Genomic DNA, 69827 nt, shown 5'->3' with positions numbered 1-69827 from the left:
TTGTGAGTGTGGTAGTGTGGACTTACAGTGCCAACACTCGGGGACCAGGCAGCAGCTATAGGGAGGGGGCCAGGCTGTTTAACAAGACGTGGCCCACACCATGATACCGTTCTTTTAAAGAAGAGTGCGACTGTTAAAGCCGTCTAGCTTTGGGAACCTGAGGCTGAATACCTGTGGATGAGTTCAGTCTCCTTTCCCCTATTTTACAAGCTAAGTCTATTGGTTAGTGGGCTCCATGTAGGAACCTGCTGCATTCTTTCCTATATTAAGCAAAAGAAGGTCTATGGCTTATGATTAAGAAATAAGGTCATCTTTTCTTCCTTCCTTCCTGTTTTTAGCCCCTGGAGAATTGTGGATGACTGTGGCGGTGCCTTTACCATGGGTACCATAGGTGGTGGCATCTTCCAGGCCTTCAAAGGTTTTCGAAATTCTCCAGTGGTGAGTGAGTGATTGGTCTTATTTTATATTCACTGGAAGCCGGGGCTTGTTGATATTACTGATGGCCACATCAGTGGATTAGAAATAGATTACACTTACAATCTATTACATAGTTGATGTTATTATTATTATTACTATTACTATTATTTGTGTATGTGGATGTTTTGCTATGCAGTACTTACTGCCTGGTGCCCATGGATCAGATCCCCTGGAACTAGAATTACAGACAGTAGTGAGTGCCAGGAAATGGACCTGGGTCCTTTGGAGGGCTGTAAATGCTCTTAACCTCTGAGCGATCTCTCCAGCTCTATTTTTTTTTTCATGATATATTGGGATGTTTTGTCTGCATGTTTGTCTGCACCATGTGCATAGAGGCCAGAAGAAGACATTAGATCTTCAAGAACTGGAGTTACAGACTATTGTGAATTAGCATGATACTGGGAGTAAAACCTAGGTCCTCTGGGAGAGCATCAAGTGCTCTTAACCACTGAGCCACCTCTCCAGTCCCTGATCTATTTACATTTTAAACCACTTCCTTTTGTTTTTGTTATAGGGAGTAAACCACAGACTCCGAGGGAGTTTAACAGCTATTAAAACCAGGGCCCCACAATTGGGAGGTAAGAGGAAGGTTTCCATTTATACTTTTCATTTATATTTTTGCTGCTTTCCTGAACATGGGGCTCTATCTGTCTGTCTCCTGTCCCTCTCTCTGTCCCCTTCTTCATTGGTCCACAGACTGAACTCAACTCTAGAACTTTCTGCCTCGCCTTCCTGAGTGCTGAGATTACAGGAGTTTAGCCAGTCAATTGTATTGTTTCCTCTTTTTATATTAGTGATTTTGATTTGCTCTGCTTGTCTAGTATCCCTGTAAGATCTTTTTGATTGATGGCTTTGTTTGGAAAGTTAAGTTGGATTATTGTACTTTTAAAATTCTGTCATTTAGGTATCCAATGCTTGTTTTATTTTAACTTAGGGCTTCTGTTGCTACAACAAAACACCATGGCCACAAAGCAAAGGGTTTATTTGGCTTATACCTCCATATTATTGTTCATCACTGAAGGAAGCCAGGACAGGAACTCAAACAGCAGGAACCTGGAGACAGGAGCTGATGCAGAGGCCATGGAGGGGTGCTGCCTACTGGCTTGCTCCCCACGGCTTGCTCAGACTGCTTCCCTTTTGTTTTTGTTTTGTTTTGTGTTTTTCAAAACAGGGTTTTTCTGTGTAACTCTGGTTGGATCAGGCTGGCCTTGAACTCAGATTGACCTGCCTAGCCTCCCAAGTGCTGAGATAAGAGCATGGGCCACTACACACCCAGGCAGGGATTTTTTGGGAGGGAGGGTTGTTTTCTTTTGCTTTTGAGACTGTGTAGCCCTGCCTGTCCTGAAACTCACAATGTAGACCAGGCGGGCCTTGAACTCATAGAAATTCACCTACCTCTGCCTATGAGCTGAAATTAAAAGTGTGAGCCACCGCACTTGGCCTTTATCCTACTTTCTTATAGAACCCAGGATCAGGCCCAGGGATGGCCCTACCTACAATGGACTGGACCCACCCTTGTCAATTACTAATAAAGAAAATGCATTAGAACTGGGTCTTAGGCATTTTCTCAGCAGAGGTTCCCTCCTTTCAGATGACTCTAGCTGTGTCAAACTGATAATAAGAAGAGTCAACATCCCCTCCCTCTTTTCCAGAAGGAAGACTATGTTCAAAGCTCAGATTTGGAGAGGCAGAAATGATAGTTTCTACAGTAACATGACGCTGAAGAAAATGTAATGTAAGGGATCAGAGAGACCAGTTAAGCAGGTTGGTCTCCATGGCTGACTTTAAAACATTGTGCAGAAACCAATGCAAAATATCAGGCGATTATAAAGACATGACATTTATAAAACTAGAAGCCGGAAGAAAAGGGATGACCAAAAAAGTGTGGGAATGATCTACATGTGAAAATATAATATCAAATCAGAGCTGACTGTTTCATAAGTCATTGTAAAGACTTAATGCTTGCAGGGTTGGGGATTTAGCTTAGTGGTAGAGCGCTTGCCTAGGAAGCGCAAGGCCCTGGGTTCGGTCCCCAGCTCCGAAAAAAAAGAACCAAAAAAAAAAAAAAAAGACCTAATGCTTGGGTGATGTGGCTTAGGGGTTTAAGAACACTGGCTGCTCCTTCAGAGACTGTGGGTTCGATTCCCAGCATCCACACGACAGCTCACACCTGTTTGTAATTCCACCTCTAAGGAGCTAGGCCTCCTTCTGGCCACCAGACACACAAATGTATGTGTACATTTCTTTCTTTGTTTATTTACTTTTACTTAATTGGGTGGGGTGTGGAGGACAGAGAACAACTCTGTGTTCGTTCTCTCTCTCTCTCTCTCTCTCTCTCTCTCTCTCTCTCTCTCTCTCTCTCTGCCGGTGTGGGTTCTCAGGTCATCGCACTTGGTGTCCTACCACTTGGGTCATCTCACTGATTTCTTAAGAACAAGTGTTGTCTTAGCAAGTACTCTGACTCACATGAGAAGTCTTGGTTTTTTGGGTTGTGGTTGTTTGGGGGGGGGGTTTGTTTGTTTGTTTTTAATCTGTGTTTTGCTTGCATGTGTGTATTACACCATTTATGTGCCCGGCACCCATAGAGGCTAGAAGCCGAGCTAGATCTTCTAGAGCTGAATTAAGAGATGGGCTTGAGGGGTTGGGGATTTAGCTCAGTGGTAGAGCGCAAGGCCCTGGGTTCGGTCCCCAGCTCTGAAAAAAAAGAAAAAAAGAAAAAAAAGAAGAGATGGGCTTGAGCTGCCGTGTGGGTGCTGGGAACGGAGCCCAAGTCCTCTGGACGAGCGGCCAGTGCTCTTAGCCCCTAAGCTATCTCTCCAGCCAAAGTATGAGATGGGCCAAAGATGAGGGGGCGTCTGCTGTGTTCAGCTGGTACATAAGAACTGGAAAAACCTGGAATGGTGTGGTTCAGATATTTGTCGAATCCCTGTCTGTTGCTCTTGTTAACATCCTGTTTCCCACCCTATTAAGAATGGTTGTCAGTTTTCCTAATGCTGCAACCCTTTAATACAGTTCTTCATGTTGTGGTTACCCCCCAGCCATAAAATTATTTTCAAGGCTACCTCATAACTATAATTTTGCTACTGTTATGAGTTGTAATGGAGATATCTGATATTTACGGTGGTCTTAGGTGACCCCTGTGAGTCATTCAACAACACCCCCTCACATAAGGGGTCCTGTTGCCTATAGCTTTTGGCTACGCCACCTATATTCCTGGAAAGGGCCGCTGTACCAGCCGCTCTCCTTTCTTCCCTCGAATCCATGGATGAAAGATACACCATGCTCATTTTCAGCTTGCCTTCTTGGTACAATTGCTGGGCGCTACTATTTCCCGCCTGGAAAACGTACCCTTATCATTACTCTTAGTTCCGTTTCCCTCACCTGGCCTAACTTGAGTTGTTCAGTTGAATCTAATCCCTGCTAAACATCTCTGACACCTGCCTATAGGAGTGATCTGTGTGGCCACTTTGTTTTTGTTTTGAGAGCTCACATGACTGGTCAACTTTTCTCCACCAGAAACCTGGTGAACTCTGTCTCTCCTTCCTTGTCTCTCCCTCCTCTTCCAGGGACCAGGAAGTCCTGCCTGTACCTTCTGTCCAGCAGTTGGCCCATTGCTTTCTTTACTAACAGACCAAGAACCAATTGGGGGAACAGGACCTTAGCATTAGAACTGTTCCTACAGGGTCATGACCCACAGGTTGAGAACCACCACTTTTTTTTTTTTAAATAAAAAATCGACTAGGCCTTCTGTGTCTAACTTCCTGGTATTCCCTGATTCCACATAGGATGTTCCTCTGCTTCTTGAGTATGTGCTGTAAAGTGGTCCAGAAGGGCTGGCTTTCTCTGTGTTCTATCAGTGAGTGCCAGAGTAGATGCTCTCTGATACTTAATGAAGAAAGGTAAAATTTTGAAAGGAAGGAAGAAGGCACACCTTCCAAGAAGGAACCTTTGGTTTGGAATACTGAAATGTTGTTTAAAGAAAGGTGTGTTCTTCTGAAAAAGTGGTTTAAATGTTACTAGACTTTTGTAGCTTCTTTTAGGCTTATATATCTATTCATTTTAGTTTGATTTATGGTGCAGGGTATTAAACATAGGCCTTCGAATGTGCTGCACAAGAACTCCACGACTAAGCTAAATCCAGTCCCAGGAGTTTGTTTTTTCCCCTTCCTACCAACCACCTCCCACTCCTTTTCAGACAAGTTAGAGATCATACTAATTTTTTTAATATTTATTCATTTGTATTGCATGCATTCCGATGTCTCTGCCACGTGTATGTAGGTCCATGGAGGCCAGAAGAGAGTTTCAGGTCCCCTGCAGCTGGGCTGGCAGGCAGTTGTGAGCTCATGGATGTGGGTGCTGGAACTGAACTCAAGTCTTCTGCAAGAGCAGCAAGCACTTTTCACCACTGAGCCATTTCTTGCCCCAAGATACTTTAATGTAAGCATGAAGCACAATGTTTAGTAAAAAGAGGCACACCAGGAGTATGGGTGTGAGCTCCCTAATTGCTTTTCCTCTTCTCTCTCTTCTCTGTGATGGGCTCATTAGATAACCCCAGGCTTAGTTCCAAAACAAATTTACTTGAGTATAATATTTTAATATAAGGCAAAAAAGAAATTTAGGCTTGTTGTTTTTTGCTTGTATTGTTTATAAAACAGGTAGCTTTGCAGTTTGGGGAGGCCTGTTTTCCACGATTGACTGTGGTATGGTTCAGATAAGAGGCAAAGAAGACCCCTGGAACTCCATCACTAGCGGTGCCTTAACAGGAGCCATCCTGGCAGCAAGAAGTAAGTGCATATTGCTTTCTGTGTGTGCTTTGGGTTTTGTGATGCTTGAGGGTTGAGCCTGGGGCCTTGGACATGGTTGGCAGGTGCCTTACATTGTACTGTATCCTCATCCTATTAACTAAACCAGTTTCTTAGAATGACCTATCTGCCTTTAATTAATGAAACTTGTCAGTCAGGAGGCAGAGGTAGGTAGATCTATGAGTTCAAGGCCAGCCTAGTCTAAGAATTGAGTTCAGAACAGCTAGGGCTACACAGACACAAACAAAAAATGAAACCTGAGACTGAGCATTGTTTTTTGTTTTTTTTTTTTTTTTTTTTTTTTTTTTTTGTATAGGATAAATATTCATGGTGATCTGAAAAGTTAGTAAGAATAAAAAAGTATAGGATTGGTGGGGTTTTTAAAAATTTATTATTATTACATTATTTACATGTCTGTGTGTGGGCACATGTTCCAAATGAGGTCGGGGGACAGTTGGTCAGAGTTACTACTCTCCTTCCACCACTTAGATTCCAGGAAGTGAATTCAGAGCCTGTACCTGCTGAGTCCATCTCCTAGCCCGTTTGTCTGTCTGTCTGTCTGTCTGCTGACAGGGTCTCCTGTAATCCAGAAAGGCCCTGAACTTCTTCCATAGCTCAGAATGACATTGAATACCTTATTCTGCCTCTGGTCCTCACGTTCTGGGATGACAGGTGTATGCCCTTTGGAGAGTGTGACATGTCTACTGATGTGTTACAGTAGTTAGAGCAGTGGCCATTTATTACATATGTGACTGATGAATGCCAAACACTTTGTGTGTAGTTGTGTAAGTTCTCCTCCACACAACTGTTAGGAGTAACAATCCTCTGGACCTTAAGGATAGAGTGCAAACCAGAACGCCTGTGATCTTGGACTAGAGGTTTACACTTTGCTCATAAAGGTCCAGGCACTAGTAGTAAGCTGATGTATTCGAGTAGGTTAATTTGGTGTGAATATATGTGCCCAGCGTACGGAAATCAGAGAATAACTTGTGGATTAGTTCTGTCCTTCCCCCTAGTGGGTCCCAGGATTGAATTGAGGTCATTCAGCTTGGAGAAAAACATCTTTCCCTATTGAGTCATCCGGCTGGTCCAGAAACATATTTTAAACTTATGGACTGTGTAATCTTGTTGGTTGATTGGTTTTTGAGACAGTCTTACCATTTAACCTTGGTTTTCCTGGAACTTAGAATGTAGACCAGACTGACTTCAAACGCGTAGAGTTCTGCCTGACTCTGTATCTCCGTGCTGGGTTCTGCCCAGGGACTATGTGATCCAGTGCTATAAGGGATGCAAGCATGCCTCAGAACTGCATACATGCAACATGGCTGTAATGCAGTAGCTTTTATATTGGTTCTTTCTGTTCCTTTGATAAGACACGATCAAAGCAATATATAGAAGAAAGTTTATTTGGGGCTTACAGTTTCAGAGCCTGCTCCAACCAGATCACACCACCTAATCCTTCCCGAAGGGCTCTACCCCTGGGAGGATTCAAGCATATAAGCATGTGGGGCCATCTTGTGCAAACCATCTCAGCTTTGTTTAAACAATAGACTGTCGCTGGAGTGGGCTCCTCAGCCATTGTTTGCTGGCTGTGGGTCTTGAACAGTGAAAGAGTTTGAGAAACAAGAGAACGTAACTCTATGGATAGCCCTTTTCTTTAAAGCAGTCTTTGTGATTAATGTCTTCAGATGGACCGGTAGCCATGGTTGGGTCAGCTGCGATGGGCGGCATTCTCCTAGCTTTAATTGAAGGAGCTGGTATCCTGTTGACCAGGTTTGCCTCTGCACAGTTTCCTAATGGTAAGTCCTCTTTCTCTTCAATGTTCTAAGTTCACACACATGGGAGCAGTTCCCTGACATTAAGAAAGAATATTTTATTTGGTAAAATGGAGTGGTTTGTGAGTTTTACTTTGGGTATCAATATATTGTCTATATTCGAGTCTATGATGGCCTCAAAAGCTGGTGTACAAGTAGTAGGTGGGGCTAGAGAGACAGATGGCTCAGTAGTCGTGAGTACATGCTGCTTTTGCAGAGGATCCAGCTTCTGTTCCCAGCACCCACTTTGGTCGTTCATAGCTAGCTGTAACTCCTCTCCAGTTCCAAGCAGATCTCATGACCTCTTGGCCTCCACGGGTACAACGCATGTGTGGCACACATAAGCAGGCACATGCTTCACATAAATAAAAATAAAGTTTTTAAAAGTAGCAGGCCTATAATTATCACTTTAGCTAGCCACAATGAAAAAATGCTTTGGCACATAAAAAATAAATAATAATGTTAAAAATGTATTAAGAAACAGGAGATTTTTGTTTTGTTTTTGTTTTCTAGTCTTGATCCAGGGAAACTTATAGCAGTTCCTTTAAACACTACTGCCTTCAGGCCTGAGAGGATAGTCTAGTTGGTAGAGTATTTGAGCAGCACAAAGCCCCGAGTTCCTCTCAAGCAACAAATCAACTGGGATGGTGCACACGTGGAGGCAGGAGAATCACCAGTTCAAGGCCGGCCTGATTTTAAGCTGGACAAAGTCTCAAACAAAACAACAATAAAAACTATTAATTTTCTGTGATAGCTCCATGTGGCTGTCCATTCTCAAATACCTGGGGAGCCAGTCTGTCCTGTGATAAATCTGAAGGCTCTCCAGGCCTCTGGTGGGCATCGGGCAGATCTTTATATGGATTGATGTCTTTTCTACATATCTATACTTTAAATCGGATGCTGTTTTCTTACACATCCCTCTCCCATCTTCCTTGCAGGCCCTCAGTTTGCTGAAGACCACTCCCAGTTGCCTTCAAGCCAGTTGCCGTCCTCACCATTTGGAGACTACCGACAGTATCAGTAGGACTTGGTCCCCAGGATTCCTGGACCTGGGTGGACTGCAGTTTGGTAGGGTTTCAGAAGATCAAGTTACAGTCTGTTGAAAGCCTTAGGTGGGACACCGGCGGCCAAGCAGGCCATCAAGAGACATTTAGCACATTTTTCTATTTAAAAGAGACTCAGAGTGTGGAAAAGATACCGAGTTTATTTATTCATGCTTGGATTGCATCTGTGATCAAAATAAATGTCTAATACCATTTAAAGAATGTATATGAACTTAGAAGATAAAGGACCAAAGGCCACATAACAGTGAAACTCGACTGTCCTTCCTTCGGGACTTCTCTGCCTGGTGTTTATGTACAGTTGTTCAGACAATAAAAGGCTTCTGGGACTTGACCTTTCCTTTAAAGTCATAGTTCTGCCTTTCATACTGAGCAGACTTCAGATAGCGCATGCTTATGCCAATCCGGCAGTTTACGGGAAGTGGATTATGTGAGGACTATGTAATCAGCATGAATCATTACACGGGATTGTAAGGATTGAAAGATGTGCCTTGTGTTTATCCTTTGCTTTGTAAGCAGACTGCTGTCTTGGTTTAGCAGGTGCTGGATAGTCAGGCATAATGCACACCTTTAATCCCAGAGCCAGAGACAGGTGGATCTCTCTGAGTTCCAGGCCAGTCCGGGTTATATGGAGAAACCCTGTCTCAAAAAACAAAAACAAAAACAAAAACCAACAACCAAAAAAAAAAGAAAAAGAAAAAAGCAAACCCGGATTTAAAACTTTTAGAGCTGCGTTTGCCTTCTTTTGATTACTGGTCATCAAAACAACTTTCTTCTGATAAACCCAATTCTAAGATTTATTTATTTATTTATTTATTTATTTATTTATTTATTTATTTATTTATTTATTTATATGGATACACTGTGGCTGTCTTCAGACATGCGGAAGAGGGCATCAGACCCTATGACAGATGGTTGTGAGCCACCATGTGGTTGCTGGGAACCGAACTCAGGACGTCTGGAAGAGCAGTCAGTGCTCTCAACCGCTGAGCCATCTCTCCAGCCCTAATAAACCCAATTCTAAATGAGAATAATTCCTAGAAGAAATTTGGGGAATATAATTTATTTGAAAATACAGAAAATAGACATGAAAGTTCACACCTGTAATTGCATCACTTGGGAGGCTGAGGATCCAAGTTCAAGGCCAAAATTGACAACAGTCTCAAAAAAAAATCAAAAGAGAGAGAAGAAAGTACATGCTGTGTTTGTTTCAGGTCCCCAAAGCTGATTTGAGAACCCCCATGGGACTAGAATTTCCCCAGTCCTACTGCGTAGAGTAGTGTACAGTTACGGTTGTGTTAGGGTGACACAGCCTTCAGAAGGTACGTCGTGCACACACCTGTCTTTAGCTCAGGCCTGGACATGTAGTGAGTGCTTAATTACTAGTTGAGGGTGTTTTTTAATTGCAACAAGATAGGTATAAAATAGTATTTATCATTGTGACATTTGGACTTGTGCTTGGAAAGGCAAGCAGAATGTTTAACCCTCAGCGTTCTGTGTGTTCATAGCGTTAACAACCTGATGGTTAAAATCTCAATACTTGGAAGGCAGAGGCAGGAGGATGGTGAGCTCGGTGTCAGCCACCCTGGCTTAAAACACGGAAGTTAGCACCTGTTAAACAGTAACTTCCCTTTATCCCTCCCCGCATCTGCTGGGAAAACATTGTCTGCATTTGAGTTACCTCATTTGCAGGTGTCTTAGGGTTTTACTGCTGTGAAGAGACACCATGACCAAACAACTCTTAGAAAGGAAAGCACTTAATTGGGGTAGGCTTACAGAGGTCAAGTCCATTATCATCAAGATGGGCATGGTACTAGAGGGGCATGTACTGGAGGAACCAAGAGTTCTACATCTTGACCCAAAGGCAGCAGCAGAAGACTGGCTTCCCAACTGGGGAGAGATTAAGCATATATGTAAACTTCAAAGCTTGCCTCCACAGTGGCTTCCTCCAGCAAAGTCACATCTTCTCCGATAAGGCCACACCTCCTAATAGTACCACTCACGGGTCAACCCTATTCAAGCCATCACACACGGAATCATACAGACTCATTCTGTGCCTGTCTTAATTCACTTAGCATAATGTTTGCAAGTCTGTTCATCCTGGACATTCTTTAATTTTGAGCCTATACACCAACTGGGATTAATTCATCCCACTGTTGATGGAGACAGCTGTCTCCAGTGTCTAGCTATGGTAAAATTATACCCTGGTGTGCAAATATCTATTTGAGTCCCTACTTTGAGTTCTCTTAGATGTCTACCTGAGACTAAGATCGCTGGCTCACGTGATAGTTCTATCTTAACTCTGAGAAACTGCCACATTGTTTTCCACAAAGGCCGTGCCATTTTATTTCCCAGGAGAAATGAGAGACTTCTCTTTCTCCTCCCCACCCCCATGCCAAGGATTAAACCCTCTTGTCTGCCGATCACCTTACAATCACCGAACTGTAGACCCAGTCCTTTGAAGAAACTGTCTAGCTCTCCTGACACATGAGGTGTTGTGCCATTGTGTTTGAGGTTACCTGGTTTTTGGTCAGTTGGTTGGTTGGTTTTTTGAGACTGTCTGATTTTGAGACTGACTTTGGTTTGCCTTTCCCTAAAACTTTAATGAAATGGAGTTTGGGAATAATCTGTTAAGTGTGTGCCGCTCCATTCAGTCATAAAATAAAGACGTGTACCAGGGAGTGTCCAGAGAGTACGTTCAGTTACAGGGAGAAGACGAGCTCACCTAAGGTGCGCTAACTCCTTTGCGTGGCGGCAGTAAATTCCAGTTCTTTGATGCTGACTCACCTGTAATGCTATTATGGTTTTGCCATTTTAATGGGTAGCTGGGGTCTTCGATCTAGCAAATCTGAATTATTTTTGTTCTGAGACAGTCTTGCTACATAACCTGGAATGTCCTTGAACTCGTGAGCCTTCTGCCGCAACTTCCTGAGTGCTGAGGTTGGAGACGGACCCCACTCTAGTGCACTAAGCTCTGGGTTCCTTTGCAGCACTGGGTATCCAGCCTAGGGCCTTGCTCATCCCGAGACACCACTCTGCCACTTAGCCATCCATTGCCCTGAGACAATTCTTGGTTCCAGTAGATTTTCTGGAAATAATTGTGGGGTAGGTGAGGTAAAAGAAAGATATTTATGTTTTCTTCTACCACATGCAGAGCATGAGATAGAAAACTGAAGGGAACCCTCTCCAGTGTTGTTTCCAAGGCTTTGTGGCTCACCTTGGAAAATGGCCTCCCTTCTTTCATCCTGTAGTCAGCAGAGGCTTCCCAACCCAGTGCTCCAGGGGAATGGGGAGCTTAGAGTCTTCTACCTACTTTTAAAAAGACTGGTAGCAGGCATGAAGTCCAGGGTTCGTTCTGAGCACCGCATAAACCTGGGCATGGTGTTGTATGCCTGCACTTCCAGAATCTGTGTAGGGATGATCTCTTGTGCACTGGGTGGATTCATTGCCTGTCAATAAAAAGCTGATGGCCAATGAGCTGAGACAGGCTTAAAAGGTGGGAGATAAGAATTCTGGGAAATAGTCAAGCAAGGAAAGATTCTCTGCCTGGACTCAGAGGAAGTCAGCTCTGTGAAATTCAGGAGCAGTAACTAGCCATGTGACAGAATAGTATAACTGAGTTAATATACATTACAAGCTAGTCAGAGAACTAACCTAGCTTATGGCCTAGGTATTTACTCAAGCCTCCAAGTCGTTATTTGGGAACTGGGGCTTGGGTAGAAAAGCCTGGGGTTACACATCTGGAACAAGCAGGAGGATTAGGAGTTCAGGGTCTTCTGGGCTACATAGTTCAAGCCTAGCCTAGAGCACATGAGACCCTTTTTCTAAAACAATACTGCTATGACATTTTTGATAGATACTCTTAACGCTGTCTTGGAGAGAGCCCAAGATAAAAGCTAAAACATCAAAACCATTTTAATTAGTCAATCAGAAGCAAGCACGTGGATGTTTTATCATAGCAAGAATAACTCTTATGTTGGTCCCAGGGTACAGGGCTATTGTGACAGACCTGACTATGCTGTTTTGGGGAAGATTGTGAAAGGACTTTGGAATTTAGTGCAAGAAAAGCCATTGAGTATTCATTGATGAGTTCTCTGTAGGAGCTAAGAAGATAAGGATGTTGTAGAAGATAAGACGGTGCAGAAGGAGGCCTGCCTGGCTCGTGAAGTCTCCGAGGTTTAAGGACTCTGTGGCACCATTTTGTTAATGTGGAATTAAGATGTTGTGGTTCTGATAGCTGGAGCTGAAGAATCAACTGTGATCAACAAGATACCAGAACCACTCAAGTAGAACCTTTGCTGGGACACTCGATGCTGGCCAATGGGAGCTGAGAAATTAGCAGTGATTTAGAAAATAGCAGTATTGTTGAGGTGAAGTCTTCTGGAAGGTGTTTCCTGAGAGCACACAGAAGCTGTGTTTCAGAGGCGGCCACAGTTGTACCTTGCCACCTTGCTGAACCTGGTAGTGTAATAAAGAGTCACCCAGGTAGTGCTGGTTTTGAAGGCATAAAGGGGTCATGAAAAGCAGCTGACATTTGTCCTTGGGAGAGGCCATTGGTGAAGGTGCAGCCTCAGTGGCAGTTGGTGGCCCAGGATTGAAGGAGTCATGCAGAGAAGTTAGACTTAGCACCATGAAGAGTCTATGAGAAGCTATTACTGAAGGTGCAGCCCAGTTGCAGAAGACCCCACCCATCATTATGGAGATATCAGTACCATGGGATGACCACCAAGAACAGCAGCCATTGTGGAATGGAGTGAACCGAGCCCAGAAGACAAGCTATGTACTACAGAGGGCAGAGCCAAAGAAGTGAACATTAAGTCATTCACATGGATGGAGTTTGGGTTTGCTTTATTCAGATTGTGACTGTGCCCTGGTTCTTCTTCTCTTGGAGTGAGAAAGGTATTTAATTTAATTCTGATCTTTACAGGAGCCCGCAGTCGAAAGGCTTTGAACTTTTAAGAGAGATTTTGGGTTTTTGGAGACATGGTCTATTTTAAAAAGACTGAAGTTTCCATGTGTTTGAATTTGTGAGGACCGTGGGAGTTTTAAAGTTATTTACATCTTAGAGCCATCTTGGGGATAAATGAGAAAGGAAAGTTCTAATTGAACAGTGGTGTGTTTGCCAAGCTGACAAGAGATCAGAACTCTAAGGAAGTATTATTTTTAGATAACTGTACACTTAAACACTGTAAAGCTAAGGGCTTTGGGTATATATGTTATTCAGATTCTCTTGTGTCAACATCTTATGTAACCATAAAGCAATAATCAAAAACAAAATTCACATTGTCAGGGTCTAGGAATCACTGCACAAACCACTCAAACTGAGTTTCAGTTAAGAAGGAATAGTTTATTGAACACATACCCCAGGACTGGTCAACCAGGGATCCAGCATAGACTTGGGAGTTAAGACTGCACCCCAAGCCAGAATGCTGCAGAGTTTCTAAGCCTAAACTCCACCCCAGTACCGGGTTATCCTATGAATCAGGATTTAGAAAAAGGGGACTTCCTTAGGAACATGTCTTTGTGGGACACTTATCCTGCTCTCATTGGTTGGGCTATTCAGTTGTGGCAGGCCGATTTGCCTAGCATTCATGTCTCAACTTTCCAAGCAGGATGTCAGTTACCCAGGGAGGTCTTGGAAACTTAAACTTTACTGTGTTTCATTCTAAATCAGGGCAAGGATTTGGGGAGCTTCCAAGATCACCAAAGCATAGAACATAACAGAATATATAATCAACTTGGCCATGAGAAAGTGTCTTACTAACAGCACATAAGGAAGTTTCCTTGGAACATCATAAAATGGTCGACTGCAGGCATAAGGTAAGTTTTTAGAAGGAAGCAGCCATGTTTGAAAATGACATCTACGGGGTTGGGGATTTAGCTCAGTGGTAGAGCGCGCTTGCCTAGCAATCGCAAGGCCCTGGGTTTGGTCCTCAGCTCCAAAAAAAAAAAAAAAAGAAAGAAAATGACATCTAATTGAGGGGCAGACAAAGTCACAAATCACAGAAAGATTTAACAAAATGAGTCACAGGTAGGATTCGCCCTGCTCTCGTAAGAACAGAACAGGAAAGAGAGGCTACTTAAGAGCATACCAAGCAGAACAATTCAGGCAGAAGTGGAAAGAAGCCAGATTGAATTAGCTTGGATGATCAGATTGCACAGAGACTAGAAGCGTCCATGCTTAGGCCAAGGGATAGTGTTGGGGTCCAGGGATCGTCTCACAAACCACATGACAGACAGAGATAGCTTATTGAGGACTGATTGATAAGTTGTTGAGGTTTCGTCTTTTACTGTCTATTGTAATGCTAAGTGCAGGTACCCAAGACCTGAAGTCTGCACATAGCCTCTGTGACCCTCATAGCCCCCAGGTTAATTCTGATTGGTGAATAAGGATGCCAACAGCGAATGGCTGGGCGGAAGAGACATAGGTGGGGGTTAGGTTTTTCAGGCCTGGGGTTAGAGGAGGACCATGAGGGAGGAAGAAGAACCCTGAAGAAGAGGAGAAAGGAGAAGCCACTGTGGGTTAAAGGTCAGGAGAGCATGTCCCCAAGGGCTGCCCAGTTGGAGTTAAGAGCAGCTCAGATGGAACATGGTGAATAGTAATAGCTCGGAGTTCTTGATAGTGAATAGTAATAGCTCGGAGTTCTTGATAGTGAATAGTAATAGCTCGGAGTTCTTGATAGTGAATAGTAATAGCTCGGAGTTCTTGATAGTGAATAGTAATAGCTCGGAGTTCTTGATAGTGAATAGTAATAGCTCGGAGTTCTTGATAGTGAATAGTAATAGCTCGGAGTTCTTTTTTTTTTTAATTTTTTTTATTTATTTAATACTTAATAATAATTCTTTGGTTTCCGGGCAAACATCCCCCTCCCCCCTCCCCTTTCTTATGGGTGTTCCCCTCCCAACCCTCCCCCCATTGCCACCCTCCCCCCAACAGTCTAGTTCACTGGGGGTTCAGTCTTAGCAGGACCCAGGGCTTCCCCTTCCACTGGTGCTCTTACTAGGCTATTCATTGCTACCTATGAGGTCAGAGTCCAGGGTCAGTCCATGTATAGTCTTTAGGTAGTGGCTTAGTCCCTGGAAGCTCTGGTTGCTTGGCATTGTTGTACATATGGGGTCTCGAGCCCCTTCAAGCTCTTCCAGTTCTTTCTCTGATTCCTTCAACGGGGGTCCTATTCTCAGTTCAGTGGTTTGCTGCTGGCATTCGCCTATGTATTTGCTGTATTCTGGCTGTGTCTCTCAGGAGCGATCTACATCCGGCTCCTGTCGGTCTGCACTTCTTTGCTTCATCCATCTTGTCTAATTGGGTGGCTGTATATGTATGGGCCACATGTGGGGCAGGCTCTGAATGGGAGTTCCTTCAGTCTCTGTTTTAATCTTTGCCTCTCTCTTCCCTGCCAAAGGTATTCTTGTTCCCCTTTTAGAGAAGGAGTGAAGCATTCACATTTTGATCATCCATCTTGAGTTTCATTTGTTCTAGGCATCTAGGGTAATTCAAGCATTTGGGCTAATAGCCACTTATCAGTGAGTGCATACCATGTATGTCTTTCTGTGATTGGGTTAGCTCACTCAGGATGATATTTTCCAGTTCCAACCATTTGCCTACGAATTTCATAAAGCCGTTGTTTTTGATAGCTGAGTAATATTCCATTGTGTAGATGTACCACATTTTTTGTATCCATTCCTCTGTTGAAGGGCATCTGGGTTCTTTCCAGCTTCTGGCTATTATAAATAAGGCTGCGATGAACATAGTGGAGCACGTGTCTTTTTTATATGTTGGGGCATCTTTTGGGTATATGCCCAAGAGAGGTATAGCTGGATCCTCAGGCAGTTCAATGTCCAATTTTCCTCGCCAGCATCTGCTGTCACCTGAGTTTTTGATCTTAGCCATTCTCGCTGGTGTGAGGTGATTAGAATGGCTACTCCAGCTTGCTTCTTCTGACCATTTGCTTGGAAAGTTGTTTTCCAGCCTTTCACTCTGAGGTAGTGTCTGTCTTTGTCTCTGAGGTGTGTTTCCTGTAGGCAGCAGAATGCAGGGTCCTCATTGCGTATCCAGTTTGTTAATCTATGTCTTTTTATTGGGGAGTTGAGGCCATTGATGTTGAGAGATATTAAGGAATAGTGATTATTGCTTCCTGTTATATTCATATTTGGATGTGATGTTATGTTTGTGTGCTTTTCTTCTCTTTGTTTTGTTGCCAAGACGATTAGTTTCTTGCTTCTTCTAGGGTATAGCTTGTCTCCTTATGTTGGGCTTTACCCTTTATTATCCTTTGTAGTGCTCGATTTGTAGAAAGATATTGTGTAAATTTGGTTTTGTCATGGAATATCTTGGTTTCTCCATCTATATTAATTGAGAGTTTTGCAGGATACAGTAACCTGGGCTGGCACTTGTGTTCTCTTAGGGTCTGTATGACATCTGTCCAGGATCTTCTGGCCTTCATAGTTTCTGGCGAAAAGTCTGGTGTGATTCTGATAGGTCTGCCTTTATATGTTACTTGACCTTTTTCCCTTACTGCTTTTAATATTCTTTCTTTATTTTGTGCGTTTGGTGTTTTGACAATTATGTGATGGGAGGTGTTTCTTTTCTGGTCCAATCTATTTGGAGTTCTGTAGGCTTCTTGTATGCCTATGGGTATCTCTTTTTTTAGGTTAGGGAAGTTTTCTTCTATGATTTTGTTGAAGATATTTACTGGTCCTTTGTAGCTCGGAGTTCTTGATAGTGAATAGTAATAGCTCGGAGTTCTTGATAGTGAATAGTAATAGCTCGGAGTTCTTGATAGTGAATAGTAATAGCTCGGAGTTCTTGATAGTGAATAGTAATAGCTCGGAGTTATTGATAGTGAATAGTAATAGCTCAGAGTTCTTGATAGGAAAGCAGATTCTAACAGCACGAGGGTAGGCAGCTGCCCAGCTACGGTGCTGGTGAGGGCTTATTGTAAATATAAGGCCGTGTGTATGTCTTTTTTTTATCTGGGAATTCAGTAACCTAAGGAATAACCTATTCCTGACCAGTAATTAAATAATTTCTACAACACAGGGCCACGGTCCAGATTCTAGAACTGAACTGTGACATTGAGTTAAGGTCCGACAGGATTTTTAAGCCTAAAATCCACAAACATCTGCACCAAGTTATTCTACCAATCAGGACTTAGGGATAAGACACGTCCCTAGGAACATGTCTTTGTCGTATGTTTACCCTGCTCCCATTGGTTAGGGTATTCAACTGTGGCAGGGGACTTGCCTTGTCTAGCATTCATATCCTAACTTGTCTACCAGGATGGGACTTGTCTAACATTCATGCCTTAACTTGCCAACCAGGATGTCAGTTACCCGCATACACGTCTCTTCCTGCTAAGTAGGATGTCAGTTCCCAGGGAGGTCTTGGGGACTTAAACTTTACTTGACTGTTACTCAAAATGGAAGTCTTATTACAATTGGTTTCTTATACTGGTGCAGGTGTCTCTCTTATATTGGGGTCTATCCCAGGGGCAGCGTGTACCATAAGAGCTTATACACAGGTGCAGGAAGTGCTATTGGGTGGTTGGTTTGGGTCCAAGCGTATTGTGGGTAACTATACAAAGCAATTCTACTGACTTCAATCATAATTGGTTTCCAAGGGCCCAGAACATAACAGAATACATAATCAACTTGGGCATGAGAAAGTTTCCTAGTAACAGCAGAAACAACAGATGAGAAAGTTTCCTTTTAATATCAGTAACAGAACAAAATGGCAGGCTAGCCAAGTAACAGTTACCTAGGTGACCAAGCCAGCTCAGTAAGACAGCAGGGTCTCAAGAGAAGGAGTGAGGATTGAAAAGAAAAAGACGAGTAGACAAAACTAACATGACACCAGCCAGTGCTGAGGCTGAAACAGCTTTGTTTTTTCTCAGTCTGCTTTTATATCAATCTAGGTACATTCAGTGAATATGGTCAGTTCTCAGATCAAAGACAAAGTAATCAAGCAAAGTAGTGAACAAGGAGATCGCACAGGGTAGTAATCACAGCAGTAAACAAAGCCCCATGGTCACTGTTCCTAACATTCTTACCTGAGCCGACTTCCTTGTCCGCACCCCACCTGACAAATGCCAAATTCCTAGAAACGGCATCTAGAAATGGAGGGGTGTAAAAGCTCTCAACACCTAGGCCTTTCTATTTTACCTAGAACCTAACATTCCATCTAGGCCTTAATATTTTACCTAGAAATAAACACTGTGAGATCAACCCAAGCCTCGTATTTGCACATGTTTTTAAAAGCTTATGGGTACTGTGGAGATAGCTGAACTTTTTTTTTCTTTTCTTTTTCTATTTTTCGGAGCTGGGGACCGAACCCAGGGCCTTGCGTTTGCTAGGCAAGCGCTCTACCACTGAGCTAAATCCCCAACCCCGATAGCTGAACTTTTAAGAGCACTGACTTCTCTTCCAGAGCACCAGGGTCTAATTCCCAGCACCCACATAGCAGCTCACAATTCCAAGATCTCATAAAAATATATGCAGGCAAAAGAATGCACATAAGATAAATTTAAATCATTATTTTTTAAAAGGCTTACTCTTAATTTCTATGTATGAGTATTTTGCCTGGATGGAAGTACATGGTTGTTTGAATGTACTTGGCCCACAGGGAGTGGCACTGTTAGGAGGTGAGGTCTTGTTGGAGGAAGTGTGTCACTGTGAGGAGTCTCCTCCTTTTGCCCAGGCTCTATCCATTGTGGAAAAGAGCTTTTCCTAGTTCCCTGAGAACGACAGTCTTCCAGCTGCCTCTGAAGGCACGGGGTGTGCACATGGTGTCTGTCTTTGGGTTTCCATTGCTGTGAGCAGACATCATGACCACTTTGAAATCTCAGAGCCCAACCCCCAGTTTTTGACACACTTTCTCCTACAAGGTCACACCCCCTAATCTCTCTGATGCTTTCAAAGAGTTCCATTCTCTGGTGATTAAGCATCCAAGTATATGAGCCTATAGGGGCCATTTTTATTCACACCACCTCACCAACCGTCACCTATTGTTATTAGTTTGGTTTCTAGCTTCCTTACTTTTCAGTCAGGAGATGCTCTAAGACAGTGTTTCTCAACTTTCCTAGCCCTGCAACCACTTAAGATAGTTCCTCATGTTGGGGTGACCCTCCCTAACCAGAAGAGTATTTCATTGCTACTTTGTAACTGTAATTTTGCTACTGCTTTGAATGCTAATGTGCAGGGTCTCTGATGTGCAATCCCTGTAAAGGGTCCCGCTCCCCACAAAAGGAATCACTACCCACAGGCTGAGAACCACTGCTCTAGGATCATTTTGTTTGTTTCCTGAACCAACCTGCACAACCAGTATCTGCTTTTTACTGGAAAATAAATACAGATTCTATCATCTAGGCGCCCTGTTCTGTACAGTCTGGAGAATCATGTGGACTTTCTCTCAGTTTCAGATGAGTGAGTTTATTAGACACGTAGCAAGCAAAGTAAAGGAACCAATAGCAAGTAGCGGATAGACAGGAGCAGACACACAGCAAATCATCAGATCAAAGCCAGCAGAGGTGACTGGAGCAGTGGAATCAGAACCAAAGATAGCATCAAATGAGGGCTTAGAGACATCCATCAGGAACTGACTGGGAAACTCAGAGGTCAGCTGGAATTCCCGGTCTAACAGCTTTTTATGGAAAAGCTACCCCACCCTACCCCGGGAATTTTTATCCCATGGAATAAACAATAGTAACTTCCATAGGAAGAAACTTACTTTCAAGCTGTTCGGGAACTCAGTGTTTTTAATAACTTTAGCAGCTTACTGTTTTCTTTCTCCCCTTTATATAATGGGGGATGAAGGTGGGGCTGTGGCAGCCTGACCCAGGATGGGGAATTCGGAGGACATCTTAAACAAGTTTGGGTTTGAAGTGGAGAGGTCAAGTTTCCAGCGCCAGCTTCTTGGTAAGCTTACATAGCATGTTACGGGAACGTCCCTGGTTCTATGATTTTTACTGCATTAAGAAAAAAAGCCAGGGCTTGAGAGATGGCTCAGTGGTTGAGAGCCCCGACTGCTCTTCCAGAGGTCCTGAGTTCAATTCCCAGCAACCACATGGTGGCTCACAACCATCTGTAAAGAGATCTGATGCCTTCTTCTGGTGTGTCTGAAGACAGCTACAGTGTACTTGTATATAATAAATGAATAAATCTTAAAAAAAAAAAAAGAAAGAAAAAAAGCCAGGTCCACGTATGATGAGTTAAGACTTTAATCACAGCAGTCAGGAGGCAGAGATAAATAGATCTCTGAGTTTGAGGCTGCAAGTCTAGGCCAGTCAGGCCTGCATTGGTGAGAAGAGGGAGAGGGCCTGGGTTATAGTTCAGTGGTAAATCATTTGCCTAGCATGAGTGAGTGTGTGGGTTCCATCCCAGTTCCTGGGGGAAATTTCATCTTTGGATAGAGACATACTACATTCTAAGCGTTGTTATCCTCCAAAGACATGAACGAACATCTGTTCACTATGGCTAGGGGTACTGCAGACCACCGAACAAACTTACCCATAGCTCCACAGGAAAGAGTGTCCTCTCCCTGCCTGGTTCCTATTTCTGTAACCTTGTGAACCCTGTCACGTTCTGAGCTACCTAAGTTGCATGACCTCTCTTCTTTAGGACTGAAAAGTTTCCATCCCTAGGAAGTGGCTACATTTAACGTCTTCATCTGTGGCCACTGCAAGGCACCGGCACAGAAAAGAAACAAAATGTAGAGGTGTGTCTAGTCAAACTGAGCCATGGAAGGGAAATAAGAACACGCCATGGGCCGCAAAGCATTTTAGTGCAGGGATGAGGGTGTGGCTCAATGGCAGAGTGCTTGCCTAGGGTATGTAAGACCCTGGATTTGATCCCCAGCGTTGATAAATATTATCTAGGAGGGGTGTAATCTTCCTCATGCTGATGGAGGACGGCTAGTTTGAGACTACCCTGGGCTACATAGTAACATAATAAAAAAAAAAGTTACATGATTTCAAAAACTAGTGAGCTTAACTAGCCCAGTCTTAATGAACTCATTTAGAAATATAAACTTTAGGGTAGAGAGATGGCCCAGCGGTTGAGAATACTTTGCTGCTCTTCTAGAGGGCCTGGTTTGGTTCCCAGCACCCAAATGACAACTTATAAGGTCTGAAACTCCAGTGTCAGACTCTGACTCTCTTCTTCTGGCATCTGCGGCCACTGGGCATCCATACACGCTGGAGAACACCCATCCACATTTTTTTTTTTAAATAGAAACAACTAAATTTAAGCTGGGTGGGAACCTATAGATATATAACGACAGAACAACAAAATGTCTCTGGTCCTGACACAAAAGTATAATAAAAAAGGTCCTTCCAGAACCCTTTCATCCAGGTTCTGTTCTCCTTGCAGCCTGCTGACTGCTTAGAGGATGGGGAATCCGTAAGGCTGACCTCGACTGATGGGCGATCTACCACAGCAGGGGGTGGGGGAGGGGGAACCTGTGTGAAGCTTGAAGAAGGGTTGCACGCCACAAGGGAGGAGACAACCCCAGGGGATTAGGAGCGGTGGCCGCTTGCATTCCTCGGGGGCGGGGCGCATGGTGGCGCGTCGCCTCGAGGCGGAGCCTGCCAGGACCCGAGGAGCGACCGGCCTTCCTGGCGGGTGAGCAACCGCTCTAAGAGCCATGGAGAGCAGCGGACCCAGCAGCTGCCACAGCGCGGCCCGGCGGCCACTTCACTCGGCACAAGCCGTGGACGTGGCCTCGGCCTCCAGTTTCCGCGCCTTCGAGATCCTGCACCTGCACCTGGACCTGCGGGCCGAGTTCGGGCCTCCGGGCCCGGGTCCGGGGAGCCGCGGACTGAACGGCAAGGCGACGCTGGAACTGCGCTGCTTGCTGCCGGAGGGCGCCTCGGAGCTGCGGCTCGATTCGCACAGTTGCCTGGAGGTGATGGCGGCGACCCTGCTGCGGGGGCAGCCCGGAGACCAGCAGCAGCTCACGGAGCCCGTGCCTTTCCACACACAGCCCTTCTCGCACTATGGCCAGGCCCTGTGCGTGGTCTTTCCGAAGCCCTGCTGTGCCGCCGAGCGCTTCCGGCTGGAGCTCACCTACCGCGTCGGAGAGGGACCAGGGGTGAGTGCGCGCCGTGCGCCGGGGCCACCGGCCTTTCCCAGCCCCCTTGGCCAGCCTGCCGCTCCAGAGCCAGAGAGCAGGAAACCTGGTCCTGCAGCTTCCACGGGACATCCCTGGGCGCAGACTCCCCTCCCCAGCAGCCGGCTCTGAATTCTGGCTCCCTATTCCCCATTCCTGGGCTCGAACCTCTCCAGCCGTGCTGTGTTCCTCCTGCCGCTCCTTCCTGCCTCCCTGGCCTCTGTCCGGATTATTTGCTTTAGATTGCCCCGCATTGTTTCTGTCATCCACGTGTTAGATCAACTCGTCCGCTATCCTGTGTGTCTTTTCAGGATGAGAAACGGGATACGCAAACTTTGCTTTTTGTTTTGTTTTATAATCCTTGAAGTCTGGACAGTGTTGATTAATTAGCTGGTTGCTGACAGGATCCTTTCTTGTGAAAGCAAGCACGCCCTTTTGGTTGCACAGGTTTAAACAGCCCGTGAAGCCTAAATAATCATTTTTGTTTCCTCCTTTGAAATCCTGTATTTGACTTAAAAGAATCCGAGCAAGAACGAGAATGTGTAATGAGTACTCTAGGCTTTATAATAATTTGGTCTTCTCAGTAACTGTTGGTTGGTTTTCAAGTTTTAAGGTTTTCAGAGAACAAACATTGGAAGTTAAGGTAACTATGTAGCGGACATCTGTAAGAGTGACAGCCTTAGGCTGGGTTACAAGGCTCACCAAAGCTGTTTGCAGACAATTGAGTTTGCCTATCCAGCTAACAGTTCCCCTTTACTGACCCAAAGAGCACTTGACTTCCTCCTTTGATTGGAGGAGTAAATGAGCCTTGAGATGGAACTTGTTAGGGAAACTGAAAGGCTAAAGCACCGCGGTTTAACCTAGCACCAAAGGCAAAGTCAAGTTCCCTTTGGTGCCAGGAGGGAAGCATAACATTGGGAAACATTTTTGCTTTTTTTTTTTTTTTTAAAAGATTTATTCATTTATTATATATATAAGTACACTGTAGCTGTCTTCAGACACACCAGAAGAGGGCATCAGATCTCTTTACAGATGGTTGTGAGCCACCATGTGGTTGCTGGGATTTGAACTCATGACCTCTGGAAGAGCAGTAGGGTGCTCTTAACCGCTGAGCCATCTCTCCAGCCCCCTTTTTTTTTTTTTTTTTTTTTCGGAGCTGGGGACCGAACCCAGGGCCTTGTGCTTGCTAGGCAAACGCTCTACCACTGAGCTAAATCCCCAACCCCACATTTTTGCTTTTTGTGCTATATCTTGAGTCCTAATTTTCAACGGGAGCTAGAAATTAAACAGGATTGGAAAACTAAACCCTCCCTAAATCTGCGCACTCGAAAGGTGGCAAAGTTAACAGCGGAATCCATTTTGAATTTGCTGTCCTCCTGCCTCTGCTTCCTGAGTACTGGGGACTTCTGGCAAGGTGCCATGATGCCTGGCTGGTATCAGGTACTTTTATATAGAAAGTTCACCGAATTTTGTCAAGTGCCTTGTGTCTTAGGAAACTCTGTTCATTATTTCTCCATCTTTAAGTCAAACAGCAGAGTCAGTTATTGTCCTAAGATGCGCAGGGCACTTGATACAATTCGGTGAACTTTCTATCTATAAGCTCCGATACCCGCCAGGCATGATGGATGGTACATTGCCAGGAGTCCCAGTACTTTGGAAGCTGAGGCATGAGGACTGCAAATTCAAAATAACATCCGAAGGCAGATGTCTTAGGGTTTTTGTTCCTGTACAAACATCATGACCAAGAAGCAAGTTGGGGAGGAGAGGGTTTATTTAGCTTATACTTACACATTGCTGTTTATCACAAAGGAAGTCAGGACTGGAACTCAAGCAGGTCAGGAAGAAGGAGCTGATGCAGAAACCATGGAGGGATGTTACTTACTGGTTTGTTTCCCCTGGCTTGCTCAATTTGCTCTCTTATAGAACCCAAGACTACCAGTCTAGGGACGGCACCACCCACAATGGGCTGGGTCCTCCCGCCTTGATCACTAGTTGAGAAAATGCCTTAAGCTGGGTCTCATGAAGGCATTTCCTCAACTGAGGCTCCTTTCTCTGTGATAACTCCAGCTTGTGTCAAGTTGACACACGAAACCAGCCAGTACAGCAGATTAACAGCACACTGGGCAAATGGTACACAGCTGCTCAAGTGTCTCCCACAATTTCCATTTCCCTATTAGCATCTGACCAGTCAGCACCAGCACACACCAACCGTCAGTACTAGCAAGTCTCTGTAGGCTTTACCCAGATCTTAGTTTCTTACCTACTTCCTTTTCGGATTCATGAGCCCAGCCAGAGCAGCCCATTGTAGCTGGCTGTGCAGCTGCCCATCTTTGAGTTTGTCAGGCTTTCTTGTTTTTTTATGATCTTAACAGTTTGGGGGAGTGCTGCTCAGGTATGTTATAGAGCTGTCTTCTACTGACAGTTTTCAGATTTTTTTCCTCCAGGACTAGATGATTAGACTGGAATTGTACATTGTGGCGGGGAAATCCAGAGATGAAGCGCCACTGGTATCACACAGTATTGAGTCTGTGTAGTAACAACACTGTGTCATCTGAATGTCGGGGGTCTACCTCACTGGTCCCACTACATTAGTATTCCTCAGCTCTCTCGTGTGTCACTTCCTCTCTTCCACACTACCCTGTATTTATTGGAAGACTAGTTACATTTATTTTACTTGAGCAAAAGCAGGCAAAGAAATACTCAACATCCAGTGTGGCTTCCTTATGCATCTTTGAAGTGTCTTAGACCCTTGTTTTCAAAGCCCTTCTGCCTGCTCAGGCCTGCCTCCTACCAACCAGTCTACCCAGGGCCTGCGCAGTTCCAGAACCTGCATCCAGGCCTCTGCCTTTCCTTCCAACATCTGACTCTTGCTTGCCCTTAAAGGTCTGATCAGACACCTTTAGTTCACCTAGGAAACGTTCCTGGGATAGTGTAATCCATCCTTCAGTTTTAAATGGGCAAACATTCATTCAAACACACATAAACAGTTTTACCTATGTTGTGTATGGCTTCCTTTTGCTATGGGCAGAAGTAAGATAGGTCACTTTTCGTGATAAAGCCTTGACTTTCTTACTGATAGACAACTACAACGTCGGTCATAACCCTGGGCACTCAGAAAGGAGGTCTGGAGTAACTGAGAAGACTACAGTTGTGTCTTGGGAACAACTGGTGGTCGAAAGCCGGCCTGTGACTAAACATCCTTGCACTGCAGATAGTTTGTTCCGGTTTACCAGAAACGAAGTGCATCAGACATCTCACCATCCCTCTATCAATACAAGGTCTCTGTCGCCCTGCTTTTCTAAAGGATTACTGGAAGAAATGCCATACCCAGACATGGGAGAGAACAGGAGTCACCTGACTGCATACAGGAATGAGCTAACCACCTCATGAGTATTCATGAGTAAAATTAAACCTGGGCCGGGCATGTGCTACATTAAGACCCTGTCAAAACAAACAAGCAAGCAACATCTTACTCTGGTTAGATGGGAAACTGCTTCAGCTAGAAGGACGCAGGGGAGGACCGGATCTCAGTCTGAGGCTCTGATAGGATTCCTGAACTACCCATGGGATCCAGTGGGAATGCAGTGTCTGCCCTGTGACTCGGGCCTGAGACCATGGCCTATTCCAGAGTAGATTAAACACACACTCAGACAGGACGGTCAGGGATAGATTGGCCGGCTGGGAGGTCTTAGTGATTATGAAATGTCCTGTTGTGTCAGCCAGCTCCTTTTCTTCTCCATTCGTGATCCGTCTGTTCTGAACTGCCTCTCTGTTCTCTCTTAGGTTTGCTGGTTAGCTCCTGAGCAGACAGCAGGAAAGAAGAAACCCTTTGTGTATACCCAGGGTCAGGCAGTCTTAAACCGAGCCTTTTTCCCTTGCTTCGACACCCCAGCCGTGAAATGCACGTATTCGGCTCTTGTTGAGGTGAGGTGACTTAATTCAGTATGTTTGCTCTGGAGGTTGTGAATGAGCTCTAATTTAGCTCTTAGCACCCACATCAGGAGGTTTACACCTTTGTCCAGGAGGCCTAGCACTTCATGTTCACCCTCATTTATATATACACACACACACACACATCCCTACATATAATTAAATCATATTAAAATAAATGTTTCTTTAATGTTAAAAAAAAAAAAAAAAGACAGGCCAGGCACAATAGTACAGGTCTATAATCTCAGCTTAGGAGGCAAAATCACAAGAATCATGAGTTCAATGCCAACCCTGTCTAAGAGAAAGATAGGGACAGAATGTAACTTCGGACCCATCAGGTCCCATTTTGACTGGCAACTTACTACATCCATCCAGTGGAATCTCTGAAGTCTTTCCGTGTAAAGCTTCCCATTTCGGATATTTGAGACACGGTTCTTAAGAACCGTGTAGCCCTGGCTAGCCTGGAACTCGAGGTGTAGAGCAGGCTGACCGCAGATGCTCAGAGATCCTGAGCTGCTGGTGTTAAAGGCATGTGCTATCAGGCCTCGTCCATTGACAGAAATTTTACGCAGTTCAAATCCCATCAGTGTAAGCTTTTGAAGTCTTCATGTTCTCCAGGATGGACTGAGTGAGTCACCACTGTCACTGTTTGGGTTTCTGATCATACTATCCTTCAGGTTAGACAAAGGAGGCCTCTTTGCTGGGCATGGTTTTGTAACTCAAGCAGCCAGAAAGAGGCAGGGGGACCATCCAGAGTTCCAGGTCAGCCTGGTGTGCACAGCAAGGTCCAGACTAGTCAGGGCTGCATAGAAACACTTGGCCTCAGAAAGAACAAAGCAATAGACAAACATGCAAAGAAGGCTTTCCGGGCGAAGCTTTCCCCCCGGGTGAGGTATCCTACATCTTCTCTGTTGCCAGGTTCCAGATGGCTTCACAGCTGTGATGAGTGCAAGCACATGGGAGAGGAGAGGACCAAATAAGTTCTTCTTCCAGATGAACCAGCCCATCCCCTCCTATCTGATAGCTTTGGCCATTGGAGATCTGGCTTCAGCTGAGGTTGGACCCAGGTAAGAAACAGGCAAGGTTGGATTGACCCCCCCCCTCCCAGAGGTGGGGGCCGCTCTGGCCCAGTGGTCCTGATAAAATGGCTCCTGGGGCGGTGTGGGATCCCGTGTCCGCTGTCTTCAGGTGCTAAGTAGGTTGTTAGAGGTTCTAGCTTTTCTCTCCTCCTCCTCCCTACCCCTCCTTTTTCCTTTCTTCCGTGTCTAAGCGGTGAGACCCCCAGTCCTGCTGGCACAGCAGCAGCTGCTGGAGCTGAGGTGGAGTCTCGTGGGTGAAGGCAGCCGCTCAATCACATGATATTGGCGCTCAGGTGGAAGTTCTAGAAGATTGATCTCGATTAGTAACTAAGTACTAAGTTTCTTCTAGCCACCGTATATACCTCTGTGCCCAAACCCGTTTCCTCTAGCGCTGAGTTCTGCAAATTAACAACTTGCATCTTATTGCATCCTTCTTTTTTTTTTTTTTAAAGATTTATTTATTTATTATATGTAAATACACTGTAGCTGTCTTCAGACACACCAGAAGAGGGCATCGGATCTCTTTACAGATGGTTGTGAGCCACCATGTGGTTGCTGGGAATTGAACTCAGGACCTCAGGACCTCTGGAAGAGCAGTCAGGTGCTCTTAACCGCTGAGCCATCTCTCCAGCCCTTATTGCATCCTTCTAAGGGGAGAAAGACAATCCTCTCTGTCCGCTGCAGATCCCTCAATCTAGACATAGACTGTCAAGATGCTAGATGGACTCAGTGGAGGCAAAAGGGTATTTCGTACAGTTTGTTGAGACAAGGATGTCGGCCACGAGCTGGGCACAGGGGCACATATCTGCAACCCCAGCTACTAGGGATGCTGAGAGAGAAAGTCTCAAGTTCAAAGTCAGCCAGGGGGGCTGTATAGAATAAATAATCCTATCTAAAACCAGAAGAATAGATTTTTTTTCAGATCATCATATCATTTCTCTCTGCAGCTTAATCTTGCTGTGGAAGGATCAAAGCTTGGATTGCACCGTACAGGCCTCTTTGCTGCCTTTCTTGTTTGTTCCTTAGCTCAAGTTGTACAGCAGGGCTCTGCAGAACTAGTGGAATCATGAGTTAAGTTAGCTCCTAGGTGTCAGGTAGCATAATAAGCAGGCGTCCGTTGACCTGCCTCCAGCACACACATTTACAGCAGCGCTAGCCCTGGTTGTTGTTACTTTGATGTGCTTGGGGTCAAACCCAGGACCTTAAGCATGCTAGTCAGGCGCTCTTACCCTGAGCTGTATCCTCCACACAACCATGCCAATCTCGAAAGACAAGGTCTTATCATATTCCTAGACGGGGAGGTCGTCTTTGCCACCAGAGGACTTTTCCTCTGCAAGATAAGGAAAGACCAGTGGTTTGAGGATGTGTTTGTCCCAACGAACGTTCTATTTATAAAAGTGTGAGTCAGACTGTGTGGTGGTGTACACCTTGGATCTCAGCACTCTGAACAGATGAATAGCATCTCTGTGAGTTCGAGGCCAGCCAGAACTACAAAATGAGACCTTACCTTCAAATGAAACAAGACAGCGGATGAATTAGTCATAAGGGCGGTGGGAAGATGTCAGAATCCATGTCACATGACAGAAAGCATACCGTAAAATATTCTTTTGAACCCTGCATAAGAAATTGACTCAAAAGCATGTCAAACACGGTCACGTGGTCCATTTAACTGGTGCTGACGATGGTTTGGGGGGTGTAGCTCAGTTGATAAAATGCTTGCCTTGCACGCACTAGTTAGCCCTGGTTGTGCGATGCATAAGCCAAGGGTGGTGGCACAGTGCTGTAATCTCAGCACTTACAAAGTGGAGGCAGGAGGATTCCCAAGTTAAAGGTCCTCCTCAGCTACACAGCGAGGTGAAGGGCAACCTGGGTTACACAAAACCCTGTGTCAAAAACAACAAAACAAAAAGAAGTAAAGTAGTGATGATGACTTCTTTATCCCCCATCAGGTGGACATCCCTTGTGCTGTACGTTAAACACACGAGGTTTCTGGCACAATGTTCCTCCTATCCCAGGTCCTGGTACCACAAGAGCATACTGGGTAGAAGGCAAGGGGTGGAACCCAGTGACCGTTTTTTGTATATGATCCCTCCCAATCGTTCCCCAGACTCAGTGAGGTCGATAATATTTGTATCCTCTTGGGGATGACCAGCTATGACATAAACTAGTTATGCAAACCCCAGGTGCAGGCCTTGGCTTCAGGAGTCCCTAATCTCGGTATCAGCTCATCCCTGGAGTCCGTGGCCTTGGCCGAATCCTGACTCTCTCAGCTTTGACTTTGTTTGACCATATCTTCCTGGTGGTGGTGGTGTTTCTCTCTCTTCACTTCTGATTTCCCGTCTTTATTCTTTGGTTGGTTGGTTGGTTGAGACAGGGTCTTCCTGTGGAGCCCAGAATGGCCTCCAACTCTCAATCCTCACGCCTCAGCCTTCCAAATGCTGGGATTATAAGGGCCAGTAAGGCAGCTCACTGGGTAAAGTACTTGCCACCAAGCCTGACAATCAAAGTGAATCATACACAGTGAAACTAGACTCCTCCACATACACACATTGTGCCGTGCATGTTTTCACATGCACATCATGCATTCACATAAATAAACAGAATTAAAAAAATTTTTTTTTTTCGGAGCTGGGGACCGAACCCAGGGCCTTGCGCTTGCTAGGCAAGTGCTCTACCACTGAGCTAAATCCCCAACCCCCAGAATAAAAAATTTTAATGCTGGTATTATAGATGTGTGCCACCTTGTTCACTATTTCTTAATTTTTCTGAAGAAAATCAAATTATAAAAAGTTGAAGGGACCATACATTGAACACCTGTAAACACACCTGTTTTGCCACACCAGTTTTATTTATACACAGGCTTGTTTCTGTTTGTTCTAGACCATTTTTTAAATTTCTAAAATTACATAATTACATGCACATTTGTGTGTGTGTGTGTGTGTGTGTGTGTGTGGCCCCTCCCTAAGGCAATCTTGGGTTCTCATACCCAGGTGTGACGGGCAGCCTCTTGGGGCTGAGCAAAGGGTCTGATCTTGTCTCTCCTGCATGAGTGGCTGGCCACATGGCCACATCGCATTGGCTCAAATATGGGACCAAGGCTAGTGTTCTACTTGTGGTTCACATGGCCGAAGCAGTCTGAGCACTCTTCTGCCTCTCTGTGCTTAGGAGCCGGGTGTGGGCAGAGCCCTGCCTGATTGAAGCCGCCAAGGAGGAATACAATGGGGTCATAGAAGAATTTCTGGCAACAGGAGAGAAGCTTTTCGGACCCTATGTTTGGGGAAGGTGTGGTATCAATTAATGGATGTGTTTCGTGAAAGCGAGTAGCTGTTTCTCCACACTCCTGGGGCTCTCTCCCTTCCTCTGTCTCCTAGAGCAAGGCTTCCTCATCCCAGAAATGCAGGAGAGGAGGAAGCAAAGAGGAAGGGGTGAGCCAGGCTCCTTGAGGCTGCTAAAGGGATCTGGGAGGAACGGTTTTTGAAGTCATTAAAACGCACTGCCAGGCTAGAGAGGTGGGGAGAGTGGAGAAAGCCCAGGGCCTTGTGAGCATGCCTTTCCTCTGTGTGGGAAGTTACTTTATAAAGTCTTCAAGCTGCAGGCTTGGAGACTCAGGCTGGTCTTTATGACCTGAAGCTGGCCTCTGGGGTGGTAGTTGTGACGGCACTGAGAGCATGCTCACAGCTGGTTTGGGAGGAGAGCAAAGCAGGGCTCCACTGCCTTGCAGAGAATGAGCGAGCATGAAGGCAGGGGTGCTTCCCAGGGAGGCACCCCAAGGCCCAAGCTTCATTTTCAGCAAGGCCTGTGTGTTTAGTGGCTGCAGCTCTGGGTCTGAGGAGGATGGGGAAGTGAGGTCTGCTCTGAAGAGTCAGGGCCTCCCCTGACTTCAGTTTCTTGGCAGATATGATTTACTCTTTATGCCACCATCTTTCCCGTTTGGAGGAATGGAGAATCCCTGCCTGACCTTTGTCACCCCGTGCCTGCTAGCAGGGGACCGCTCCTTAGCCGACGTCATCATCCACGAGATCTCCCACAGTTGGTTTGGGAACCTGGTCACCAATGCCAACTGGGGGGAATTCTGGCTCAATGAAGGCTTCACCATGTATGCCCAGAGGAGGATCTCCACCATCCTGTTCGGTAAGGAGCCATCCTTCCAAGCCCCTGCTCCTGTGGTCCCACTGTGTGGGTGGATGTGAAGGGAAGTGGGACTTACGCAGAAGACTGTGGCTTTTTCGTTGTTCACTTTCATTGTGTGATCGCTCTGCCTGCATGCATGCATGTTCAACATACGTGTGCCTGGTCCTTATGGAGGTCAGAAGAGGACATCGGATCCCCTGGGACAGGAGTCACAGGTGCTGTGAGCCACCATGTGGTTGCTGGAATTGAAGCCAGGTCCTCTGGAAGAGCAGTCAGAGCTCTTAACCTCTGAGGCATCTCTCCAACCCCTTTTAATTTTTTTGTTTATATTGCTCGTTTTTGTGTTGCTTGAGACAAACCTCACAGAAGGCTGCCCTAGAAGCTACTGTGTGTAGACCAGGCTGGCCTTGACGTCACACAGATCACCAGTCTGCCTGCCTTTGCCCTTTGGGTTCTGGGGTAGAAGCTGTGCAGCCCCCGTGCCCAGCACTTTGGGGCTGTTTTGAGACAGGTCTTGGGCTGAGGATTACAGTCCATCTGTTCAGTTGGCAAAGAGCTTTCCTGGGTCCAACCTCCAGTACTGAAGGGCAGGGTTCCGGCAAGTTCTTGCTATGTAGGCTCTTCTGGTCTGGACTCCCTAATAAACCAGGTCAGACTCCTCCCTCCTGCCTCTACCTCCTAAAGGCTCGATTTCTGTACGTGAGTATGAAAGATCAAAGGTCTATAGGCTTGGTTTATTTTTATTTTGAGACAGGGTCTTACTGTGCGTCCCTGGCTAGCCGGGAACTGACTGTATAGACCAGAGATGCGCCTGCCTCTGCCTCCTGAGTACCGGGATTAAAGTCATATGCTATCTTATTCCTTGCTCACATCAATGGTTTTAAACTAGCTTGAGAATAATGTTTAAAAAAAATTTAATTCTTAGAAATAATTCAAAGCATTAAAGAAAAAAAAAAAGAGTTTAAAAACTTTTCACTAGGGGTTGGGGATTTAGCTCAGTGGTAGAGCGCCTGCCTAGTAAGCGCAAGGCCCTGGGTTCAGACCCCAGCTCCGAAAAATAGAAAAGAAAAAACAAAACAAAACAAAACAAAAAACAACTTTTCACTACATTTGACCTTCACTAGGGTTTGGGCTGGTAACGTAGCCCATTTGGTAGAGTGATTGCCTGGCATGCATAAGGCCTGGAGTTTGATCCTCAGTACTGAGGGCCAGGGCACGGGGTGTGGACATTGATAAAGTTCACTAGCTCAGTGGTTGAGTCCTTGCCTAACATGCATGAGTCTCCGGGTGCTCTTGCAGACATAAATCTGGGCACAATGGTGCATGCCCATAACCCTCATGCTCAGAAGGCCAAGGCTAGTGAGGCCAGCCTAAGCTACAGGAGACCCTGTCTCAAAAGAAAAAAGAAATATGTCGACAACCATTTTTATATGCACACCTGTCAGTGCATACCTCGGAAGATTTCAGTAAGGAAGACTGTTAGAAACATAGCCTCTCCCCCTGGCGGTTGTGGCACACAGCTTTGATCCCAGCACCCAGGAGGCAGAGGAAGACTGATGCCTGTGAGTTCGGGGCTAGCCTGGTCTACAGAGCAAGAGTTCCAAACAAACAAAAAGAAACATCACCTCTAGGTCTGAACAGGGTAAAGACTTTCAGTGTGTGCTGTCCTTTACTTCCCCAAAAGTTTGACCAGTGCTGTACTCTTACTCAAAGTACACAGAGCAAGATTTTGTTTGTGAATCTCTTAATCAGCCATAAAGAATCCTATGGCAAACAGGGCATGGTGACTCACAGTTGTGAGTCCTTAGCACTGGGGGACTAAAGAAGGAAGGTCACAAGTTTGAGTGTGAATCCAGCCAGGGTCATATAGGATGCTGTCCTAAAAAGGAAAAACAACCAGTTGTGGTAGCACACTTCCGTAGTATTTGCTGAGGGAGGCAGAGGCAGGAGGATTATGAGTTCAAGGCCAGCCTAGGCTACACATTTTTTTCTTCTCAGTTCCTCTCACTCACTGTCCTCCCACTTGAAACACACACACACACACACACACACACACACACACACACACACACACAAAGGAAAAACAGTAACAACAACAAAACCAAAAAAGTAGGTTGGCCATGGTGCCTGAACTGACTTCAGGGCTAGCCTGGACTACATAGTGAGTTTAGCTTAGCAGAGCTAAAACACGAGAATCCCATAGTACATTTTTATTTTCCCATTGTTCAGAAGAAAAAACTGAGGCCAAGGGAGGCTCAGAGTCAGAACATGCAGTGAGCGCTGGAATCGAAGTGTGTGTGCATACCCCAGTGTTTGTAGGAAAGTCAAAGGACAGTTTTCTGGAATGGCTTCTCTCCTTTTCTAATAATCTTGGTTGGAGGTATGAGGGCTTGGTGGCAGCCTCCTTTACCCACTGAAGCACGCCACCAGCTCCCAAGGTACTGTTTTTAAAGCCAGGAGGAAATTTAAAAGACAGTTAATTTTTTTCCTTTTTTCTATTTTTGAGGCAAGGTCTCACTATGTAGAGGCCTGGAATTCCCTATGTGGACCAGACTGACTTTAAACTCACAGGGACCCTGGAGCTGGATAAGTAAAGGCCTGTGCTGCCATGCCCAGGCTAGATGCTTGACGTTTTTGAAGGTGATGGTTTCTTTTGTACAACAGGATCATCAGAGGAAAACTATTTTAAGTTTCAAAGAGACCAAGTTATTACCTAAAAATGAAAATATATCCATTCCTGTTGACAAGGGAAGGTTCCTCTAGCCTTTATGGAAGAGACCCACATGCCAGGTTAACCAAACCTCTATATCTCAGAGAATCAGAGCTAGGGAGAGGATGAGTCATGTTCTGTGTCACTCTGGGAGGTAATGCTGTTGAGCCTCAGACCACAAGGGGACAGCACAGCTCCTCTGTTGGGGAGGACATGGATGTGTTGAACTTGGGGTTTGTGTTTGTTTTGGACCAGGAGCTGCTTACACTTGCTTGGAGGCCGCAACGGGGAGGGCTCTGCTACGGCAGCACATGGATGTGTCTGGAGAGGAAAACCCACTCAACAAGCTTCGGGTGAAGATTGAACCAGGTCCAGAAGGCTCCTCTGTCTTCCCCCCTCCAGTAAATTATGCTTGGAGCCCCCAAGTTAGTCCGAGCCTTGTGTCAGAATGCTTTCTTTGAATAAGAGGCCACTAGAGTGCTCTGGTCATCTCCCGTTCTGTAGGCCGACTGAACACAACCATTTCGGCCACTAAGTTCTTAGTGACTTGGCCGTTGCTTTGTACAGGCACTCTCCCGTTCCTTTTTACCGTTGTCCCAGAAGTGCAGCTTGTAAAGTGTGTTAGCCTCCAGTTACAGAACAAGGCAAATGCAGTGACTTGCCCAAGGTCACGCACCTGTCAGCTCCAGACTTCCTGCTTTCTAGCATTCTTCTTTAGTTTCACGTGTGACTAACCTAAAACCCCTTTGTGCAACTGAAGCGTGTGTCCTCTGGTGCCACTGACTGTAAAGTGAACTTCTTGTACATTGGGGATTAGCTTAAGTCCAGGACAGTTGTAAAAACACCTGGGAGGTTGACTGTGTAGATGGTGACCAACAGGACTTAAAAGTCTGAGCTTTTTTAGCCCTAAGAGTAAGTTAAGGCCCCACCCAAAGAAATGTGCTAGCCCCTTTGAACCACTGGCCTCCCTGACCCTGCCTTAGATCTGTAGTTTCCCACCCTCTGCTATCACCTTTGACGTGCCATGAGAGGGACCATCGGTGGCCTAGAAACCTTGGCTATACCAGGGAAGGTGTAGTCTGAACGCCCAGCAGTCAGTCTGTAATCTGAAGGCAGAGAAGGTGCCTCCACTCAGTCCTGTCTGCTCTGTCCTCTCCAGGTGTTGACCCAGATGACACCTACAATGAAACCCCCTACGAGAAAGGTTACTGCTTTGTCTCATACCTGGCCCATCTGGTGGGTGATCAGGAACAGTTTGACAAGTTTCTCAAGGTACAGTCAACTCTCCAAGTGGGGAGAAGGACAAGGAGCAGGTAAAGCAGCTGGGTCAGAATGCTAGGGTAGGGGGGACCACCGAAAGAGGTAAGGGGTCAGAGAGGGCCTGAGAGATGGTGGGGGCTCTGCTCCTCAGGGTGGCCAGAGACACAACCACCTCCCTCCTCACAGGCCTATGTAGATGAGTTTAAGTTCCAAAGTATCTTGGCTGAAGACTTTCTGGAATTCTACCTGGAGTATTTCCCTGAGCTGAAGAAGAAGGGAGTGGATTCCATCCCAGGTAAGCAGAGAAACTGGACTGCTAGCTTCCAAGAACTCAGAGAAGACAGGAAAACATGGCATCATAGATTCCTGGTGAATTGCCATTTGGAGAGCCAGCCCAGGACCCGGGCCCTGTTCCGTAGAAAGACTGGGGTGGCCGGGGTGGAGTTCCATGGGCCAGGCTATGTCTAGTGTGTACAAGACCCTGGACTCAATCTGGGGAGGAAGGGAGGGAGGGAGAAAGAGAGAGAGAGGGACAGACAGACAGACAGACTTCAACTTCCTGGATTGGCAGTGTAGTTTAGTTGGTAGAACGCTTGCTTGTCATATATGAGAACCTGGTTTGACGCGCCCCCCCAAAAAAATAAAAAAACATAAAAGCAAATGAAAAAAAATCTCTTAAGTTGAACTTAAGCACTTTGGAGCCTGAGGCAGCCAATAACCATATCTTTAAGACCAACCTGGGTTATATGGTGCATTCAAGTCAAAACAAACAAAATAAAAAACTTCGAGCGTGACTGTAACCGCAGCTCTTGGGGAGGTGGGGACAAGAGGATCAGGTTGAGGAGCCACCCTCAGTTCCAGTGAGTTCAAGGCCAGTGTACGTGCGCTGCGTGAGACCTTGTCTCAGGACAGAGACCCAGAGACAGACCAACTTCTTGACTCTTCTCAGAGGGTTGCTGTGACCTCTGTCGCCCAGATTAGAAGCAGGACAGCAAAGGGCCATCACCTCTGCCCTGAGCTCACAGTGAGGTCTGTTGGGTGCTGTGAGCAAAAGGACATCCTGGCCACCACTGTGATGTCAGCACAGGGAGGCGCTACTTCCTCATAGAGCAGAGAAGACAGACGTCCCCTACGTGGCTCAGACAGTGCCTTAGTTAGACACACCCCTCGTCGGGATGTGAACTCTGAATCACTCTGGTTGGTTTGGTGAAGTCAGTTTCGGCTTGGTAGCACCTTGTCCTGCAGTTGGTTGGAGGCCTGGATTTCAAGGTCATGAGACTAAGGAATAATAGTTAATAATTACTGAGTGCTTACTATGCACCAGGCAGTACGCTAAGCTTTTAATGTGTATTTGCTCATTTAATCTCCACAACTGTCAACTAAGGTAGGGCCTAGCACCCCCGTTTTACAAACAACTGAGGCGCCAAGAGGTAAAAAGTAATATGCTCACAGCCTTCCAGAGCCTTATGGAAGAGCTACGGTGGGCAGCTAGGCAGCACAGGCTTGGGTCCCTGGTGCTTACCCACCATGCCATTAGGATTTGGGGAACAGGGTTGAGCTTAGCCATACCTGTGTCTGCCACCTGATGACAAGGTGTGAATTTTAAAGCAAAAACCAGTCTCATAGTAGAAACAGGCACTGTCCAGTCTCACTGTGAGCGTCTCCAGGATGCCACCCTAGCCAGGACCTCGAAGCTGGGGAAATGGGACTTGCAAGCTCAGGAAACTGGACATGTTGACCTGTGGGAGGGTCCTGACAGTGTCCTCTTCTCTTTTACCTATGAGGTTTTGAGTTCAACCGATGGCTGAACACCCCTGGCTGGCCCCCCTACCTCCCCGACCTCTCCCCTGGGGACTCACTCATGAAGCCAGCTGAAGAGCTGGCGGAGCTGTGGGCGGCCTCAGAGCCAGACATGCAAGCCATCGAGGCTGTGGCCATCTCTACCTGGAAGACCTACCAGCTTGTCTACTTCCTAGATAAGATCCTGCAGAAGTCTCCTCTCCCTCCTGGTAAACACAGTGGGTCACCTCCTTGTCACCGTGCGTCCGGGCTGCTTGGGTGCACACCTTCGTGTCAGAGGTCAGAGGACACTCAGAAGTGACTTGGCCTCTAAGTGACTCCAGGGTAGAAGAAAGGCTGATACTTCACAAGACTATGCCATCAGAGCGGTGAAGGTCACACACGCAAGTGTCACAGAGATCAAATAGTAAAGTCTGGCAGTCATCAGAGCCCTGGTCTGCAGGGCCCTCTGCAAACTGTTTCTGTTAGGCCATTTAATCCCCATGATTACTCTGTGACGGGATAGCATGATCTTAATCCCCAGGTAACAGAGATTATATCAGGACGGCACCAGTAACTGAAACAACTACTAAACGGTCGGGCTAAGATCTGAACCTAGTCACCCAAACTTTTTTATTTAAAAGGTTTTTTTAAATTTTCTATTTTTTTTTTTCTTTTTTTCAGAGCTGGGGACCGAACCCAGGGCCTTGTGCTTGCTAGGCAAGCGCTCTACCACTGAGCTAAATCCCCAACCAATTTTCTATTTTTTTAAAGATTTATTTTATTTATATGAGTACACTGTAGCTGTCTTCAGACACACCAGAATTGGGCATTGGAATCCACTACAGATGGTTGTGAGCCACCACGTGGTTGCTGGGAATTGAACTCAGGACCTCTGGAAGAGCAGTCAGTGCTCTTAACCGCTGAGCCTTCTCTCCAGCCCCAAAAGTTATTTTAAAGATTTATTGAAGTATGCTTGTATGTCTGTCCCGTGTGTATGGGTGCCCACGGAAGCCAGAAGAGGGTGTTAAATCCCCTAGAGTTGGGGTTACAGGTGGTTGAAAACCATCTGATGTGAATGCTAGGAACTGAGCTGAGGTCCCCTGGAAAAGCAGCAAGTGCTCCCAGCCACTGAACCATCTCCCCAGCTCCGTTGTCAGACCCACTGATGCTTTGCTGGTGTCCAGTCAGAAATAGTCGTCACCTCTCTGGACATAGGAGTTTTCATACTGAGAATAAGTAACTGAACATGTTTGGATTTCAAAACTGGGTCCACGTTTATTAGAATAATGGTAGGGGGGAACATGAGGAAAAGTCTCTGGAGTAAAATTAAGGGCATTTTATGGGAGAGCCTTAGAATTAAGGTGGACCTGGTACTACAGCATCATCGTGCTGATACAAGAGCAGAATGGATGGGGACAATGAATGAATGGTAAGGGAAGCGCCTGGAGGTTCTCGCCAGTGCTTTTGGAGGGAATGAGGACAGACACTCAGCGGCCCCCTGAGAATGAGCCTTATCTGGTCACCAATAGCCTGTCACTTCATCTTTTCTAGGGAACGTGAAAAAACTTGGGGAGACATACCCAAAGATTTCCAATGCTCAGAATGCTGAGTTACGGCTAAGATGGGGCCAAATCATCCTTAAGAATGACCACCAAGAAGAGTTCTGGAAAGTGAAGGACTTCCTGCAGAGTCAGGTGGGTAGTTGCATCTCTGGTCCCCTCACAGGCTGTGACCTCCGTTATCATCCCCGAGGTCTTCCTGTGTGTGGGGCCAGGAGAGCCTTGTGGGTCTGCGCTTCAGGCGAAGTGACCCTCTGCTCACGACATGCTGGTGTAACTCCCCGAAGCTTCGTCCTGTGGGAAGAGAAGTTTGCAGGTTTAGGGAGCTTTGTGGAGATTGGCTGGTGAAGTCTAAGGGGATGAAGCTCCTTAGAGCTAACCGGAAACTGGGAAGAGGGCAATGGGACTGGTCGTGCCAAAGAACAAAGGAGGTCAGTGAAGGGCCAGGTCCCCGTTCCCTGGAGGAGTTCTAGCACCAGCAGACTTCCATGAGAGTAACCCATGAGGGCAGAAGGCTCTCCCATAAACTGAGCATCCCCAACTCCAGAGCAAGATGGGACTGAGTGGATCCGAAGCAACGCCCAGATGGCTTCTTCTGTCGTGGGGTCTGTGTGGAGGTCCTCTGAACCCTCTGGCTGGTTGCCAAGCCTCTGGAGCTCAGTGATGTGAATTTGACTCCTGGGGGTTTTGTTGGCTTGACTACAGATGGACCTTACATGGCCCTGGGCTTTGGCTTTCATTGCTTTGGTGATTAACTGCCTCCAACTTTCCAAAAGTTTGTAGTCCCATCATGTCAACCTGTCATTTGCTTGTACTTGTATATGGCCCCTCGTTACCATGCTTTGGGGTTCATGCTGAACTTTATTTCCCCAGGATCGCCCTCAACCCCCTAGAAGATGCCAAAATCAGTACTTCTCACCAGAAGCACTTCATTCCCCTGCTCTGACCCCCACACCTCTTTTGTCCTCAGACCATGGCTGCTGTTGGAGGGGGTGGACTGAGCAGACCCACTGGGCACGCTACTGAGGACAGGTGTCTGTGTTTCTTACAGGGAAAGCAGAAGTACACTCTGCCACTGTACCATGCCATGATGGGTGGCAGCGAGATGGCCCGGACCCTCGCCAAGGAGACCTTTGCAGCCACCGCTTCCCAGCTCCACAGTAACGTGGTCAACTATGTCCAGCAGATCCTGGAGCCCAAGGGCAGTTAGAGGCTCACCTGGGTGGTCCCTGCCTTTCTGAAGAATTGTTCCTTCCCAAATTCATGTTCTCAAGTCAGCGTCCCGGAGTTTCTGTTCTCTGGGTTTGGGTCTCTGCCGTGGTGGCAGCTTCTGGTCTAGAGAGTCCTGAGAGTCCTAAAAGGGCCTCCCATGCTCCCCTTAGACCAGGCTGCAGAGCATAAAATGTCATTCTTTTTCTCTTCGAATAAATGTTTTTAAGCAAGAAGTAGATGAGTTGGAGTTTTATAGACTGACTCACTTATTTTTATTTATGTTTGAGAAATGGGGTGTGTGTGTGTGTGTGTGTGTGTGTGTGTGTGTGTGTGTGTGCCGTGATACACACGTATGTGGAGGACACAGGATAACTTGTGGAAGTTGCTTCTCTTATACCACCAAATGGGTTCCAGAGGTTAAGCTTGGGTCACCAGGCTTAGTGGGTACGGACACTTACCACTTGACAGGCTTAGCGACAAGTGTCCGTACCCACTAAGCCATCTCCCCAGCCCTGGGGTTGTGTGTTTTGTGATACTCATTGTGCTGTCCTTTCTGGCCTGGAATTCACTATGTGGACCAGCCTCAAACCTGTGGTGATCCTTCTGCCTTCCCTGTCCCAGATCCCCACTACTATTATAATGGGTTGGGACTGGCAGGGTCTGGTGAGTGACTGTAACTGATTTCCTGGTCCTACATAGAGGCGGAAGCAGTTAGCATCTTGGTTTGAGAATGGAAGTGTGAGAGAGAGTGCTAAGATAGGTTTAAGTTGCCTTCTCTAAACACGGGGAACTTTGAGCTGGCCTCCCCCAGGCGTCACCTGTGACTCTGCCTTCCTTACACAAAGGTGGAGGAAAATCTGAGGTTCCCCCTGACAAAGCCAGGTGGGAGGTGGGACGAGGCCTCGGCCTCACCAGCAGAGGCAGCTGTGAGCTAAAAGATTCTAGGGCCCAGAAGCGCAAGGGAGGGGAGCTGACATTTACAGCTGATGTGGCCGCTGAGCTCTCTCAGGACTGTCCAGTGGCCCCTTCTTTCCCTCCCCTTCACGTCTATCCTGTCAGTCCTGAGACCTGTCGATATTTCGTTTGCTTTTTGAGATGGGGTTCTCCGCGTAGCCCTGGCTATCTTGAAACTTGCTCTCTAGACCAGGCTGACCTCGAACTCAGAGATCTGCCTGCCTCTGCCTGCCGAGTGCCGGGACTTCCACCATCAGACTTCCACTCATAATTCATAGCATGGGCATCAGGAGTTGTGTGTCCTGTTTCACCAACCCCCTTGGCTCTGCTGGAATCCTGTAGCGTCAGCTTGTGCTTTTCCAGGACTGAGGATGGAGCTATGTTCCCGAGGATGTCTGAGAAGAGAGCATCAGGCTTCTCTGCCTCACTCTGCACTCAGGCAGGCTGCCAGGAGCCCCCTTGCCTCCTCCTGCTTCACAGCTGCTCACATCACAGTCTTGGAACCTTCCAAAGCACTGACCTCACCCAATTCTTTCTCGCTTTTCTTCTCCATTTGACTGTTGACTGAATTAATACTCAGAGGGATGCTGGCTGTAAGACTTCAGTAGCTTTGTTTCTCCTGGGAAGAGGCCCCATGAAGGCTAGGGAGCTGATGGGCTCCTCACTTTGCTCTGCAGACCCAACCAGGTGTTCTTGGGGTAAGGAGCATGTGAGTAGCCCAGAGGCTAAGATCTGGTTTTCCCACATTCCAGCATAAGTGACTGGGTGGAGAGTATGTCTGCCTCGGGCTGCTTGGGGGAGGTCCCCTGAAGGGCCAGAGAAAAATCCTACCCAGAGCCCTTGGCTCTCTGGCAGCCCTGACCTAGAGGAAAGGAGACAGTGGTTTTGAAGCTGAAGAGTGGGGTGGGTAGATTGTGTCCTTAGACAATGGGGACTTGGACAGTGGGGTACCTAGAAGTGAAAGGAATCACGTTGTGTGCCTGTAAATGGGGTGAGGAGAGAAGACACAGATCTTATATCTTAGATGCGTGAGATGCTAATGGTTCAGTGTAGAGAACTTGCTCAATTCAAACAGCGCCCTAGGTTGTCTCCTCAGGCAACACAGAACAAAACAGCTGGAGCTTCAAGACATCTAATCGGTTATAGAGTCCCACACCCTCATTCTTTGCAAATTTATGTTTTTGCTTTTGAGACTATCTACTGTAGCCTAAGATAGCCCCAAAGTCCATATGTAGCCGAGGCTGACCCTGAGCACTGGAATTCCAGACACATGCCACCATGCATATCTTTATGAGGTGCCGGACATTAAACCCAGGGCTTTGTGCCTGCTAGGCAGTAATCACTCTACCAGCTGTATTCCCACATTCCAGGGTAAGTGACTGAAGTCCTCACCTGCTACATCCTCATCCCTATCACTTTCAAAATTCAGCGAGTGGGATGGTTGTAGCCCGAGGCTCTGCATGAGGGAAAGGACAATAGCAACAGCTTGTCACTTTCCAAATTTGGTTGCCTGAGCAAAACACTTACAAAAACAACTATACATCATTTCTTTCTCTCTTTTTTTTTAGAAAGTGTCTCCCTACTATGTAGCCCTTGATAGCCTAGCACTCACTATGTAGTCCAGGCTTGGTCTTGAACTCATAGAGATCCACTTGCCTTGAGAGTTTAGGGATTAAAGGCTTGCACCACCACACGTGTCCAACAGTGCTTTCGAATATTTTAAAAATCATGTTCGCGGCCAGGCATAGTGGTGCATATCTTTAGTCTCAGCACTGGGGAGGCAGATGTAGGTGGATTTCTGTGGGTTGGCAGTCAGTCACATAGTGAGTTCCAGGACAGCTAGAACTGTGTAGAGACCCTGCCTCAAAAAAGATGCATGTGTGTGCGTGTGTGCGTGCGTGCGTGCATGCGTGTGTGTGTGTGTGTGTGTGTATGTGTATGTGTATATATATGTGTACATATCTTGTTTGTTTAGTGTGTATGTATGTGTTTAGAGGAGTCAGTTTTTTCCCTTTATCACGATTGGAACACAGGTCTTTAGCCTTAGCACAGGCACCCTTATCCGTTGAGCTATCTCAGCAGCCCCACACTGCTTGTTTGATGTTTTTGGGTGGAGATTGTTAGGTTAAAACGTTCCTGGTGCTGGTCTGGGTGGTTAACACATTTAACCCATCACTAGGGCCTACGAGCTTCAGGCCAGCCTGGTATATGTAGCTAGACAAAAGGAGTCCTGGGAATAGAACCCGTTTGTAGAGTGCTTGCCTAGGAAGCTCTGGGTTCCGTTTCCAGCACCTCTGGGTGGTGGTGGTGGTGGTGGTGGAGGTGATGGTGGTGGTGGTGAGGACATTGTCTTGTATTTTTAGTTTTTTGAGGCAGGGTCTCTCTGTGTAGCCCTGGCTGTCCTAGAGCTCACTCTGTAGACCAGGCTGGCCTCCAACTCAGAAATCCTTCTGCTTCTGCCTCTGAAGTGCTGGGATTCAAGATGTCCGCTGCCCCTACCCCGGGTTTGTTTTTGTTTTTAAGTGCTTGGTAAACAGTAAATTAACATACACACATCCCGTTTGTCTTTGTAGTGACGCAAATGTTGGGTTCTGACCACTAGAGGGCAGCAGGCAGATACTAATAGACTGGGCGGAGAAAAGGGTAATCACCAGCGCGGATCAGACTTGAGGATAAACCAAACAGCACCTCCAGCTGACCCTGGGCCAAGGGGAGCGCCTCAGACACCAGGGAAGACTTTTGAAGTTGTGCACGATCTCTGCCACTGCAGCACCATCCCCTTTGAGTGGGCTCCAGACAGGCAAAGTGTCACTAAACAGACTCTGTGGCTGGCTAGACCAGCACACCCAAACCACCACTGGACAGTGAATGTGGTTGAGTGTGTTGCCTAGACACCTTCAGACTTCCAGTGTCTGGGTGTTGTGGAGAAAACCCCTTAGCCTCTGTAACTTTTACTAAGTCCTTTCAGTCTCCAGACCTCTAGACAGATGCACCAGCCTTCACCGAACCACCGGTTCAGATGCCTTACCTTGCTTTTTCTTCCCTAGTTCAACCCTGGCCGGGCCCCCAGGAAGAATTTCCCGGGCCAGAGGGCAGCCTAAGGCACAGATGCCCACCCCAGCAATGTTCCCGCCACCTGCCCAGTCCAGTACCCAGGGCCCAACCCCAGAGGGTGCGGAATGACAGACTCTGACAATCATTAAACCAGCCAGGCCTGATTTCCCAGCACCGCCTGCCTGCTAGGATCTGGGCCAAGTGGCATGGAATATGCAAATCACCTGGGACCCGGAGCCCAGTCTTAAGGCCAGGAAATCCCCTGCATCCAATGAGCCACCAGCTCAGGTTACAACTGGGGACGCACACTGAAGACCTGGCGGGGAGGAGCCTCCCGCCTTGCTCTATTTAGAGAGGGTGGGGGCAGCGCTCTGGCCACACTCATCACTGCTACCTGGCGGAGCCTTCCACCGCTTAGATTTCTTCCCTTCCTGTGGCCTCAGAAGCCTGCTTACCTGCCTGCCACACCGGACCCTGACACTCGGTAGGGTCACATTCCCTGACTCTGGTCCTGGGAACCGTCCAGTGTATTTACAGTTCTGAACTCAATCGCTCTAGCTGGGAGCTTCCTAGCTGGAGTGTTGGGGCTATGGGTGTATTCTGGGACTGGTCAGAGACCAGATCGGTCGGTGTCTTGGAGGACAGGGTGGCTTCTTTGGTTCAAGAGCCCAGGCGACTTGTTTCATGGTTCCACCCGCTTTGAGATTTATTTTTATTTTTTGGAGCAGAATTTTCCAGTTTGGTGCTAGCTGGTCTGGCCCTTCTAGGCTCAAGAGAGCATCCAGACTCAACTTCCCCAAGTAACTAGTTCTTGGGGGGTGGGAGGCTGTTAAAGGGAGAATGGCTACGGCAACACTGAACTTTCTGCCTCTTGACGGTTGCCGCTCGGGCTTTGCCAGAGAGTAATGGAAGTGTACCCTGACCTGCATCCTCACCACCTTGTCTCCTCTTCCCAGGGGGCCTCATGGCTGCCACCTGTGAGATCAGCAACGTTTTTAGCAACTACTTCAACGCCATGTACAGTTCAGAAGACCCCACCCTGGCTCCTGCTCCTCTGACTACTTTTGGCACTGAAGACTTTGTGTTGACCCTGAACAACCAACACATGTCCCCAGAAGGTCCAGGTGAGTGCTGTGCAGAATCTTTATAGACAGGACACCGATCAGAGAGGCACCGATCAGATAAGTGGGCAGGGAGGAAAGTCTCTGAGGGTGTCCTAGGGCTGGGGGCTGGGAGGATTTATTCATTCATATATTTGAGTAGTACTGGGGAAAGAACTCAAGCAAGACCTTATTCACGCTAGACTGCGTTCCTAGCCCCTGAGAACACTGTGCTAGGAATATGGGGACTGTGGTGACAGATAAAGGGAGGACGCACTGAGACCGGCCATGTTGTGATTGTGAATATTTATCTGCCCCACCCCGCACCCCCCAGTAGGTTGTGTAGGACCTCAGACAAGATCCCAAAGGGACAGAACTGAGCCTCCGGCTGTACTCCACCTTGCAGAGAAGGCAAGCTGGACCGGAGAGCGGCCCCAGTTCTGGTCGAAGACCCAGGTACTGGATTGGATCAGCTACCAAGTGGAGAAGAACAAGTATGATGCCAGTTCCATTGACTTCTCGCGCTGCGACATGGACGGCGCCACCCTCTGCAACTGTGCGCTGGAGGAGCTGCGACTAGTCTTTGGCCCTCTGGGAGACCAACTCCATGCCCAGCTTCGGGACCTCAGTAAGTCTAGGCCAGGGGAGCCACGGGGCCTAGAGTGTGAACGGGGAGGATGGGACTTGGGCAGAGGGTACAGCTATGGAGCCCCTGCCCGAAAGATGGTCGGTGACCCCCTCCCTGCCTCCGCCAGCCTCCAGCTCTTCTGATGAACTTAGTTGGATCATCGAGCTGCTGGAGAAGGACGGCATGACCTTCCAAGAGGGCCTAGGAGACTCGGGTCCCTTTGGTGAGAACCCATTTTCTCCCTTTCTCTCGCTAGCTTGCCTTGTCCCACCTGCAGCTCTTTCAAAGTGCTAGAAATATTTTCTCCCGACTTGAAAATAAGCCCATAGTCATTTCTCTGGCCTCTGTGGGGGGTCGTGCCCATCCTTGCTGGTCTCCTGGGCCTCTCTAAGCTCTTAATTTCTTTTCTCAGACCAGGGAAGCCCTTTTGCCCAGGAGCTACTGGATGATGGCCGTCAGGCCAGCCCCTACTACGGCAGTTCCTATGGCCCTGGAGCGCCCTCTCCAGGTAGCTCTGATTTCTCCACTTCAGGTAAAAATCCTGCCCCCGCCTCAGCCTCCCTTCTCCAAATGCCCCAGAGTGCATCTAGTTCTTAGAATGAGTGAAATCTGTAGGCAGTAACTGGGTAGGCTGGCCCACGCATTCAAGGTGTGTTCTTCATCCCTAGGGACCGATACTCCCCAGAGTTCCCACTCCTCTGACTCCGGTGGAAGTGATGTGGACCTGGACCTCACCGATAGCAAGGTCTTCCCTAGAGGTGAGTTGAGGGCTGTTCTTGGTGGTCCTGTCCCACGGTGTCCAGCCGCTCTCTTCTACCCTCCTCTCTGCTCTACGGCTATGGTTTCTATAGCGAGGCTACCCGTTCACGCCCTGCCCTGACCTTCTCTTGACCTTCCAACCCTTTCCCGTAGATGGCTTTCCTGACTATAAGAAGGGAGAACCCAAGCATGGAAAGAGGAAACGGGGGCGTCCCCGAAAGCTGAGCAAAGAATACTGGGACTGTCTGGAGGGCAAGAAGAGCAAGCATGGTAGGTTCCGGGGGCACGGAACTTCCTTGATTTCATTGTTACCTTCGTGAGCAGTTGACAGGCTCCATGGCATTAGTTACCACCTCTCTGCAGAGGCCTGCTTGGACTTAGAGAAGAAGGGAAACTGAGGGTCCTCGGAGGCCATGGAGAGAGTCCAGGCTTCCCACACTCCTCTTTGTCAGTGTACTTGGTCTATTATCTTGCTTGATGGAACTTTCCGGTGTGTGTGTGTGTGGGGGGGGGGGGGGGTCAGCTAGTGGATGCTCAGAGCCAGGTAGGCCTCGGAGGTTGGGACTCCAGGCACAGACTGCTTGCTGAAAGAGCCTCAGGCTTGGGGTTGGGGATTTAGCTCAGTGGTAGAGCGCTTGCCTAGCAAGCGCAAGGCCCTGGGTTCGGTCCAGCTCCAGCTTCGGAAAAAAAAAAAAAAAAAAAAAAAAAAAAAGAGCCTCAGGCTCTGTGTACTCTAGCTGCTCTGAACTACCTGGAGGTCACCCCAAAGGTCTTACCTGGTCTCTTTCATACATACAGACCTGCACGTATGCACTCCTGGCCTGCTTTCATTCTTGTCCTGAGGGGACTGTTAATTCCAGGAAGCTGTCTCTTGACCCCTCAGGCTATAGCCAGCTCTCTGACCCCCATGTGTGCCAAGCAAGTTCTCACCACCATTGGTCCCCACGGACCCATGAGCCTCTCACCAAGAAGCGTGTCTGATGTTTGATCTTAATCTGGTGAGAGAATCATGTGCTCGGTGCAGTCTTCCTAGCCAATGCATTTCAGGGCAAGAAAGGAAGTAACCTAGCAAGCACTAAGAGGACATTGTATATACTCCCATATGCTTCTGCTCTTAGCCTTATCGGGATTGGTGAGGCCAGATGGCCTAGAAGAGAGGCACTGTCCCCCAGACTGATAACTGAGGATCTCTTCCCTTGCAGCCCCCAGAGGTACTCACCTGTGGGAGTTCATCCGGGACATTCTTATCCACCCTGAGCTCAACGAAGGCCTCATGAAATGGGAGAACCGGCACGAGGGCGTTTTCAAGTTTCTTCGTTCAGAGGCTGTGGCCCAACTATGGGGCCAAAAGAAGAAGAATAGCAACATGACCTATGAGAAGCTGAGCCGGGCCATGAGGTGAGCTGTCAGGAACCTCTGTTTGGACTCTGCTGGCTTCTGCCGGGTTTCACGTGACAGGTGTGAGGCCCTAATGGAGAGGACCAGGACAGTGTTGTGTATGTAGTTGCTTAAGTGAAGCATGAAGAGGGCACTAGGCAGACATTGGTAGCACACTTAGCTTTAGCTAACATCTCTGTGTTTCCTGCAGACTGATTCTAAGACACTTGATGAGAGAAAGAATAGAGATTTACAGCTCAGCTCCCCTGACCCTGGGCCACAGTTTCTTCCCATGTGCCACAAAGGTGAACTAGCTCAGCATCTCTAACGTCCCCTCCTATGTTTATGGGCCTTTATGAAAAAGCCCCAAGACATAGCCAGAAGGCACAGAGAAGTTAATGCAGAAGCAGGTGCTCTGGTCATAATTACAGATCAACGTGGCAACGACAGGTGAGAAGGAAAACTCAGGCAGCGAGGGCAGGTTCAGCACAGCGGGGCTGGGAACCAGTGGGAATCTCAGTCCGTAGTGTGTCTCTTGCCTGCACCTCTGACCACCTTCTTCACACCCAGGTACTACTACAAACGGGAGATCCTGGAACGGGTGGATGGCCGTCGGCTCGTCTACAAGTTTGGCAAGAACTCCAGTGGCTGGAAGGAAGAAGAGGTTGGAGAGAGTCAGAATTAAGGGTCAGGGCTGGCCCCGGACCTGATTCAGGCATGAACTCCAGAACTGAAGCCTTCCTGGAAGGACAGGCAGGCCTGAAGGCCCCTCGATGTGGATGTGTTTCCCTGTGTGCTGCAGAGAGGAGGAACCTGTTGGGTGTGGCCTCTGCAGTATCCTGAGCCTTTGGCCTCTCCTCGCCCTCTTGGGATTACGAGCCCCCGGGTTTGACTTCACAAACTCTCCAGCTGTGAATCCAGTTCCTTCCAGTCCCAACGTTGACTGCAGAAGAGATTCACCTGCAGATGCCTGGGCTCAGCCAAGGAGGCTGGAGAGACTGTGGGAGGAGACTACAGGGACAGAGGGGACAGGATTGTGTTCTCTAGAGCTTCTTGGACTGGCTTCCACCTCTCTGCTCAGTACTCAGGCTCCACAGACACAGGGGTCAGAGCAACCCTAATTTATGTGCTATAAATATTCCAGGTGTATATAGAGAGCTATTTTTTCTAAAGCGTTTCCCCCTCCCTGTTCTTCTCTACTGAGTGCTGGTGGCCAGACCAATTGTTCTAGGGCCCCTAACTGGACCAGGGAGAAGTAGGGTGATACCAGAGTCCCCAAGATGGGGCTCTTGGACCCCCTTTCCTGTGATTGGAGGTTGAAACCTCCAATAAAGCGCCTTCTGGGCTTTTTCTAACCTTGGTCTGAGCTATCTGTGTACTGAGATTTGGGGCTCTGGATTGGATGAGGTATGTTGACAGGAGGGCGAGTAGGTAAACGTGCAAAGATGTGTGTGTGTGCCTGGGTGTGGACTGCTGCAGCTGGGGGTCAGCTGGAGGTCGAGAGAAGAAAATGGGTGAGGCAGCTGACAACTGAAGAAGGACCCATGACTTCATACAAGCAAGGACATGGGCTTAGAAAACAGGACCAGGGCTATCCTGTTGCCACCAACCATGTGCTCAGTGACCTGGGCCAAATCCATCTTCTTCAGGGCTGCTTCCTCTTGTACAACAAGAGTTTGGATCTGATGTCCTCCAAGAAGTCTAGAGTTGCAAGCCCTGCCTTGTTAATAGATGCTTTTGCACTCTGGCCAATTTGGCTGCACGCTATGGATCTGTAACCTGAATCCCAGCGTCGTGACTGACTTGAAAAGCATAGATAGGATCTTGTAGCATGGGGAAAAGTAAAACAAAAACGGAGATGGGTGTTTGATGAGAGGGGATGGGAGCTGGTGGTGATTGAGAGCCAAGTCCATAGCCAGGCTGGGCTACACTTTGCCTCATGCTATCCTCTCCCAAGAAGAGAGATTATCCCAGTGTAGATGCAGAGTGAGCCCATAGGTGTTCACAGTGCTGCCCCTTATTACCCTGTGCTTGGGAGCTTCTAACCTGGTTTTTGGTTGTTCTTATTTGGATACAGGGGAACAGGATTCCACAGTATAGACCAGCTGGCTTAGAGATCCCATGATCTATCTGTGTCTGCACCCCCACACCCCTAGTACCGGGATGAAAGGCAGGCTCTGCACCACCCGGATCTCTCTGTCCTATCTCTATCTCTCCCCTCCCCTATGTAGTTTTTTTCTTTAACATTTCAAGAAAGAAAATGTTGTATGATACGTTCAAACATGAGGTCCTAAGCCACTTGGCAGTGGCAGCACGCTCTTTAATTCCAGCACTCAGAAGGCAGAGTTCTAGTCTAGCCTGGTTTACAGATTGAGTTCCAGGAGAGCCCTAATTTCTCCAGTTTCTGCTGTGTTGTTTGTCCTTGGTGCTGGGATCTGAACTGTCCTCAGAGGCCTAGCTCTGAGTTGGTCTGCTCGCGAGTGCTGTAGGACGGGCATGACTGTTCACTTGTCTGTAACTCCAGCACTTCGGAAGGAGAAGCAGGATTGCTATGAGTTTAGTTGGTTGGTTTGGCTTTTCCGGACAGGGTTTCTCTGTAGCCCAGGCTGTTCCAAGATCCTATGTAGACTAGGCTGGCCTCAAATTCACAGAATTCCACCTGCCTCTGCCTCCTGAGTGCTGGGACTAAAGGGGTATGCCACCGCCATCCTACCCACGGTGTGTGGCCACCTAGCCCTGGAAATGTAGGCTCCACTTGGCCAATGACCTCATTTGTATGTGTTGTACACTGACAGTTTCTCTACTTAACTATCTCTGGTATCTGTCCTTTCTTAAAGAGAAGACCTCTTCAGGTGGATGATGTCCATGGGTTTGAGGCCAGCCTGGTCTAAAAAGCGAGTTCCCAGATCCCATACAGTCCGATCTGTTAAGGGATATAAAGAGAGGGAGAGAGAGGGAGAACCTCTTGCTGCTGGAGGTCCCAAAAGCAGGAGGTTTGAGGGGAAAGGTCATCCTCGGTGTGCTCAGTTTTCTCAGCTCCAAGGAGACCTCCAAGGTGAGTCTCACCTGTGAGGTGTGTGTAGAGCTAGAGGGCTGAAAAGCCTGTCAAAGCTCTAACACGGCTGAAGCAGCTGCACTTGAGGCCTGAGGAGACCTTTGTCCTGCCCTCCTCAGTTTATGAGGTGCGTCTCTAACCCGACTATCACAATGGATCTATCCCATACCCTCCAAGAAGACCAGGTGTCTCATTGCACTGATGGGAGCTGCAGCTGGCCTAAGGTCACTCACTGGTCAGGTGAGAGCGGGGACCAGAAACCCAACATTCCGGCCTGGGCCTGGAGCAGAGTCCTCAGGGACAACCTTTTATGATACAGTATCACTCTATAACCAAACTGTCCCAAACTCTGTTCATGTTGTAGTCCAAGAGTGTCCTGAACTAGCATTGATCTGCCTGCCTCAGCCTCCCAGAGTTCCCAAAAAAGCCTCTTTAGCATTTTTTGGTTGTTTGTTTTGCTTTCATCCTTTTGAGAAAGGATCTCACTCTATAGACCACACAGACTAAACAGCCCACAGTTCAATATGAAGCCTCAGCTGGCCTCAAACCTTCTTGCTATGGGCCTCTATCATGCCCAGCCTCTGGGCACCTCTTATCCACAACATTCACTTCAATAGTTCTCTCTCCTGTCTACCCAGACCCCTAGGCTGGCATTTCTCAGTTCTCTGGAAGGCAGAAAACGTATCCCAAGTCTCACCAACCCAGAGGCCACCCAGTCCTCTGCCACCTGCCCTGGGTCCCCTAGGGTGTGCCTTGGGTGGGGCTCTTTATATCCTGCCCTGAGCCGGTCACCTCTTATCAACTTCTGTGGGATCATGTGTGTTGCTAGGTGGGTCAGAGAGAGGTCAACCCTCCAGGGCTTGGGTGTGCCCAATGGGCCCAGGCCTGGGGGAGGGGAGGGGCCAGGCTAGCTGCCCTGCCTCTTCTGAATGTTTCCCAGAATCCCACAGCCTCACCCACCATATCTGGGGCATTCTAGATTTGCAGAATGGGAGGTGAAGAAGGGGAGGGGTTTGTCTTGTTTTGTTTGCCATTAATTTAATGAGAGGATGGCTATTTCACTGACTATTGCTGAGGGGAAAGACTCTCTCTCTCTCTCTCTCTCTCTCTCTCTCTCTCTCTCTCTCTCTCTCTCTCTCTGACAGGGTTTCGAGAAACCCTGTTTCTCTCCTGGAACTCTCTAGCCTTCAAGTCAGAGATCTGCCTGCCCCTGCCTCCAGAGGCCTGGGATTAAAGGCCTGCCCCACGATAACCCGGCTGGAAAATGATTTCTTTGTTGACTGTTATGCTTTGGTTTTAGCCAACACCTTGCAAATCTCAATGCTCCTAAAGCTGGAAGTTTTTTTTTGTTTTGTTTTGTTCTTTTTTTTTTGGAGCTGGGGACCGAACCCAGGGCCTTGCGCTTCCTAGGCAAGCGCTCTACCACTGAGCTAAATCCCCAGCAAGCTGGAGGTTTTGTAAGGGACTTTTACTAGTTTGTCCCTTCTCTCTGGTCATATACCTCTGACCTTACCCATTTGCAGTGTATCTAAATAAGCTTACATCAGCACCTCGTGTAGAGAGGGTGCTTCCTAAGTAACCATTACACTGCCCTGCAGTTGTCCCTAACCCTCGAGTACAGGAGCACAAACACACTCCACTCATGTCACAAAGTCAACACATCCTTACATGCCATAATCACACATACACATACATATATCACATACTCCACACTAACATATAGACCCATGGTCATACGAACATTCTCATCATCTACACTGTATGCATGGCAGGCACTACATACTCCACAGTCTCTAACACACCCTTGTGTGTACTGATACGTTGGGGAAAGACACACACACACACACATACACACACGCGCACACGCACACCTTACCTTCACAACCACATCCACTCACACCCAGAATAAGGCTCTCGCAGTGAGGTCAGCCTCCCAGACAGGCTAGTTCAGCCTTGTTTACACAGCTCCTCCCTTCCCTGGGCTGAGGGCCCCCCTCCAGCACTTCCTGCTCTCCCTCCAAGTAGATTATCCTTTCCCTCCTCAGAAATGATATTGTTTTGCTTTGTTTTGTTTTTTCCCAGACAGGGTTCCTCTGTTGTAGCTCTGGCTATCCTGGATTTGTTCTGTAGACCAGGCTGGCCTCGAATTCACAGAGATCCTCCTGCCTCTGCCTCCCAAGTGCAGGGATTAAAGCCCACCACTGTCTGCCTAAACGTGGAATTTTTGAATTTACAGAATTTGCAAAGCCCAAAGCAAGTGAAAACCTGAGTCCTCCTTTAAAAGCTACTTACAGTTGGGGAAAGTGTCCCGATCCTGTAATCCCAACTCTTGTGAGGGTGGGCAGTGCCAGGCTCAAAACAAACACGTTATTTAACATCTCAAAAAGGCACCAGCAAGAGCGTCACCTCAAGTGTGCTTCTGTCCCACACAGGTCCCGATGGCCTGTTAGGTGCTTGCACCATCTGCCACGCCTTCTGTGACTGGTAAGTTTTCAACAATCACCCAACAGTAAGGTAACTTTCTTTGAATGGGGACTCATGGGACAGGGGATGTCACAAAATAACAGAAACAAAATGAATTCACACCTTCTCTTTAAGAGTTCAGAAGAGCCTGCTTGGGGGCAGCCCTGTGCACGTTTAATCCCAGAACTTGGGAGACTTGTGTGATTTCGAGACCAGCCTAGTCTGCAGATTGAGTTCAAGGATAACCAGGGCAATACAGAGAAACCCCGTTTTGAAAAATGAAAATATATTAAAAAATGAAAAACAAAACAAAAGTTCAGAAGATCCAGCAAGCTGAATGTCTGTGGCCATTAAACCACAATCTGCCCAAGTGGAATCATGTTGGACCAGGCGGAGGCTGAGGGTCAAAAGATAAGAAGATCACTTAAGTGGGCTTTAGTCCTAGGTGAAGCACGGAGCACAGAGGCTCTGATCTCTCTCTCTCTCTCTCTCTCTCTCTCTCTCTCTCACACACACACACACACACACACACACACACACACACACACATACATACATTCATACTCATGTCCACACTCACACATACATACTACATGAACACACACACACACACACACACACACACACACACACACACACTGATCCCACATTATCAGCCCTCCCTACCTGACAAAATGATGCGTTTGTTAAGGATGTCATTAGATACATGGACAATGGTGCTGAGGCCCAGAGGTGGTTAAGTTCATGAGTGTGGGAAGGCGGGAAGCTCTTCCTATTTTGAGTACCTGAGATGGGAACCAAGAGACCCCTTTACACTTCCTGGGAAATATTACATTGTTCTCACCCGCGAGATCATTTTTGTGTTTTGTTTTTAGACAACCTCTCTCTTCACAGTCCTGGCTGTCCTGGAACTCAGCGTATAGACCAGGCTGGACTTGAACTCACAGAGATCCGCTGCTTCTGTCTCTGGGGCTCTGGGACTAACGGTGTGTACTCATGCCCACTCAAGTTCATTTTTGAATCATGGTAGTGCATAGATTATTGGGGGCTCTCATCACACTAAAGGAACTGTATAGTGTCCAAAGATGCCACTACTGTCTTGCAGTCTTGTCTCTCCTTGCTGAGGGAGGAGATGTAGAATCTCATCTGACTATATAATAGCTCTTCATATATCCTCCTCACTTGTCTTTCTGCTTTAATCTCTTTAGAGAAATAGCCCAGTGAGAGTAGCCTTGGGTGGAGGAGCCCACGGAGTCTCAAGTCACTTGCAACAGTATAAGGATGCTTCTCTCAGCCCACCAGAGAGCTAGGAGTTAGGGTATGAACCATGTCTCCAGACCTTCCCACAGCCCCACAGCTGACAGCTTTGACAGGTGCTAAGCAACCCCCACAGCTCAGTGGTGCTCGGTTGTCTCCACCGTTGGAGAAAAGATAGGCAGTTTAGGAAGTGGTCTCCTGATAAACTCTATCATGGGTTAGGTTCAAACTAGACAGCTACCCAAGGACCCTAGGGACCATGGGAAGGAGAAGGAGGGAGCTCTCGTGACATCCTCAGGGCCGCTTCTCCTGGGGAATGCCACCTGCTTCTCACCCTACAGCCCTGCTGCTGGTACTGCTGCTACGTGCAGAACTAGGCTGAGGCTGCAGCAGCAATTAGGCCAGCTCAGCTGCCCGTTACTGGAACCCGCACTTGAACTATGGAACCGATCCAGGAAGACACGCCCAGTGTCCCGCGCGTGACTCAGTCTCACCTGCCCATCTCCACACCTGTCGGCCTCTGTGACCCACGCTACAGGGCTGACGGGAAAGTCTCAACATGCAAGGCATGCTGGGATTTAGAGTCCTTGTATCTCAAGCCGGGTTCTCTCCAAGACCGGGCCAACGTGGGGACTGGGGCAGTGGAAAACTGCCGTTACTGTGGAGACAGCAGACCCGCATCAATTTTCTCTCCTTTAATAGCTGAAGAAACATAGCAGTAGCTAAGGACTCTAGAAAACCATTCTCCTCCTCTCCTCTCACTCTACTCCTCAAACCCTCACAATCTCATGCAGCTGAGGCTAGCCTTGAACTCACTCTGAATGACCTGAACCTCCTGATCTTCCTGCCTCCACCTCCCAAATTCTAGGATCACTGGGTGTGAGTCACCACACCCAGTCATATTACTTTTATATCAAATTGGCAAAGGATAATAATAAAAAAAGGAAGAATGTTGAAGTGGGTGTGGTGGCTCACATCTGTAATTATAGCACTCCAGAGAGGGCCATAAGTTCAAGGCCGGCCTGATCTACGCCGCAAGCCAGCTAGAGCTGCCTAGTGAGATCCTGTCTCCAAAAATAGAAATAAACAAAAAACATGACAAAGATGCTACTGCTGGGTATGGCGGCATCCATCTACAGTCCCAACACTCTGCAGGAGAAAGCTTATCTTTGGATCCATAGCAAGTTTCAGGCCAGCCTGGGTTTGGAGGCTTCAGCAAAATAAAAAACAAACACAAACAAACAAAAACAACAACAAATTAAATATGGGGGCGCACAGCTGTGATCCCACACTTAGGAGAAGAGGCAAGAGAATCACTTCAAGTCAGAGGCTTGCTGACAGGTCTACAGAGAGTTCCAGACCAGCCAGGGTTACACAGCTAGACCCCGAGTAGGAGGAAGGGTAAGGAAGAAGAGGAGAGAAAAGGGAAGAGGAGGGGAAGAGGAGAGAGAGGAGGAGGGAGAGGGAACATGGGTCTGTAGGTTTTTATAGACCTCCCAGGGCTGGTATTTGTATCTCGTAGCATTTTGTTTTTTTATTTTGTGCACATGTGCTGTGTTCTTGTCTTGCTCACGCACGCACACGTGTTCGTGTGTGTGTGTGTGTGTGTGTGTGTGTGTGTGTGTAGGTGAATGCACACATGTATGTGCCTATGCTATGTGTAGAAGTTGACTTTGGGTGTCTTCCTCTATGGACCTCTACCTATTTATTCATTTATTTGCTTATTTATTTATTTATTTATTTATTTATTTATTTACTTAGAGGCAGGGTCTCTTTATTTAATCTTGACTCTCTTAAGAGTCATTATGTAGTTTAGGCCAGCCTCAAATTCACAGGGATCCTCCTTGGGGTTGGCCTCCCAAGTGATGAGATTAAAAGCCTGTACCACTGCACTGCACAACCCACCTTATTTTTTTTTTAAAGATTTATTTATTTCATGTATATGAGTATACTGTCACTGTCTTCAGACACACCAGAAGAGGGCATTACAGATGGTTGTGAGCCACCATGTGGTTGCTGGGAATTGAACTCAGGACCTCTAGAAGAGCAATCAGTGCTCTTAACCGCTGAACCATCTCTCCAGCCCCATCCACCTTATTTTTGGAAACAATGTTTCTCACTGAGTTTGGACCTTGATGATTTGCCAAGAGTAGCCAAAGTCGAAAGAAATTTGTCCAGTCATGGGAAGACTTCTGGAAGTCTAACTCAGCTACCTAGAGCAGTTTTCTGCTTCTCACACTGGAGACCTAGAAGCCAGGCCTTCTCGACCAACAAGGGCACTACTGATGCTCCGGACTAGAGAAGTCCTTATCCGTAGGAGAAGGGGCATGCGGTGTACATGCGGTGTACATGCGGTGTACCGGGCATAGAGTATGAACAGCAGCATTCCAGGCCTCTACTGTCAGAGGCCTCTATGTAGCAACCCCAGCCCCAAATAAGTCAAAGGAAGTGTCTCCAGCCACTTCCTACTCTTCTGAGGGCTAGAGTCCCTGCTCCCAGAACCACTGCTGTAAATAGGAACCCAAGAGAACTCAGGTCTCTCCTGGCTCCTCCCAGCAGCTTTTGGTTGTTCTCTCTCCCTTATGATACTTCATTTCTTTCTTCCATCCCTTGCTCTCTTCTCCCTCATCCCCTCCCTCTTCTCCAGGGAGAGGGTCCTGGAGGGACTTCAGGCCTTCCCTTAGCATCCAGTTCTTCTCAACACTGACTCATCCACAGAAGTTCCCTATAGCCTCCTGGTCTTCCTCCTGAGCCCCAAGAGAGGCCTGTGGGGAAGAAGCCATGAGTTCCACAGGCAGTCTTCTGGCATAATATGTGTAACTCAAACCATTAGCACTTTGTCAAAGACACTAGCAAAATCCCTTCTGCCTGAGGGTGTGTTTCCCCCTTGCTCTGCTTTGAGAGCCTGCTCAGCTCCCTCCCCTTGCAGGCGTCTGTCTTGCCTTGAGTTCTAGGTTGCCCTGCTGCACTGTGACCCCAGCTCCGACCTCTCTGATGGGTTCAGAAGAGCTATAATTTCATAATTTATCTTCTTTTTTTTTTATAACCAATGTTCTTTTTGGCTTTCCAAATTCTGCATAGAAATACTGCCTTGGTTCACTTTTAATTTGAGACGTTTGCTATGGTGCCCTGACTGGCTTAATACTCATATGTAATCCAGACTAGGCTCAAACTCAAACCAGTCCTCTTGCCTCTGCCTCCCAGATGCTGGTCTTGGTTGTAAGTATGCACCACCACGTACAGTTTTTATGGGGTGCTAGGCATTGAGTCCAGAGCTGCACGAGTATGTGTGTAAAACATGCAGTCTGCCCACTGAATTCAACCTAAATCTCCAGCAGATTTATTTTCCATTTTGTTCTAATGAAGTTATAAGAAATAAAAGTTAGCAGGACATCATGCCTTGCAGTCTTGTAATCCCGGGCCATGTGTGGTGGTGCAAGCTTTGATCCCAGCACTTGGAAGGGGATCTCTGTGAGTTCAAGGCCAATCTGATCTACACAGTGAGTTCCAGGACAGCCAGAGCTATGCAGTGAGACCCTGTCTTCAACAGTTTTATCATTCCAACTCATGGGTAGCAAAAGCAGAAGGAATACTGGAGTTCCTGACCAGCCTGGGCAAGATAATGAGTTCCTGGCCAACCTGGGCTACAGAGTTAGACTATCTCAATATGGTGGTGAATACTTGTCATCCAGAACTCCAGGAGCTGAGACAGGAAGATTACAAGTTAAAGTCTGAGGCTAGTCTGAACTATGTTAATAAAACCGTCTCTGTTAACCCCGGTATTTGCTAGGTAGAAGAGGGAAGCTTGGGATCCCAAGGTCATTCTTCACTACATAATGAGGTCAAGGCCAGTCTGGTCTATTTAAGACCCTATCTCTATAAAAATAAAAGATGCATACCACTTTCAATTAGTCTGGGAATAGGGATAAGAATAATCTTTCTCACTTTGGTGAGGCAACAAAAGCTCTAATCTTAGCCTTGGTGGGTGAGGCAGGGGAATTGCCTGCTACAAGTTCAGCCTCTTGTGATATAGAGTTCAACTCTGTCTCTCTAACACTTTTGAATACACACACACACACACACACACACACACACACACAGAGAGAGAGAGAGAGAGAGAGAGAGAGAGAGAGAGAGAGAGAGAGAGAGAGACTATCCTTTTTTCCATGAATGGGTCAGCTAAATCAGCCTTTTTTGAGCACTTGAGAATTTAAGCCATCCTTGCCCTTTGACACAGGTCTTTAATTTCTAGTGCTTTTGCCTTCCGATGCACTTCTATATTAGTGTAAAGATAACCATTACAGCTTTTTAAAAAAATAATGAAAATATCAGAGGGTCGGCAGGAGGGCAGGTGCCTTTAATCCTGGCACTGAGGAGATAAAGTCTGGCAGATCTCTTGAGTTTGAGGTAAGCTTACACAGTGAGTTCCAGGCCAGTCAGGATTACATGATGAGACCCTGTTTCAAAAGAAGAAGAAGAAGAAGAAGAAGAAGAAGAAGGAGGAGGAGGAGGAGGAGGAGGAGGAGGAGGAGGAGGAGGAGGAGGAGGAGGAGGAGGAGGAGGAGGAGGAGGAGGACAACAACAACAACAACAACAGGTGTAGAGATGGCTCAGTGGTTAGAGCGTTACTGCTTCTGCAGAAGACCTGCGTTGGGTTCCCAGCACTCATCTGAAACAGCTCCCAACCTCACGTAACTCCAGCTCCAGGGCACCTGATGCCTCTGGCCTCTGAGGGCACTGCACTCATGAGCACAGACTCCTAGACAAATACACATAACTAAAAATTCGAAAATAAATTTGGGGAGGGGGTTGAGACAGGGTTACTCCATATAGGTTTTTAAGTCCGGGAACTTTCTCTGTAGACTAGGCTGGGTTTGGACATCAGCAATCTGCCTGCCTCTGCCTCCTGGGATTAAATGTGTGTGCCACCATGCCTGCCTAAAACATACATTGTTAGGGGCTGGGGATTTAGCTCAGCGGTAGAGTGCTTACCTAGGAAGCGCAAGGCCCTGGGTTTGGTCCCCAGCTCCAAAAAAAAGAACCAAAAAAAACCAAAAAAACAAAAAAACATACATTGTTTAAAAAGTACCAGAAACAAAGTAAAAAAAAATTTTTTTTTGAAACAGGGTTTCACTGTATAACTCTAGCTGGCCTGGAACTTACTATATAGACTAGGCTGACTTCCGACTCAAAGAGATCCACATGGTAAAAAAAGGAATGAGGGGCTGGAGAGAGATGGCTCAGTGGTTAAGAACACTGGCTGTTCTTTGAGAGGACCCGGGTTCTATTCCTAGTGTCCACATGGCAGCTCACAACTGTCTGTAACTGTCTAGGGGATCCAACGCCCTACACAGACATACATAATGCAGGTCAAATACTAATGCACATAAAATAAAGATAAGTAAATCACTTTTTTAAAAAAAGGAAGAAGGAACTTAAAGAAGTTGCCCTCTGATCTCCACACCCCCACTACTACATGCACACACCAAGATAAACAAATAAATGTAGCAAAAATGCAAAAACAATGTGATATGATATTTGCAATAAAGTATGACTACATACATCTATTTATAGTATCGAACCTTATCTTTAAGAACAGCGATTCAGGTCAGACCTTGGTGGCACAGGCCTTTAATCATAATGCTCAGAAGGCAGAGGCGGGCAGATGTCTATAGGTTTCTACATACAGAGTACCAGGCCATCCAAGGACACAGAGAGAAACCCCATCTTGAAAAAACTGACGACTAAAATGGCCTGAACCCTGATTCACTGAACAATCTGTTTGCATCAGGAATATATAGGAAGCAAGGGCAAAGACTCTCCCCTCAGGAAGCCTCATGGGTAGAGAGATCCTGGGATTGCTGGTAAGACCAAGGTATCTTCTTGGTGTATTGATTCTTGCCTGTGATTCCAGCTATTCAGGAGGTAGACACAGGAGGACTGAAACTTTGAATCCAGCCTAGGCTACATGGGGAATGCCAGTCTCAGAGAGTTAACAAATAATTGTAACAAACACCAACCTAAGACATGCTATTGACACAGCAGAACAGAGGACAGATTCCCGGTACAGGTGGGCAGGTGCTGAGAAACTGGGCGGACACTCGCTGGGGCTCAGAGCTACAGGGCATCCAGGCAGAAAGAACATCAGATACAAGGAGGAGATGCATGAATGGGTGACAGATCACGAAATGTTGTGTTAGGTCCTAAGGACAGGGGTCTGTGGATCCCAGAAGAGATAGAATGAGCTGTTCTCCTGCTCCCCCCTCTCCCATTCAGATTCTCCTCCCTTTGCTTTGTTCCATCCACTTGTTAAAAAGACAAAGTGCTGGCTCGCACTTGTCATCCCTGCACTTGGGGGGCAGAAGTAGGAAGAGTGTCAACTGAAGGTCAGGGAGGCCAGTCTAGACAATTTAAGGAGATTCTAGTGATGCTGTTTTTGTTATTGGTTTGTTTTGAGGCTGAGTATGGTGCCAAATGCCTTTAATCCCAGCACTAACCCAACTGCGCTACAGCTGCCCCCCCCTCAACCTCCCCTCCTTCCTCTGCCCTTTTCCCTCCCTCTTTTTCCCCCTCCCTTCCTTGCTGTGTTTTGTTTCCAGACACTGTCTCACTAAGTGTTCCTAACTGGTCTGTAACTCGCTGTGTAGAACAGGCTGGCCTCAGATTCCCTGCTTGCTGTCTGCTGGGATTAACAGCATGAGTACCCAATACATTAGGGTTTTGTTTTGAGACAATGTAGCCCAGGTTAACCTTAAACTCCTCATCTCCAGGCTTCAACCCTCCTAGTGCTAGGATTACAGCTATGCACACCACCACAGCAGGCTGTTAGCTTTCTTCCCAGACAGGGTCTCACTAGGTAGACCAGACTGACCGAGAACTCTTCATCCTCTTCAGGGCTCTGATGACAGGCACGAGGCACCACACCAGGCTACAACTGTCCCTTGGCCCTCTTTCTCATTGATCTCCGACCCACACCCTCCAGTTCCTTTCATGTCAGTCTTGCTGTGTTTATGGTGTCAGTGCACACAACCAATCTGAGCATCCCGCATCCTACTGAAAGTGATCTTGTAATGACCAGTAATGATCTCTGAAAGGTTCCGTCCAACGGACTCGATACTTGGGTTTTGGGAATGTTTGTTTAGTGTCTCCTACCCCCCTACCCCATCACCAAAAATGTGCAGAACCCAAAATTCAGTTCTTGGCTTCTTATTTGTCTGTTGTCCTTACTGAGGTCTGTCTTGGCCCCATGGCATTAAATATCACGGACTCATGGACTCTTCTGCCTCCAGAGTCGCTGGCTCATCTGTTTCCATGACTTGGGACTTCACTATGGGAAGTCCTTCTCAGACCCAAGTGCTTTAGTGTCTCACTCATTTCCTTTGAGCCACAGCTAAGCATCATTTCCTCTTTGAAGTCCCCTTATCTACCTGACTGATTAAAATTAAAAGCCATAGGGGTTGGGGATTTAGCTCAGTGGTAGAGCACTTGCCTAGGAAGCGCAAGGCCCTGGGTTCGATCCCCAGCTCCGGAAAAAAAAGAACCAAAAAAAAAAAATTAAATTAAAAGCCAGGCCTGTTGTTCCAGTTACTCAGAGGCTGAGGCAGGAGGATCACAATGTTTAGGCCTACCAGACAACTTAGTGAGACACTGTCCTAAAATAAAAAGTACTAAAATGAAGGACCGAGGACACAGACCGAGGATGAGGCTTTAAATGCCATCCCTACAATCCAACATCATACTGGAGCCCCGTCCTTCCAGGACCCACCTTCCTGTGTTTATTTACCTCGTTGTGTTAGTCAAGACCACAGGATCTTCTTGTGTATGTGTTTTTGAGATAGGGTCTGGGTATATAGTCCAAGGTTAACTTTAGAAAATTTTCTTTCAGCTTTATTTATTTTATGTGTGAATAGTTACTGGTGCCCATGAAGATCAGACGAAGGTATTAGATCCCTTGGAACTGGAGTTACTTATAGCTGCGAGCCACCATGTAGGTGCTGGGAACTGAACCAACTCAGTTTCTTTGTAAGAGCAGTGAGTGCTCCTAACCACAGAGCCATCTCCCCAGCCCCACAGCTAATCTGAACTCATGATCTTCTTCCCTCAGCCTCCCAAGTGTGGGAATTACAGGCATGGGTCACCATGCCCAGCTTCAGATGATATACTGGTGTTAATTTTTTAAATTGTCTTTCTGCCCTCCCCCCACTATAAGCTCAATGAGAGAGGTGGGTGGATTTCTGAACTTGAGGCTAGTCTGGTCTACAGCGTAAGATCCAGAACAGCCAAGCCTACGCAGAAAAATTCTGTCTCAAAACAAAATAAAATCAAACAAACCAAAAAACATTTTTTTTTCAAGATGGTGTTTCTCTGTGTAGTCCTGGCTGTCCTGGAACTCACTCTGTAGGCTGACCTTGAACCCAGAGATCCTCCTGCCTCTGCCTCCCAAGTGCTGGGATTAAAAACATGCACTACGGGGTCCGGGGATTTAGCTCAGTGGTAGAGCGCTTGCCTAGCAAGCGCAAGGCCCTGGGTTTGGTACTCAGCTCTGGAGAAAAAAAAAAAGAAAAAGAAAAAAAAACATGCACCACTGGCAGAAAGTGTGTTTTTGTGGCCCCAACTCCTGCCACCCTAGATACCTCTCGTAGCCCCTCCCACTCTTTCTTCACTCACATTCTATGTCCTCTCCTCTCCGTGTCCACTCTCTGCCTGTTCTTTTTTTTTTTTTTTTTTTTTTTTTCCCCCGGAGCTGGGGACCAAACCCAGGGCCTTGCGCTTGCTAGGCAAGCGCTCTACCACTGAGCTAAATCCCCAACCCCTCTCTGCCTGTTCTTAACACCTAATATGCCACCTGTCCGTCTCCCTTCTAGGTTTTTAGACTTCCCCATGCTCAGTCCTGTTTACATATATACGTGTAAGCACATGATGAAAACATTTGAAATTTTTGTTTTATTTTTCTTGGTTCTCCCAGAGTCTAGGCTGGCTTTTAACTTGCTGTGTTGTTGAAGATGACCTTGAACTCCTGATCTTCCTGCTGCTGTCCACCAGGTGCTGGGACCACTGTGCCTAGCTTACAATAATTTGCTGAATTAACTTCATGCTTCATAAAGAAACCAGTAGCCATTAACAATCACCTTTGAATCCCTGGCAAAGCTGGAGGTCTTAAATTCTGAAGAGTGGATCATCTGTTGCTGGGATAGACTTGATTCCTTTCATGTCTGCCAGGACTGTATAGGTACACCATGAAGCAGCTGAGAGCTGCCCAGGCCTGGATGTGACAAGATAGAGGGAAAAGAGCATGGTGGAGGCAGGAAGAGGAGGAGTTCAGGGGAGGAGGAGGCGGAGGCCCAAAGCAAGAGCAGTTGGGGGCCTAAGCCAAGATGGCTCTGTGATTCAAAGTCCTGGGCAGCATGACTGTGCTGCCCACAGTGACCGTAGGGATCACCCTCAGGAAGCTTTCCCCACTTCTGCCCCCCCCTAAAATATGACCAGTGAAAATTATCTAAGAGGCCGGGGATGTGGCTCAGTGGTAGAGCAGTTGCTTAGCGTGCCCAAGGCACTGGTTTCCATCCCTGAGCGTTGGCCTACAAAGATTAAATGACTCTTCAACCCCAAATTTGTCTACAAGATGCGTAGGGACAAAGATGGAGCAGAGGCTGAGGGAACAGCCGAAGAACGACTACCCCAACTTGAGAGCCATCTCATGGGAGAGAGAAAGCCAACCCCTGATACTCTTAATGACAATCTGTTATGCTCGCAGACAGGAGCCTAGCGTAACTGTCTCCTGAGAGCCTCCTTCTGGGCGCAGATGGGGGCAGATGCAGAAACCCACAGCTGAACATCCAGTGGAGCCCAGGGAGTCTTGTGGAAGAGTGGGGGACAGAAGGGAGCAAGTTGGAAGGGGTCAAGGACACCACAAGAAGATCCACAAAGTCAGCTAACCTGGGACCGTGGGGCTCACAGAGCCTGGGTCACCAACCAGGGAGCTTGTAGGAGCTGGACCTAAGCCCCCCACACATTTGTAGCAAATGTGCAGCTTGATGTTCATGTGGGTCCCCTAACAAGTGGCTCGGGGGGCTACCGAAGCCCCTGTTCCTGCTGTTGGATCCCCTTCCCCCCACCTGGACTGCCTATGGGGCTTTAGTGCCAGAGGATGTGCCTAGACCTGCTGAGATTTCATGCCCTAGAGTGGGTTGGTACCGAAGGGGGGCTGGGAAGGGGCAATGAGGGAGGGATTTGTAAGGGTGGGACCGGAAAGAGAGGGGGGCTATAACTTGGATGTAAAGTGAATTAAAAAATGATTGCAAAAACACAAACAACAACAATAACAAGATTATCCAAGGAAAGCCGGGCCTGGGGAAGCAAGCCTTTAATCTCAGCACTCAGGAGGCAGAGACAGGCGGAGCTCTGTTAGAGATGGGACCTCTGAGGGTACCTATGAGTGTGCATGCAGTTAAATAAACATAAGCAAACAAACAAACAAAGTTTTGACAGGCAGATCAAAGTTAGAGGCCAGCCTAGTCTACACAGCGAGTTCCAGGATGGTCGGGGATACACAGAGAAGCCCTGTCTCCAGAAACAAAACAAAATAAAAATCAAACAAACAAAAAGATTATCCAAGGGCTGGAGAGATAGCTCAGCAGTTAAGAGCACTGACTGCTCTTCCTGAGGTCCTGAGTTCAAATCCCAGTAACCACATGGTGGCTCACAACTATCTGTAATGAGATCCCGTGCCCTCTTCTGGTGTGTCTGAAGACAGCTACAGTATATGTATATAATACACACACACACACACACACACACACACACACACACACACACACACATATATATAATAAATCTTTAAAAAAAAAAAAAGATTATCCAAGTATAGTCCTAGGGTGAGTCACTCACAGGGTGAGGACTTAGAGACAGAGAGGGCGACAGCGGCGGTGGTGGTGGTGGTGGTGGTGGTGTGTGTGTGTGTGTGTGTGTGTGTGTGTGTGTGTGTGTATGTGTGTGTGTATTTGTGTGTGTTTGTGTATGTGTGTGTGTTTGTGTGTGTGTATATGTGTGTTTGTGTATGTGTGTGTGAGTGTGTATGTGTGTTTGTGTATCCAAGTGTGTATGTATGTGTGTTTGTGTGTGTGTGTGTGTGTGCTGTGTGTGTGTGTGTGTGTGTGTTGCCTAGCATATGTGTCAGCCTTCATCTCATCTAATATTGGAAGGGCAAGAAAAAAAAAGAGAGAGAGAAAAGAAAAAAGTCAGAGAGGGGACCAAGGAGTTTATTTTATGTTCTACCCTTATTTAGGGATGGAAAGGCTTGACCATCAGGGCATGGGGTGTAGTATTCAGGGTCAGGACTAAGGTTACTGCAGGCTTCCAATCTCATCCCTTCCCCTCAGTGTTTCAGCTTCTCACCGTCTGAAGTTTCATCTCTGCCCTGGCCCCACCATCACCCAGGTCAATGGGCTCCTGGGCGCTCTTTGCAGCCTGCTGTCCCAGGGAATATACTTCAGCTGGATGGAGCCCCCAGACCCAGGTTCCTCACTCATTCTCACCGGGTCAGAGTGGCCTCAGTCCTATGTGCAGGCTGGCCAGGGTCTTGCCTCTCCCTTGGGACCTGGATTACCTCACCCCGAGGGCAGAGCCAATGGTTAACCAGCCTCCTTGCAACGGGCCTCAGAGATCTGCCCTGGAGCGTACACCCACAGGGCAGAGGATAGGTTAGACCTGGTCTAGCAAGAATAGGCTGCAGCCCACCCTCAGCTCCTACCACCTCATCTGTGTTATCACTCACGAATGTAGGAAAAATATTTGTCCAGGGTTAAGCTGGGTCTGGTGGCCCAGGCCTAGAACCCCGCCTCCCACTTGAGAGGTGGAGGAAGGAAGATCAGAGATTAAGGCCATCCTTGGCTACCTAGCAAATTTGAGGTCAGCCTGGGCTACTTGAGGCTATCTCAGAAACAAAGGAAAGAAAACCAATAACAAAGAGCATAATATGAATATATGCTTGTGTGGTGAGAAGGCTTCCCGGCGGTAGGAAGTAGAGGTTTGGGTGGTTTCTTATTTTTTTTTAATGCAAATTTGGATGACTGCTGGCAGTATTCTAAGATATACATCTGTATTGCTGGCAGGAATGGTAGCACACACCTGTTACTCTAGCACACCACAGGTGAACTCACAAGGATCCAGGGTCTCGGCTAAGTCCAGAATAAGGGCTAGCCTGAGCTACATGAAACCTTGTCTCAAAAACAAACAAACAAAAACAAACAAACAAACAAACAAACAAAAAAACCAAAAAGCAGAAAGCAGCCAACTGTGATGGTATTCTCCTTTAATTCCAGAATTCGGGAGCCAGAGGCAGGAGGATTTCAATGAATTTGAAGCCCAGCTGGCTTTGTTAACTGGCACTTCAGAGACTCCCGATACCCCACGAGTACACATACACAGAAAGAAAAATAAATACATGAATGAATAAATCATTTTTCAGAATGACCTAAGGGGCAGTCGAATGGTGTTTAGACTGGTGGTCCATGCCTGTCGCCCCAGCATTCCGGAGGCCAGACTGTTGGAGGGCAGCAGAGATGAGACACGGCCAAAAATCAGAAACAATGGCTTTGAGCATTTGTGTGCCCCACCCCCCAACTCCCTAGCCCGCTCCTCCTTTCTTTTTTTTTTTTTTTTTTTGGTTCTTTTTTTTTTTTTTTTCGGAGCTGGGGACCGAACCCAGGGCCTTGCGCTTCCTAGGTAAGCGCTCTACCACTGAGCTAAATCCCCAGCCCCCCCCCCCCCCCCCCCGCGCTCCTCCTTTCTTAAGACTTCCCTTCTCTTCTCTTTTGAGACCAAGTCTCACTTTGTAGCCCTGGCTAACTTAGCCCTTACTATGTAGCCTAGGCTGGCCTGGAACTCAGAGATCTGCCTGCCTCTGGCTCCTGAGTGCTAGGACAAAGGAAGGTGTTTATAAAAAGATAAAGAGAGGGGGGATATGTTCTATGGAGGTGTGGATGCCCATGCTGAGACACGCCTTCCCCTGGGGGGATAGTATGGTATAGAATAGAGTTTATTCAGGGAATGGGGAGGAGAGTTAAGAGGGCAGGAGAGAGAGAGAGAGAGAGAGAGAGAGAGAGAGAGAGAGAGAGAGAGAGAAGGGAAGTAGAAGCCAGCCATGAGCATGTGGAGAGAAAGAAGGTAAGGGAATGGGGAGAGAAGGGACAAAGGGGGAAGGGGGGAAGAGAGCAGAGAGAGCAAGAGAGAGAGGAGGGGGGAATCAGCCCCTTTTATAGTGTCAGGCATTCCTGGCTATTGCCAGGTAACTGTGGGTTGGCACTTAGACAGAATGCTAACGAGGTGGGTGCCACCACCCGCTCTTCTTTCCTAATAAAATGCATATATTTTTATTAAACATAAGTAAGAGGGGATAGGGACATAGCTTTGTTTGTAGAGTGCTTATCCAGCATGCTAGAAGCCCTGGGTGGGTTTGAACCCCGGCATGACACAAAACTGGGAATAAACACTGGTGCGAGGCTGAAATCTCAGCCCTTAAGGAGCTAGAGGTCAGAGGGTCAGAGGTCAAGGTTATCCTTGGTTATAGACAGTTTGATGCCACCCTGTCTCAAAAGAAATATCTGGGGGTTGGGGATTTAGCTCAGTGGTATAGCGCTTGCCTAGGAAGCGAAAGGCCCTGGGTTCGGTCCCCAGCTCCGGGAAAAAAAAAAAAAGAAAACATCTAAGAAATATCTACCCAGCCACTATTAAAAAAACAAACAAACAAACAAACCCCAAACCAAAACACACAGAAATGTATGTGCTCCTGGGAAAGAAATCACTCCTCCTGATATTTCAGGCTCTCGAGCCAAGAGACCACCATGCTGTAGCTAGTCAGCTTGACCTTAAGTTGAGAGTCCAGGTTCTCACAGGACCCCAGTCCTCAGGGAAGAACTGGCCTCCCACTCTGAAAACACCTTTGTTTTAGCCCCAGCAGCTCTGGTCCCTGGAGATTTCCCAACCTCAGATCCTGCCCTGTTTATCTCACCTGTTGACTCAGAACCCTGAGATACGGGCCACCCAGTCATTGGCTGCCACTAGGTCTCAAAGGCAGATCTGCACTGGCAGCAGTACGAAGTCCCTTAGATGCTTTTCTTGAGTATTGCCCTAACAGGTATAGGAAAATGGCAGCAGAAGGCTGGCTGTAAAGCCAGGCTCCCTTCTGCAGGAGTAGCCCACAGGGGAGCACCATTTTGCAGCTGCCCATCAGGCATTTACAGTGTGAACAGCAGGCATTTACAGTGCGAACAGCAGGTGAGAGAGCGCCCAGGGTACAGGAATAGCTACCTCTATGACACCTGGCTCATTTTTTGGGCGGGAGCTTTCACTCTGGCCCCTCTCCCCTCTTTTGCTGCCTTCCTTTCCCCAGCTCCCTGCCCGTAGGAAGACAGTTTGTCCTTGGACCCCCGATCAAGGAGGAGAGAGAACAGCTCTGTACGCTTTAAAATTAATTTTCAATTTATTTATTTAGAAAAACAGTCTCACTACATAGTCCCAACTAGCTACATACAACTTACTATGCCAGTCAGGCAGCCTCAGATTCTCAGAGATCGGATTCCTGAGTGTTGGGATTAAAGGTGTGTATCTCCATGCCTGGTCACAGCTGTGGAATTTTCCAGCACTGGTTGCTCCAGACCACTGCCACTTCTTAGACGATCGTTTCAATGTTTTCTCTTTTAATAGTCTCCCTTTTGCACCCTAAGTAACTCAAAGGGATTAGCAGTATATGAATCCCCTAGAGGGGGAAAATTCACAGGGACAGGCAGTAGACAGTAGTTGCTAGGGACTAGGCCGTGGAGTATGGGGGTTACTGCTTAACAGACCGTCTCAGGATAGGATCATGGAAAATTCTGGAGGTGGGGTGTGGAGGAGATCATTGTGCAACAGTGTGCCTGTCGATGATAACACAGAAGTGCACACCCCTGACACGGCTAAAATGTTAATGTTTGTGTCAAATTTTCTAGGACTTTAAAAGTTAGGGGTGGGGAAGAAACGGTTTAGTGGTAAAAGGACTTGCTGAGAAAAGGTGAGGACCTGAGTTCGAATCCCCAGCATCCGTGTAAAACATTGGGCAAGGCTGCTGTGAGCCTGTAACCTACCTCCGTGTTAGAGAGCAGAGAGAGGCAGATTGATAGAGCCTGTAAGCCACCAGCCTATCTCCAGGTTCAGCGAGAGATGCTGTCTCAAAGGGATAAGATAGACCTAGCCATCCAGACTCTGGCCTTAATATGGTGTTTGC

The 69827-nt window shown here is 47.3% G+C and overlaps 3 protein-coding genes across 10 annotated transcripts in view; all 3 read left to right on the top strand.

Annotated features, from left to right (window-relative positions):
• Timm17a (translocase of inner mitochondrial membrane 17A) overlaps positions 1-8495 on the top strand; it is a 13446-nt gene extending 4951 nt beyond the window's left edge. The window contains 5 exon segments of one of the 2 annotated variants that reach the window (NM_019351.1): positions 339-438; positions 992-1055; positions 5133-5261; positions 6968-7078; positions 8032-8495. In NM_019351.1, coding sequence (NP_062224.1) covers positions 339-438; positions 992-1055; positions 5133-5261; positions 6968-7078; positions 8032-8117 — 490 coding nt within the window. In that variant the 3' untranslated portion in view covers positions 8118-8495. 2 annotated transcript variants of the gene reach the window in all.
• Positions 8496-19972: 11477 nt separating this feature from the next.
• On the top strand, positions 19973-40154 carry Rnpep (arginyl aminopeptidase). 2 transcript variants are annotated; one of them, XM_063272636.1, is made up of 12 exons: positions 19973-20067; positions 21520-22240; positions 26042-26182; positions 27107-27255; positions 30433-30549; positions 31163-31398; positions 34364-34477; positions 35268-35380; positions 35555-35663; positions 37153-37377; positions 38702-38844; positions 39761-40154. In XM_063272636.1, the coding sequence occupies exons 2-12, from the start codon at positions 21794-21796 to the stop codon at positions 39917-39919; spliced, it is 1953 nt and encodes a 650-aa protein (XP_063128706.1). In that variant the 5' UTR covers positions 19973-20067; positions 21520-21793; the 3' UTR covers positions 39920-40154. The 2 variants fall into 2 exon arrangements, with proteins under 2 accessions (XP_063128706.1, NP_112359.2); NM_031097.2 differs by lacking the exon at positions 19973-20067 and having other exon boundaries at positions 21783-22240.
• Positions 40155-44310: 4156 nt separating this feature from the next.
• Elf3 (E74 like ETS transcription factor 3) lies at positions 44311-49148 on the top strand. 6 transcript variants are annotated; one of them, XM_006249883.5, is made up of 9 exons: positions 44311-44413; positions 44886-45053; positions 45436-45657; positions 45785-45880; positions 46070-46189; positions 46326-46415; positions 46570-46686; positions 47619-47814; positions 48364-49148. In XM_006249883.5, the coding sequence occupies exons 2-9, from the start codon at positions 44894-44896 to the stop codon at positions 48476-48478; spliced, it is 1116 nt and encodes a 371-aa protein (XP_006249945.1). In that variant the 5' UTR covers positions 44311-44413; positions 44886-44893; the 3' UTR covers positions 48479-49148. The 6 variants fall into 6 exon arrangements, with proteins under 6 accessions (XP_006249945.1, NP_001019939.1, XP_063128375.1 ...); NM_001024768.1 differs by having other exon boundaries at positions 44327-44413; positions 45364-45657; XM_063272305.1 differs by lacking the exon at positions 44311-44413 and having other exon boundaries at positions 44894-45053; positions 46070-46165.
• Positions 49149-69827: the final 20679 nt, after the last annotated feature.

This window comes from Rattus norvegicus, chromosome 13, assembly GCF_036323735.1.
Source record: "Rattus norvegicus strain BN/NHsdMcwi chromosome 13, GRCr8, whole genome shotgun sequence".
Lineage (NCBI taxonomy): Eukaryota > Metazoa > Chordata > Mammalia > Rodentia > Muridae > Rattus > Rattus norvegicus.
Note: the sequence above shows the minus strand (reverse complement) of the source record. Positions and strands in the feature narration are given on the sequence as shown.

Excerpts from the sequence above, each read along its gene's own strand:
- Rnpep (XM_063272636.1), top strand. The coding sequence starts at position 21,794 with ATGGAGAGCAGCGGACCCAGCAGCTGCCACAGCGCGGCCCGGCGGCCA. Across the intron at positions 31,399-34,363 it reads GATCTCCACCATCCTGTTCG|GAGCTGCTTACACTTGCTTG; the intron begins GTAAGGAGCCAT and ends GTTTTGGACCAG. Across the intron at positions 34,478-35,267 it reads TCGGGTGAAGATTGAACCAG|GTGTTGACCCAGATGACACC; the intron begins GTCCAGAAGGCT and ends TGTCCTCTCCAG.
- Elf3 (NM_001024768.1), top strand. The coding sequence starts at position 44,894 with ATGGCTGCCACCTGTGAGATCAGCAACGTTTTTAGCAACTACTTCAAC. Across the intron at positions 46,416-46,569 it reads TAGCAAGGTCTTCCCTAGAG|ATGGCTTTCCTGACTATAAG; the intron begins GTGAGTTGAGGG and ends CCTTTCCCGTAG. Across the intron at positions 46,687-47,618 it reads GGGCAAGAAGAGCAAGCATG|CCCCCAGAGGTACTCACCTG; the intron begins GTAGGTTCCGGG and ends CTTCCCTTGCAG.